At 41.4% G+C, this 72,089-nt stretch overlaps 1 protein-coding gene and 1 long non-coding RNA gene across 2 annotated transcripts; one reads left to right on the top strand and one right to left on the bottom strand.

Annotated features, from left to right (window-relative positions):
* Positions 1 to 18,154: 18,154 nt before the first annotated feature.
* On the top strand, positions 18,155 to 24,883 carry LOC125720536 (uncharacterized). The gene is made up of 3 exons (XM_048996063.1): positions 18,155 to 18,735; positions 21,558 to 21,698; positions 23,165 to 24,883. Exons 1-3 carry the CDS (start codon positions 18,660 to 18,662, stop codon positions 23,338 to 23,340), a joined length of 393 nt encoding a protein of 130 aa, XP_048852020.1. The 5' UTR covers positions 18,155 to 18,659; the 3' UTR covers positions 23,341 to 24,883.
* Positions 24,884 to 34,810: 9,927 nt separating this feature from the next.
* On the bottom strand, positions 34,811 to 48,285 carry LOC125722353 (uncharacterized). The gene is made up of 3 exons (XR_007386319.1): positions 48,127 to 48,285; positions 47,835 to 47,944; positions 34,811 to 36,813 (listed from the first exon to the last, which is right to left on the bottom strand). It is a non-coding gene; the product is annotated as an uncharacterized LOC125722353 (long non-coding RNA).
* Positions 48,286 to 72,089: the final 23,804 nt, after the last annotated feature.

Here is a 72,089-nt window from a genome sequence, read left to right as displayed (position 1 = left end):
AATGGAATCAAAAGAAAATGAGAAGGTATCACATATCACATTTTAATCGTTCTTACAATGAAGGTCAGTAATTGGTGAGAACCTCAGGCTGGAGGAATAGACATATGAGCCCAAGTGGCCAAGTATTACTACTGATTATTATTATTACTGACAAGAGGAAAATATAATATAATATAATATGATACATAATATAAGCTCATGCAGCACAGAAAAAAAATCCCCTTTGGCATGAATTAGAACTCATTTCTGGAATTTTCTAAGTGTCTAAGAAAATTATTAGAAAAAAAATAGCTTTACCCTTCTGAGACATTTTCGTCTACACATATCATCCTCAACTGTTCATATTTTTTGTCTCTGGAAGACTTACTGCCATGAATGTGGTGTGATGTAATACTGTAACCCAATGACCCCCCCCCCCCCCCACCCCATTTTTTTTTTTTAAATAAATAAAACTTGTCATAGGGGAACCCCAAATCGCTGGCACCACCTAAGGGTCCAAACGCATAATAAACCTGTATGTATACAGTATGTAAGATTTTTAAACAGGTCATCTGTACAAATGCCATGTTTATTACAAATATGGGTGGGGGGTTGGGTCAGTGTTTTGGCAGTTGCGAGGCAACCTTGGCAAAAACAAATGAATGAGAGCAAATTAAAATAAAGAATACTTCTGTTAAATTCAAAGGTGAGCAGAGAATGAATGGAAACATCATTTGGTGTTCCGACATTACAAAAAACTCTTTAGTATGAGATGACCGAGGCTTGTTGAACAGAGGAAATTATGCTGTAGAAGCCTCTTTGTCCTTTCTGAAGAGAGTATTCCACAAAGCAGGATTTTTTCATTAGTCAGATAAGCCAAAAGTAAGCATTGTCTAATAGCAATGTCACTTATCTCTACCCGTATTGGATAGTTTTCACATAATGCTTAAGTTATCCAGCTAACTGGGAAAGTCTGCTTTGTGGAATATCCCTATAGAGTCATAAACGCTCATTGTCCTATCCCAGGATACAGAGCCTCATTGGTTAAGCCTAAATATCCTTTCTGAGGTCTACTATATGCCTCAGATCACATGGTGGAAACATTCATTGTGTGAAATGTGGAAATGTGACTCATGTCCTCCCTCCATCATTCTTACTTTATTCAGTTCATCAGATTTCCATATTAAACTGGAAAAAAAACCAAAGTTGCGGACAGGGATAGGAAATCATATCACGGGGTGTTTGATCACCACTTTCTTTTGTCAAGCTACATTTCGTTATGTTCTTGGACTCGTTTTGGTATTTTTCGTCACAAGAAAAATAAACTGGAGAATACAATATAAATACAGTGGTACCTCAGTACTTGAACTCATTAGAACTCAAATTTCTTAAAAGTCGAACCAACCAGTCTGAAAAAAATGACCTAGAACTTGATCCGAATCTCAGAAGTCGAACCGTGAACACCGAGATAACTTGTACGTGTGGGGAAATGAGTCACGTGGCACGTCTCTCAGCGGAAACAAAGGGTAACGCTTCAGTCTCAGACTCGCATTCGCTGCGATAGCGTCGTTTGTTGGTGATAGTGCTTTTTTATTGAAATATCAGGTAATACACTGTACTTTATATCATTTTGGTAGCCATTGCTCACCAAAAAGTTACGCAATAGTTGTACAAATGTTACAACCTAAAAGTTTGTGATTTACAAAGAAATTAATGAATACAGAGTAATAATAAAAACGAACAATGGACCACATGGCACAGTCTAGTGTCTGGGTTTATGAAAAAGGTGTCATTGCTTCTTTTGTAACTTTACACATTTTTTGGATACATTTTTTTTCTTACTTTACAAATTACTCTTTTTATAAATGTGCTTAGATGTGTCTAGTATATGCTATCCTGTTCATTTTGTGTTTAAATGCTAAAAAAAAACATATTTAGGTGTAATTTTTTGGGCCCGGGAACTAATTAATTGGTTTTCTGTTATTTCTTATGGGGAAAATTCGATCAGAGGTCGAACTTTTTAGGATTCGACCCCGAGTTCTGAACAGATTAAGTTCGAGTTCTGAGGTACCACTGTATATACATTTACAAATTCAGACATGAAAATGTATTCAGCAAACTTTGCACTGTTCATATTCATCCTACATTCATTTTACCCGCCATTTGGATTAATTTGCTTTGATTATTGGTATCAGGGGAAACAAAGATGAAGATTTTTGTGATCTCACTGAAAAAAGTCTTATTGCAGAAGTTTCCTTCATGCTGCTACTGTGTCGTTTTCACAGTGACGCCGCTTGAAGGACGATCTGCAGACCTTTATTTGATTGAAACTGTAGGCACTCTGCGGTTTCAAAGGGTGCAGACACTACACACAGCTGAGTCAACACCAGGCTGTTGTCCTTAAGGTCAATGTATAAATCTCAAGGTTTCTGCTACCATCTTGTGTACATATATTTTTTCATAAAAGATTAACTTCAAAAATGCCCTAAACTTCAATGACTATCTGCAATATATTCAGATCATGTCCACTTCAGAAAATATCTGAATTCCCGTTACTTCCATATATCAGGCATGCATGCTAAGCAATGTACCTATGACTCTGTGCTAAATTATATGTAAAAAAAAACACAGGCTGTGTGAATCTCTGTTCCTCTGTTCTAAAACTATACTGTATGTATAGTATTTGATATTATTAGATATTTGAAAAATCTGTCATGTTGGAGAATCACTGCTTTGTTGGTTTTATTATCTAATAGATTTAGTAAAATACAGAAAATTTACAGATGTACTGTGTAGGTTTGGCATTAGTATTAGATGTAAGGTTATAGTAAAGATTTGGCATTTCGCTTTTATTAGGGTTATGGTTAGCATCAGGGTTAGGGTTAGGATTAGGGTTAGGATTAGGGTTAGGATTAGGGTTAGGATTAGGGTTAGGGCATGTTTTACACTTAGTGTTCACATTATGGTCTGAGTTATGATAGGGGATAGGATTAGGGTTAGGATTAGGGTTAGGGTTAGGGTTAGGGCATGTTTTACACTTAGTAGGCTTGTGAACGAATTAATCGAATTTCAGTGCTTTCTTATGGGAAAAATTGTCTTGGTTTGCGACCATTTTCCAGGAACGGATTGTGTTTGTGAACTGCAAGCACCACTGTATTGCTAGGGCTGGTAACATTCTGTGTTGGTATGAGAGGTAGGAGTAGGTTTAGGGTTAGGCTTAGAGTTAGTACTAGGGTTAAGGTTCCGGCTGACAAAAGTAATGACAAAAGGGGCAGAGTTAAGGTTTTGGTTGGCATTAGGGTTAGGGCTAGGGTTAGCATCCCATTTAGAATATATGGAAGAGCTAGGGTTAGGGTTATGTTTGGAATTAGGTTTAGAGATAGCATTGAATCTAGGGTTAGGGTTATGTTTGGAATTAGGTTTAGAGATAGCATTGAATCTAGGGTTAGGCCCATCATTAGGATTAGACTTCTATTCATCATATGCGGTAGAGCTAGACTTAGGGTCTTGTTTAGCATACAATTTAGAATACATGGTTAGGATTAGGCTAAAGCTTTAGGTTTGGGTTAGCATTTGAGAAATTACTAGAAACTAGGGCATGTTTAGGGTGAGGTTTGCGGTTAGGGTTACCTTGAACACCGGTATATCTGCTGGGGATCAGCTTCTCTGGGGATTGAGGGCAGAAGACTAAGCTTGTACAGTTTGCCATGGGCTTTTCAAAATTCCTTATGAACTCAGCCATGTGGGTTAAAGAGAACATATTCTTGTGAAGATCATAGCATGCATTTCTCCATGAGCATTCAACAGATATAAAGCCAGTGGGTATTGTAAATGTGGTCACACACACTTAGTTGCTCCTTGGTTCACTGCTAGCAAAAGCATCCCGGAGATAATAACTGCAAACTGAGGTCTAACGCAGCGGAAAACAAGAAACCAATGTGTTTATGTGGTTGGCAAGAAATTAGCGCTTATGTTTGAAAAAACTGAACGAAATACAATTTCACAATATGCATCTAAATTTCATGTAGTGAGAGAAAGCTTGGCTGTAATTACACACATCTTCTGTTTGCCTCTCTAGCAGCATAAACTGAATAATTACCATTTTGGTTCAAGTTTGTTTATAAACTATAAAGACATTTCTATGAAACTGGGTTGAGAAGTTAGCTGCTTGGAACATTCTTCTGTTTTTTTGTTGATTTAGTTTAGTGTTTCTGAGGCATCACCTTGCATCATCATGGCATGTTTCATCAGCACGATGAACAACACTCTTTCGAACTTTCAAGGGACCACATTGCTCTGTCAATAATGGAACAAGGGGCATTTAACATAATATTTCAATTTAACATGTCCATAGTTTATTTTTATACAAATCCAGTTTCATCCACTCATTTTAAAAACATCTTTTCTTTGCTGTGGTCATGGGGGGGGGCAGGGGGGGAGCTTGTCACTGGCAGCACGGACTACAAGGATGGGGCACACCCTGGGGAGGATGCCAGTCCATCACAGGGCGTAGGGATGGGGCACACCCTGGGGAGGATGCCAGTCCATCACAGGGTGTAGGGATGGGGTACACCCTGGGGAGGATGCCAGTCCATCACAGGGCGTAGGGATGGGGTACACCCTGGGGAGGATGCCAGTCCATCACAGGGCGTAGGGATGGGGCACACCCTGGGGAGGATGCCAGTCCATCACAGGGCGTAGGGATGGGGCACACCCTGGGGAGGATGCCAGTCCATCACAGGGCGTAGGGATGGGGTACACCCTGGGCAGGATGCCAGTCCATCACAGGGCGTAGGGATGGGGTACACCCTGGGGAGGATGCCAGTCCATCACAGGGCGTAGGGATGGGGCACACCCTGGGGAGGATGCCAGTCCATCACAGGGCGTAGGGATGGGGTACACCCTGGGGAGGATGCCAGTCCATCACAGGGCGTAGGGATGGGGTACACCCTGGGCAGGATGCCAGTCCATCACAGGGCGTAGGGATGGGGTACACCCTGGGGAGGATGCCAGTCCATCACAGGGCGTAGGGATGGGGCACACCCTGGGGAGGATGCCAGTCCATCACAGGGCGTAGGGATGGGGTACACCCTGGGGAGGATGCCAGTCCATCACAGGGCGTAGGGATGGGGTACACCTTGGGGAGGATGCCAGTCCATCACAGGGCGTAGGGATGGGGTACATCCTGGGGAGGATGCCAGTCCATCACAGGGCGTAGGGATGGGGTACACCCTGGGGAGGATGCCAGTCCATCACAGGGCGTAGGGATGGGGTACACCCTGGGGAGGATGCCAGTCCATCACAGGGCGTAGGGATGGGGTACACCCTGGGGAGGATGCCAGTCCATCACAGGGCGTAGGGATGGGGTACACCCTGGGCAGGATGCCAGTCCATCACAGGGCGTAGGGATGGGGTACACCCTGGGGAGGATGCCAGTCCATCACAGGGCGTAGGGATGGGGTACACCCTGGGGAGGATGCCAGTCCATCACAGGGTGTAGGGATGGGGTACACCCTGGGCAGGATGCCAGTCCATCACAGGGCGTAGGGATGGGGTACACCCTGGGGAGGATGCCAGTCCATCACAGGGCGTAGGGATGGGGCACACCCTGGGCAGGATGCCAGTCCATCACAGGGCGTAGGGATGGGGTACATCCTGGGGAGGATGCCAGTCCATCACAGGGTGTAGGGATGGGGTACACCCTGGGCAGGATGCCAGTCCATCACAGGGCGTAGGGATGGGGTACACCCTGGGCAGGATGCCAGTCCATCACAGCGTACATACATACTTGCACACACTATGGGAAATTTGATATGCCGGATAGTTTAACTGCATGTCTCTGGGCTGCAGAAGGAATCCAGAGGACTCAATATTGTACATGTATACAGTATAACCAAAAAAGATATTTGTGTTTTTGATGTTAATATTTGCTAACTTACTAAAATATTACTAAAATATTACATCATGTATTACTAAAATTGCTAAAATACAATACCAATCAATGTAAGCTGCACTCACAAACCCAGAAACACTAACTAACAATCTTACACCTCAATTAAAATGTCTGCTAATTTGCGAGGGCTGGGGTATGAAACAATGTTGGTTCAAAAGGGGGCAAAGTTTTTGTTTCTCAATACGGGACAATCCTGCATTATATAGCATCAAACAAACAAACAAATAAATAAGAGCTGTGGTCAATTCAAGGTGAATATAAACAAAGCTAAGGTGTTTATAGACAGACAGATACAGTAAATTAACATTCATGCCTGCTGGTAATATTTGAACTGTATTACATTTGGAAAGTGTTCAGAAATCATGGGTTTCATCATTCCCACTCATTGAAATGAAGATGCGCTCTTTGGAGCATTCTGAATAGTAAGACGTTTTTCGTTCAGGCATTTTGAATGAGAGCATCCACTGAAAATAGCATCATCTGGGCGTTGGGTGTAAGTAGCAAAACATTTTTTATTGTGAGTCGAGGCACGTGGTACTGCAGGATAATGCTTGCATATTTTGCACTAAAATCTCAAGTGGTGGCCCTTGACTTACGATGGGGTTAAGTTCTGAAGAATCCATTGTAAGTGGAATGTCTAATATGAATAGGATATAACAAAAAAATAAGTACTGTCACTGAAGAAGTAGGCATAAATATATTATTACTGTAACAAACTAAATACGAATAACTGAAAAGTAAATAAATGAATACAGTTAAATGAAAACATAAAAAAAAAAACTGTGCGATAAGTCGTTAGATATTTTATGTTATGTTTATGCTAGTGATCGCTACAGAGACTGGAAGTGTGACTGTACGGATGCTGCCGTCACCCAGCATCAGGAGAAATCCCACTGTTAGGCTGGGAACAGATCAAAATTCAAATTTGACTGCTGAATGTGCAGGGTTATATATCACCATAAAACCAAACTATCGTAAGTTGAGCAATTGTAAAGCAAGGAGCATGTTTAGTGTGTTTCACCAAGCTGATTGTTTAAAGGTCAGCTCTGAATGGCATAACTCCCGGTGGCCGGTCCGGGCCCAGCCTGAATAGTACTGTATATCTGTGGCTCATTGCAAATCCAGTAATAAAAGTCCAGCTATATGATCTGAGTAATATAAGTGGGCAAGGGTGACATTCACAGCCACAATAACGCAGCAACAGAAACAGGAAGACAGGGAATATTTTAGGAGATGGAAGAAAAACAAATGTTTAGTGTTGCATGTGTAGCTTCAATCTTGCCTGCAATACATGCCTGATGATCACAATCAGACCTTCTACCTCGTGTTCCATGCTGAGCGTGAATAATCTAAAATCACACTGTGTTATGCATATACTTCACTATGTCCAAACGAAACAGTTATCAGAAAGTAATGCTTAAACATAGTGGCAGTTAAATTGTGGGATCAATATACATGCTGAGATAATAACATGGTATTGGGTATGTTTCTTAACACATGAAAATGAGTCTGGGTAGTACAGCAAGCCAAAACAAAAAGTATTGGGCATTTTTTTGTGATTAACGAAGAAGAGAGGCGTGAATAATGACATGGTCCCAGATGTAGCTGAGATCTTGAATCTATTAGGCGTGTTTCTGGGAAGCCTGTTCTTCTTCAAAAGTAATTTTCTTTATTGATCTTTGGTTTATTGCATGTGTGTGTGATAGATAGTTGATTGGATCTAATCTGGAACTACATTTTCCATAAAGAGAACATTTAACGTTTTTTTTAATTTTTATTCGTGGCTCTTAATAATCCTACATCCACTATAATGTTGACTGATAATATACACATTTAGATTTATGAAATCGGCAAATGGGTTAAGTTTTACCAAATAAAACATTGTTGGAGAAGACTGCTGAAAACCTTTGGAGGGATTTTCACAAAGACAGGAACGGAAATTCAATGGAAAAACTAAATTTGCCAATACAAGAAAAACAGAAAGAAAATTCCAGCACTGACTCTAAAGCAGCAGTGGGAATGATTTCAAAACATGAAAACATTTCAGCCATGGAAGAATGAGGGGAGAACAATGTTTTTCGTCAAATTCACATTTTTCTTTAAGTCCTGCGGCCATAAAATTACTTTGTCATGTCTGTGTGAGCTGAGTGAGAACATGGAAAATGATAATATAAGGGCCGCGCAGTCCCACCCTACTGCCAGACAGATCTGTCACTGTCCATCCTTCAGGAGGGAACTTAGCAAGGCATTTCACAGTTTCCCTTTGGTTCATTTGCGATTATTTTGGCAGAGGGGCACTGAAAAGGGCTCAAGCTGGCAACGAACATAATATCGATGACATCTGGTATCCAGCATCTCTGAATCTGAATGTTACTCATAATTACCAATCATCCTCTTTCTGTTCCTCTAAAAATCATTAGAATCTACTATTGTTAATGAACTCTCCCATTGGGTTTCAAAGCTGATCGATTCACTGTTTCTATCATCTAAAATCACAGTGAATCAAACTTCTAACACTTTACCTAACATTGAAATATTTTATCCAAAACGAAAAAGGTACTTTTCTATCTTTTCAGTGACATCCATTCATAGTCACATGGTGCAGTCACGTGACACAATAATTTCTTTAATATTCATTATTGAACCCTTATGAGTCATATGATTAGATGCAAGATTTCTGTTTTAGTCAAAAATTTCCTAAAAAGTGAGCTATGATAACTTTAAATTCTCTTTCATAATAATGAGTTCCACAATGAGATAAGTTACAAATATGTAAGTGTAGATAAGTAATACGTGTACAATGCTAGGCGACACAATAGATGATCATTTTGTATTGGCTGTTGTGACAGTGGGAGAATGAACAAGGTCAATATTGAAAGTTTCTGTCAGTAAAATAATGAAAAAGACTTCAGGTTTTACCTTGCGTGCGAACTTGGACCATGCAATAGCTGTTCTTTATGAAAATGACACATTTTAGTGGAAAGGAGAACCACAGATGAGCTGAGAGAAAGTTAATTCTTATTATATGTGACTTCCTTTTCTGGTCTGCTTGGAATAATTAAATCCAACTAATCTTAACTTTGCCTTAGTCAGATGTACGAAATGTACGCAAGGCATGACGAGATATCAGTGTCCATGAGGCCATGACAGAGTGACTTCACATGAGTCAGTGAGCTGACCAAGATGGCCGCCATCCTTCAGGGGACCTGCCATTGTAGTCATTAGAAAAATGGACCCAAGAGAACATATAGTGTGAACAAGAGCAGCGGAATGGAGTACAGCACTCAGAGAGAGGATACATTTACAGATAGTGGCACTTAGAGGAGAAGTAGGATTGGAAAGGGTGAAAAACTAGGAAGAAATGGAATAAATAAAGAAGGTGAAAGCGGATAAGTAGCAGTTAGTTCCCTTTAATCCGTGCTTATTCGGCTGTCTTGCCGGCTCATTCTTTCCCACTGACATCATGCAGGCTGTTTCAAATCTGCAGTGACCAGTTAACCCTCTGAGGCTTTGAAATGCAGTTGTGTTCCCAAAGTGAAATCAGATGGTCTTTTTCATTCCATTTTATTCTTACATACTGTTTGCCCTCCAGATGTTCAATTTATTTTTTATTTTTTTTTGCAGTCAGCAGGATTTTTTTTCCTGTGGCAAAAAGCAACTCTGATACAGGGCATGGCAGTGCGACTCTCTCTGCGAGCCAGTAGATTACAGCAGGAGAGTCAGACAGTCTGACTGCGTGTAAAGTCGCCCCTCTTCAGCCACACGTGATCGGGGCTGCAGATCTTACGGAAACAGCTCTCTTGCTGAGGGATGGATGAATATTTATTCAAAAACAAATGTCCTTGCTGACAGCTAAGTTAGCTAAGTAGTGATCATTGCATAAACAGTTAATTTCTTGCATTTGTACTGAATATGAAATTATTGTACAAAATTTGTCTTATCCAAATCCTGACCAGCAAAATGGTTAGAAGATTTATTGATGAGTAATGAACATTTATTAAACAAAATTATAAGTAATTACTACATTATATTTTTAAGCATATATTACTGATTTTATTAATTCATATTAAATAATTAAAATGTTCCTTTTACAGGAACTTTTCCATAATATTTGAGGTAAAGAATAATATTACTACACCATAACCACGATAAAATGCTACTTCTTACTGACTGGTAGTTCATCTGGCCTGAATGAACTGTTGTTTTCTTTTTCTCTCTTTCTTACATTCCAAAGTTTTACCGGATAACATGGGTTTTTAGCCTAGTGGAATATGATACAATGGAATATTCATTGACAAGTAGCAACTAACCAAAGGTTAAAATAGAAAATAATAATAGTGTGACATTATTTGTTTTCCTGTTCTTTGATACACATAATACCCAGAGTATAACATAGCGTACTATGAGGTCATTTGATCCACAAGATCCTCATTGTCTGATGTCTTGACATTTAACAAATGTGAGGAGATACATTTGGAATTAAATTACCTACAACTATGTATTTTACGCAGTGAAAGTAAGCCCTGTAATGAGCAGGAGGCTAGCCAATGAGGATGCTGATGATAGACCACCTGTCATCAATTCTGTTAATGAGGCCACTGTGTTCTCCTACGTAAACACTGTAGATCTTTCATACAGTCACATGCGCAGCAGTGCGGGGGGGGGGGGGGGGGGGGGGTCTCCAAATGGATAATGTGTATGATGAAACGCCAATGTCCTCCTGTGGCTGCATGGGGAGTTGCACAAAATATTTCTGAGCAGCAACGACTGATCTGAAGAAAAATCCAAAGACACATCTGTGATTTTGTAGTTCTCTTTGGAATTATTTCTAAATAAAAATATGGTCTGTCAGCAGAGATTCAGCTACAGCTGTTTTAGTCAGGAACAACACCCACCGTTCCATTAAGGACAGAACATATATCAATCCTAACATTATATAATGGCATAATATGATAATAATATTTGGCCAATTGATATGATGCCCTGTTATTTCCTCTCTTATTGCACAATATGCTACTCAGGTGATACAAATATTCAAGAAATTGTACCTTAAATGCATCATTTATGCTTGCATTTCAACAAAAACAATTCAGAAAAACTCTTTGCCAAAAGTACAGGCATCAGTGCTCTTAATTCCGGTTACTTTATGACATATGGAATGCAGGCGACCTTGCGGAAAAGCGTGGCTTCAGTGCTGTAGGGATTTCTTTAAATCTCTTAATCCTCTTACATACGCCTTCTACATTTTAGTATGTGCTTTCACACTTAGAATGCATTTTCATGATCTATACTGATCATTTGTTATTTTGCACGAATGCTTTCGTGAGTTTAGATGAGCCTGTACACATTTTTACGTACCAGTCGGCATCAGTGAATCCCTTTTGCGTTAACCTGTGTTGTCGTGGTTTCTAAGGTAAAAATTAATGGACAGACAAAAAGAATGAACATTATGTTGCATTCCGTACCTTTTGGATGCTGCGTAGTAAAACTCCATCCTTGTTGTGTTTGCATTTTAAATGGTAGCTGAGTCAGCAACACTTAAAAGAAAATAATGTATAGTTACTAATACTTGTTATACCAATAACAGTAAAATTATAATGTCGTAAAATTATCAAATAACATTGACAAATGACTTTGAGGGTCTGTTGTGCTACTGTAATGCTTTTGAGCTACCATTCTCATTTAAAGGTTCCAGTTACCGGTACGAAGGCACAATGGACGTCACACATCCAGGGGCTCAAATTTGACGATCTAACACGAAGTGTAAAGCTCAGACCACAGTCACCATTTATGGGCATGTCCAAATGCTATTTTGACGAAAATGTGCGCTGGCATGAAAATGACCAATGCGTTGGTACGAAACTAAGCAAAACTGCTTTGCGACGCGTTTTGCACCGGTGGAAAATCAAGACCCAAGACTGAAAGCTTGTATCCCTGTGTGTTGAGACTCCATGATCTCCCCTTGTTTCTCTTTGTTTACTCTGGGAAGTCCGGTCTCCTCCCACAAACCAAGGACATCTGGCTAGGACAACTCTGTACTAGGTATTTAGTTCACCATAGTATTAATTTCTTAAAGGCAGCCCAAAGAAGAGGAACATTCTTTTTTCATTACTCTCAGTTTTGCCGCAAGCTGTCATGAATGCATTGATTTAAATCTGTATCAAAGATCCCATAAAGTACAACTGTAAAAAATTGCTGAATTTCGTCGTGACCACTAGTAACTGCTTCATTCGGACTGAAGTAAATCTCTTGTGATGTAAAATGTTTCTTTTTTCTGTGTGAGCTGGTTGTACAGGTAGTTCCAGCTGGCCCTTCTGCAGATCTCCTAGCAGTGGGTAGTGTTTCAGTGGCTGATTTTTATGAGTAGCCTCTCCATGGTAAAAAGTCTGGCTCATGGTGTGAGGAATGACATCACCATGGCGTTAGTAGGATTAATGTCCGGTAATTTTGGCTGTCAGTTGCTGTTTATGGACGGTGTTTGATCACCGGTATTTTGTGCTGTCAGAAATCCCCTGAGGGCTTCCCTCTTACCAGAATACTAGGCTTTCTTCATTGCCTGCTGATTCCTTGGTCATTTGAAGCAGTGTTTCCAAACCCAGTCCTCAGGGGCCTACAGACGGTCCACATTTTTGCTCTTTCCCATTTCCCTGCCAGACTGCCCACATTTTTGTTCCCTCCCAAAGAAACTAAGCAAAAAACATGAATTGCCTGTTAGTCCCCAAGGACTAAATGTGGAAACATTACTCCATGTAAAATTAAGTCATAATATGAAAAAAATGAATTATGCAAAGTAGAGATTAATTCCTGGAAGCATAGTGATATATGCAATTGAACTGACAGAAGTAAAATCCATACTACAAATAGAGGAAGGCATGATTTTTTTACATTTGTGATTCACAGCCAATGAGGTTCATGCCTTGTCTCCATCACTACTGCATAGCAGTGTGGCTTTAAGGGTCTCATGGGGACCAGAGGATTGGCTGTTATCCAAGAAACTCTTCATCATAGGTATAGATTGGGTGGCATGGCGGCTCAGTGGGTATCATTTCAGTCCTCACACCTCCATGGTTGGGGATTTTAAACCAACTTCTGCTTTGTGTTTATGGAGTTTGCATGCTTCTTCCGGGGATTCCACCTTCTCCCGTAGTTCAAAGTTTTCTGGTTATGTTCCTTGGCTTCTGTAAATTACTCATAGTCTGTGTCCTATGCTGTCTGGGATGGGCTCCAGGCCACCATAACCAAGATAAGTGACTAAAAGATGGATGGATGGATGATCGAGCTTTTTGACCACATTTAAGACATTGCTATCAGCAACTCTAAACCCCTGATCACTATGTGTGCCACCAGCAGAGATCAGTCTGCATTCTCCAGTTATTTATGAAAGCTAGTGTCCAATCTGAATGATGATCAAATGAAGAAAGATTACGTGCTCCACTCTGAGCTAAATTTTGCTGTGACTTTTTCCAACACAGGGAAATCCCTTTTCCTAAAATACCAGCTTATCTTCTCAGACTCCAGCTGGTCCAAATGAGCTGCCACTTCAGTGCCCAAGCCAATGACTTCAAGCAATCTTTATGCTTTAAGGAACCAGGAGAAGATGCAGTGCAGCCACATTTCTGCGTTCCATCTAATTCTGCCATTTAGTTTGCACTGTGCTAACGCAACAATTCAACTGTAATATCAGGGATATTTATTTATCACCTGCATGAAAATTAGTTACTACTTAGAGTAGAAAGTTCCTGTTGATAAGACTAGTTTTTGCCCCTGTGGGGTGTAACTCCTAATTATCCACAATGATTAGGATATTGGGTGCAAATTGAGGGGGTGCCAAAACAGAGAAGAGATAATGAAGGAAATAATTCTAAGGCATTTCTCCATTTCCCTCAGTATTATGGTACAGGTTTGCCAATGGGCAGCTTCATAAATTCACTTTACTTTTTCATTATGGAACTTTAAATGGTCACCTTTTTATTTGGTGGTCTTTAAAAACATTTTACTCTAGAAGTTTCAGCTGAAACTTACCTTGTGCTAAAATCAAAGTTTTACAGTCACCCTGCAAAGCGTGTAAAATATATGAACACTTGAATATGTATTTAGGGAGTTTTTTTTTTTCTTTGGAAAAACCCGGAAGCAAGCCAATAAACTTAACCACAACCTGAAGTAACCATCATTCCTTAGTTCGACAAATTGTCAGTTATGAATCATAAACGTCTGTGATTTACAGTAGACGTTGCTGTAAGCTAAGTACGTTGTTTTCAGTTGTGAGGTACTTTTCAGCTGTCAGGATAGAAGTAGCATTCACATTCTCAGTAGAGTAGACACACTGCGATACCAAGTAGAGGTCAGCTTTCTGTTCATTTTGGCCAGAATCAGACTCAGAGGTCATTTTCACATTTAATGCTCTGCACTCTGAAATACCTGGCATCATAGTAACTGGCAAATAATCTGGCATCATAAGAATTTATCATTTACTAGGACACAAGGTCCCTCTGTGTTGTGGGAGGCTGTCACTTCTCATAAGGACTGCAATCTTACTGCTCTTCCTCCAAAGTCCAGTGGTTAATATTTCATTATTTATCACCATGTAAGGCATCTAAACATTGATTCATTCACCATTTCAGCAAAATTGCTCCATTGTAAGTATAACAAAAGTGGAATGGAGGATAACAGGGTCTTAAATGGGTTATTTGCTATATTGTAGTGCCAGCAGGGGTCAGCATATCCCAGCATGCTCGTGGGCAATTGTAAACAGCCCCTGTCTGTGTCTTGTAAATGGCCCTTGTTAGATTGTTGCCATTTATGGTTGTAGTTCCCTGTTGTGGTGTGTATGTTGCCCGTCTTATGTGAACCCTGTCTGGTCCTCACATGTCCGTAGCTTTGTATACGTCTCACTGTGTGAATCTTGCAGTTTGACATCTGACCTCCATGTGTTTCACTATTACGTTCAGTTTGGTGCTCTTTGGGTGCCTGCTACACTCCTGTTCAGGACTATAATAAAGAGTGTGTTCTGTCCCAGCAAGAAAATCTCCTTGTTTCTCGCTTGGCCTCGCATTGCTTCTGTCGTATAAAGTATTTGGCGTTTGGCATCTGGTGTTTTGATTGGGAAATGCTTGAAGTACATAGGAGATAAGCATTGGTACTGAGGGATAAGCACTTCTTGCGCAGCTATATTGTAATTAATAATATTACAGAGCTATCCTAAGATAAAATACTCAAAGTAAACTTGATTTCAGTCTCCTGTATTATAATAAATGAATACTACACTTTCAGCATTTTCGAGTTTGTCATTGTTTGTGGAAATACTCAAGATGACCACGAGGGGGCAACAGAAGCAACACGCTGAATCCTCCAATGGATTAACAACCCATCTAGAACATTCAAACTAATCAGGAGTGATCACAATTTCATTGGCCTCACCTGTGCCTGGTTATGTTTCCTACATGACCCTTTGTTTTTATTCGGTGCTTCTGCTTTGATGGATGTTAGTAGGTTTTTGGCAAATTTTTGGGCTGCTGTTTGATAGGGTTCGGTCTCAGTTTTCACATCTCATGGTGTATTTTGTTTCACACTTTATTCTACAAAGTCTCAGGTAGCATTTGACATCCTGTAGCATGTATTTGTCTTTTGGCTGCCTTTGCGTCTTTGACCATCTGCTAGCTTGTGGCAGATCTCTGGGTTTAACATGAGAAATTTAATGCCCTATATATTCAGTTACTATAATATTATAATAGTATGGCTTGTATTTATGAGGAGAACACTGAGCAATGCTGTATTTTAAAGAATTTTTAAATTTGAAAGATGTTAATGTGGAAATGCACTTGGTTTTTCATGCACTTGGGCGTTCATACAGACGCCAAGGTCCATTGAGCTGTGATATTAACAAAGTCTTACGGCTATGCACTCCAGAGGACGCTGCTCTGAGGCCCCCGCCTGGCATGATACAGCCAGCATGATTCTGTGACCTGTCTCCGCTGAGGACAGATGGTGAGTGGTCCCCAAGAATCACCCCAGGCTTCTCTGATCAACTGCAGCGATGCATGAAGAATGCAGCACCTGGTCGTCCCATATCTGCTCGTCCCCGATGCCACCGCTGAGCAGGAGGGACCAAGGAACGCAGAGCATAGCCCCGCAGCTATCCTATCTCCCCTTCTTCATGGACCAAATATAGAACGGTGCCATGAAGCCACACTCTGTTAATACTGCCTTTGTCCTGGGAACAATATACATAGCACATTATTTCACATATATTTTGTTCAGGCTTACATACATAGGGATTGATTACATTTTTTTCACTTGATAAAGACATTTATTTACCTGGGATGTTTGAATTCATAGGGATTTTTTATGATGGTGTTCATGCTTGCATTTAAAGGAAGACCGACAGTGTCATGGCCACAAAAATTATTTAAAGGAACAGAACTTAAGTGTGAAACATTGCAGACTGGTGATGGTGAATGGAGGCACACTAAGCTTCATACATGCACAATGGCAAGTCTGCTGCCTGTCAGAGGTTACCATCCGACAGGCTGTTTTCTGGGTACCCATTGCTGGTTCTGGCTCAGGTAACAAAAAGAGCAGGTATAACCTAAGATGAGATTCTGGCAGGGTCAGCTGAGCATAAAACCAGAGAGGTTAAACCGGGGGATACTTCGCAACGCAACCCTTTAACCAATCCAAACCAACCAACTACTAAGACTGAATAGATGAACATGACCAAACCCAAGGCTGACCATGTTAACACTGAGCGAGCATAAATGGGTTAATAGGTGGTTGAATGGAAGCAACTGGAAGTGGGTGTAACGATGGAGGATGACCATGTCTGCAGAAGTGACTCGTATAACCAAAAATATAGACCAGATGTGACAAGTCGCCCTCTTGTGGGGGAAGGTTCAAAATCCTTCAGAACGTTCCACTATAAGAGACAATTTCTCCATCAGAGTGCTCCATTATGAATCCCTCTAACACGGCCAGAATTAAGACAATAATTATGCAACATGATTGAGCAACATGCATCTGGCTCCATGCTTGAACACGATCTCACTCTTGAGGGTCCTCAATCAATCTATTTATTCCTTGCACAGTGAATGAATTTATGGTATAGTGACTTGGCTGCTTATTCAAGTACATTACTGATAGTTAGGTTACACTTCAGGCAGTGTTTCATTCATTATATTCTCAACACATAGTGGGCGATCTTCCCCATCCTTCTCGGGGGATGGGATCAGTAGCTGCGCAAGTCTGATGCCTCCAAGCAGGATTAACAATACGTGCCTGTGTGGTCCTGAGTTTTGGGGGGCAGGATTCTACCCACCCTTCACTGACGTATCATGCACATTTCACAATGCTGGTCCTCATATCTCTCTCTCATTCACTGTCGGTCCCCTCAAGGTGAAAAAGGAACGTCAGGCTTTTCACACTGTCACCGTGTAAAATATAGATAAGGCAGAAGATGATTTTAGCACAAAAACACACATGCTTTTATCTTCTTTCCACCCAATGTAAAAGGTTTTCATCTTCTGGGTTGCTCTTGACAGTATTTAAAACATATATTTCCACAGAAACAAAGCAAGATGAGATTGAATCATTGATCAAACCTGTCATAAGGGGATATTTCAATTCGGTGTAAAAAAGAAATAAGCCTTTATAGTACACATACATGCACACTTAATATTCTGTCATTGCATCTGCCCCCAGATGCTTAGCAGGACTAGCAGCTGGAAGATGCATAACATTGTGCCTGCATAATTATTTGGGGAGAGTTTTGAGAAATATTACATTTAACAAATGTACATAGTGATTTTTATGGAGATGACCTGATTATATTCTGCCCAGAGGTGGGTCCAGTCGAATGAACGCTGAGTTGGTGACACCATGACGATTCAGGATCTTCAACAAGCCAGTGCCTTGATGGGAACAATGTCAACCCCCCTCCCACCAGCCTATTTAATTTACCTCCATATGCAGTACCATGTGCTGCCCTAAAGTGATAAGGCGAAACAGCAATTCTGAAATGAGTTACATTTCTTTGATGATATATATATATATATATAAATATGAGGCAAGTTGGCGCAGGTGTACATTTTGATACGAGTGACAAAATCCCTGGTACTGACCTACCAAGCAAGTCCATATGTCACCTTCTGTCGAGAGGGTGGTACAGCTTAACGCCGAGCCCGCCTTATCCACAGCGTTACAGATTCAAAGAAAGGATTTACGGTCAAAGCCTTGATTAGATGAAATTTCAAAAGCACTAAGGCGAGAGTGCAGCCATTAAGCAGTGCGAACCTGCCCATGGACAGGATGGAGAGAGATAATGTTGATCGCCAGGTGTGAGCAATGAAGCGGTGTGTTAGACGTATGGCTTTGAAGCGATGGATCGCCAATGAGGAAACACTTCAGTCATTGTCTCTGATTGTAAGACCGAGGTCAGAGGTACGGAGGATCGTGGGGAGAGACAGAAGTGTCTGATGGAGCGGTCTTGGTCGAGAAGCACGCGGCCACTGGGGCTATTCATCTCCGCAGCCCGTCACTCTCCTTCTCCCAGTCCCCTCCCGCCGGTCGCAGCTGCTTGAGATTCTGCTTGTGTGTGGCCGTGTGTGCGTGACGGTGTGAGCATGTGGCCCGAGAGCTAGTCGGATGCACGGGAGAGTCCCAGTCCCGTAAGGATCGAGCAGGAGCGGAGTCCGCCACGCCGACTCATCCAGCCACCACCGCCACCACTGCCTCCATGACTCCGGGCACATGGCCAACCATTGCACTCGGATTATATTACATGCTAGCATCAGCTCTCCTTGCATCCCAGGGTAAGTACTAGTCTTCATCTGTGTCTCCAGCAGTGGGTCAATCGTGGACCACAGGTGTCCAAGGAACGCACAACACATGGCGGTATGATCCAGACAGGCTTTGGCGCTGCGTATAAACATGTCAGGTGAACGTTAGGGTCTTTGGGTTAAGTTATATGATACTAAGACCGTTATGAGGTAGGGAAAGGAAAATAGGACTCAATCTGTAGTTAAGTGTGGGTGTAAAGGAGGACCAAGTGTAAGATAAAGGAAATGTGGTTCTGAGCAAACTTATTGTAATTCGTTGATCTTGATTCCTTCACCAAGGTCCTTCACCTAAAAGGAGTTTGTAGTGGAATTTGGGTAAACTTTACGTTATTGTGTATGCCTTTGCAGGACAATTTAATATTTTATATTTTATATTTTAATATTTTACATTTATTTTAACATAAATCTGTTAGAACCTCTACAAATACCTCAAGTGAGATAAAATAATATGCACTCACATTTGCACATATTCTAAAATTACATTTTTATTTATTGTTTTTCATTGCTCATTTTTTTAATGACGAATATGAGACATATTTCCATTTGAGAGACTAACCGATGTTAGCATAAATAAATAATAATGAAAATAAATGAAAGAAAAAGGACAATGGTTAAATTCAGGATTTTTCTTCACAATTGGATTTTGCTGCCTGATGTAATGGAAATAAACGGATGGATGCTTGTTGGCAGTTATTGAGAATTCCCTGTGAGGTACGTTTAATGGTGTACTTGTCATTGGTGACCTCTATGAATCATATCCGCAGGCTTTGGAAGCTTATTCCTGACAGAATTACTCCTCTCTAATCTTACATACAATTTTAAACTTCAGCAAGAACAAAGTTTCTTATGTAAACTGTCTGATTAAGGGAACTGCAATTTGTCAATTGTCCACCATGGCCATTTTGCTTAAATATTATTAGATTTATTCATCTATATTAATGTTGATAATTATTAAGTATTCTCATAGAGCCCTGCGACCATGCAGTAGAGTGGTGGTTATAGAAAATGGGTAGATGGCTGCTGATACAAGTTACTACGGTAATGCATTTTTGCTCTTATTTTTGGTCTTGATCAGCTTGTTTTTCCTTACCGGCTGTAAAAATTGTTTCAGACATAAGTGATAAATGGCTAAATGGACTGAGGTAAATTAAAATGTCTGCAGAAAAAGACATCAGCACACCAGGCCTCGTTCACGTCCTGTGATCGCCATGGCGTTAAGCAGTCTGACAAAAACCTTTTAGCTAAAAATGGAAGAGGGAACAAATTGTTTTCCACTGCATTCATTTTATTTATCAAGGGCAAGCAAGAGTTTGTTATGTGGGCTCTGGAACATTCCCAAATTATTGGACGCAAAAACACTGATTAAGAAATATAACACAATTAAAAAGGCTAGAAAAGACCATCATTCGTTAACTAATATACTTGCTTTCTTTGTTGACAGCCTCTTATATTAATTCAACATATTTGCTAGGACTTGAAAAATCGGATTAGTTAGAAAAGGAACTTTGTGGGGCATGTTTGTATATAAAATACATATGTATAGCTGTGAATTTCCTGGAAACCTTAAACAAGTTTCTAGATACAGTAACAGAAAACTCACAGTTCAAATAAAATGCTATCCCTGTTTCCCAGTAGATATCAGAATGTATTATTTATGATGTATTATTTATGCATGTATTATGTATGAAAACATTCTTCCTGCTTCAATGATAACAGCTGGGGGGTTGACAGCCCATGCACCCGTATATTTGAGAAAATAAGTAAATACATACATAAATAAGAAGCTCTCCCCTTTTGTTTTTAGTATATGTTTCTCACAACGATTCACCTCGCTGCAATAAATCTGCAATCTGTGTGAGGAATTATATTTGTTGCAACTTTGTAAATTCTCTTGGTTGGATATAGTTAATCTCCAGCTCAGTTACATGAGACATGCCATAAATGATCTGCAGGTCTGTACAGGTCTAGATCGACGGTTGGATCAAATCAAAACACAGAGAAAATAATGTACCTGAACATCCTTCTGGTTTCAGTGTATAATCTTAACAAAAGGGATCTATATGTTATCAATACAGATGGAGAAAAGTTAATGATTATCAAGTAGCCCCTGAATCATGACCACACTGAATCCGAGAAGGACGCGAAAATCTCTAAAATCGTCACTTGTAGCATTTTTATGTAAATGGTTTTACTTGTTCAAAGAAGAAGAGCAATATTCTTACTTTATAACAAAAAAATATATTTTACTAAATATTTTGACTTATTTTCCTATCAAAGAAACATTTTTGTTCTGCTCATTTTGTCCTGTTTATGAATATACACAGCTAGACTATTATAAATTAATGGTTTATATACAGTATATGCTGAAACCGTGATCTCTATAAAAATGAATAATAAATGCATATAATCACTGGATTTAATGCATCTAAAAACATTGAATACAATGTTCAAATGATGGCTGTGATAAGAAATGCCTAGCAACCATCGTATTCGAGTCAAGTTGTATACTTGAAGTTGGAAAATTAGATGACATGCTTGTCTGGGACTTGAGGTCTCACTCATTTATTTATCTACAAGAACCTTATGTAAGGTGTATCTCTGGGGACATCAATAATCGCCAGTAATCCATAAACCAATATTATGGCTGCTTCTGGTCTAAGCATTTTTTTTTGGTTAGTATCAAATAAAATTTATGTCATCAACTGTGTACAAAGGTATCTGTTATTGGTATGATGTTCCTGTAACTCAGCTCCCATTCCAAGAGGATGCTTGAACATTTCCCTTTCGCTCTGAAGCTCAAGGATTGCAGTGCTATGGCTGCAATATCATCCAAGGCCAGAGATACGTGGATGTGGGCTGCTCCAAGCCAGAGATCATCACCTGCTCTCACGCCCACAAAGGATTTAAACACCGCTTCTGCATCAAGACAGAGAGCAGTGAGTTGTCTTCCTGCGTCTTTCATCAATGCTTCGCAAACATCATATTTATACAGAATCGTACGGAGGTGGATTGCAGGTGGCAAAGGGGTGCAGTGGTCTCTGGGACCAGGGAACCCTCTGGGTCTTGAATTGGGGATCAGGTATGCAGACTGACCAGGGCTCCATACTTGATAAAGTACTGTTCTAATTTTTTTCTGGAAGGAACTTTGTCCCCTTCTCATTCAGTGCATAAAACCATTCTTGAACTCAAGCATATGACCCGGGGAAATTCCATGGCATATTTATGTGGGAGGTACAATATGAATTAAGCATTTGCTCTGGAAATGTACATTTCTGTTAGTGGACCCAGCCAATGTTTTTGATCCCCTAAATACTCAGGATTGCATTTCTTTTGTTTCATGCAGCTTGCAATGCGGTATCAGAGATTAATCTTTACTGAGAGGCTTGCCAGCTCAATAACTCTTTAGAGTAAAGCCAATACACCATCTTCATTACACTTTCAGATTAAAAGACATATTTTAGCAATACAGTATTTATGGGATTTATTATTGTGCACTCTTGGTATGGCCAAAAGGCATGTCAAAGCAAAGAGTAAATCTACCCAAATGTGGACTTCAAAGTGTGGCAGATTTTGAGATTGATGATTGCCAGAAAGGGGTGGGTTAGATGCATGACACCAGGCTGAACCAGAAGTGAAATGTAAAATGAGGTCATGGCCTCTTTAAAATGCCATCGCAGTAACAGGGCAGAGAAACTATCAAGAGAGAGAAACCCAGCATGTAGCTGCGCATCATACTCCCTCAGCTCATCCGAGTCACACAGCTGACCCTAGTTAAGCTCCAGTTCAGTGATCAGTCCAGTGAGCGTCTGCTGGGTTTCATAAATGGCCAGCTGGTTAGTCTTCCCGTAAATTTTGTCGTGTTAATGTGATTAAACACGTGGATTCACTGTATATACAGTGAATTGACGCAGATAGCCAGGCACCCGTGACTATATAGGTATTAATCTGGTCTGCCTGACCGCTGCTGGGTAATGAAAGCATCCTTTCCCAAAACTACTCTGGAAAACAACACTCAGTTTTGATTAAAACCTCGGCCCTGGCTATTTAAAAGGGTTTGTTTGGTTGGGAGTCCTTTTGTAAAGCAGCAAATAGGGTTTTTTTCTTTTTTTAAATATATGTTCATACCTGTATGCATTTACACTTGAGCAGTGGCCAGCAGATGCCGCTTGAGTGCAAACAGGTGACTATTCTATGACAGCCCTGCCTCCCTGCTGTCATTAGCTTCTGCTAATATATGATTCCTTTGGCGTGAGGGGAAGCTGCTGCTAATCTCATGCCTGCAGCATGTTATAAGAATTTGAATACATCTGTCTCATTTAAATCACATACGTACTGAAAGATCCTTCACATTCCGCCCGGCCAGTGACGCCACCTTGCCTCTTTGCCCTCTCTGCTCTTGCAGCGGCCCTCGGCATCCTGCTCACCAGCGGTTGCGCCACCGCACAGCACTGCCACCAGAAAGAGCTGCCGGGAGTGCGCATCCATTGCTGTGACTCTGACCTGTGCAACAGCGCCCCCCGGTGGCAGATGAGCTTCTACACACTGTCCACTGTGCTGCTGCTGTGGTGGCAGGTGTGAGGACGGAGACGGGTCCCCTCGAACACCCCCACAGGGGGCTTCCTGTCTGTCCTCAGAACGTCACTGTGGGTCCAGGTGGACATGTTTGGAAGAGGAGCAGGAATATGAATTTACTGTTTGCTGGAGGCTTTTCACACAATTCAAGAATTAGCCCCAAAATACTACTGAATAAAACAGAACATCAGAGATCAAGGTTAGCTGTTTTAAAATTGCTAATGTTATTCTCCATATGAAATATGGAGCAATTCATATTTGAAGACAAACACAGACATTGTGTGAATACATTCTGGCTGGTGGAGCTGCTGATTTCAACATTCATCCTTCTGCAGTATTTACAATAATTATGTGAATGATAATATCTACAGAACAAACGTTTCTGAAAACAATGTTTCTTCATGTACATGTATGGGTGTGTTTACATAAAGGAATGAGTTTAGCTCCATTGTTTTAGTGTACAGTACCATATTAATTATCAGCTGTACTTACTAACGCTTGTTCAATATTTTATTACACTCTTGGTATGTTAATCTTGGTTGAACGCTGGCTGTTGTTCTTTTCTACCATTTAAATCGTACTAGTGTTATCAATTCAGTTTTCTAACCTATGTATAACCTATCTCACCAATCAATCAAATCAAATAATTTCTTGGCTCTAAATACAACATCAAGAACTGACAAAATTCCAGTTCAGTGACGTGACTGAGTTTCTAGTCAGAGATTATGCAGCACAGTGACGCTAAAGGTCTTTATAAAGGTACCGAATTTGGGCTTTATTAATAGATGCATTAATTTTATTCATTCACAGAGCAGTGCCAAGTAGTTTTGGGACAAAATGCCCTCTGGAAGGACAGACATCCATGTTATTTTTATTTCATAGGTTAGATAACAAAAATGTTTCTTACAAATTTAGTCGGGTATCTAAAAAACCTTAAACATTGTACCGGTCACAATAATGAAAAACAAACTCCTGCTAAATAAACAAGCTAAAAAATGTTGCGTTTTCCTTCCTTTTTCATTAATCCAGCCAGGTTCTCATTTTTGTGTTTGTATTAAACAAGGACAATGGATTAAAGATCTGTGGTTTAAGTGCAGATGCTTCCAGCTCTCTATTCTCTATGCCCCTCTCCTCAAACCTTCATTAGTGACAGACGGCATCGTTAATGGCTGCACACGTTCCATCTTTCAGCATCATAAGACACAGTTTTGTCAGTTTCCCAATATGAGTAATTTTTAAAGACAAAAATGTGCCTGTTGTCATAACAGCACAAGCACTAAAAATAAAATCTTTCCCTTTATGTCTTAAAAAGTGACATTTTAATTAGTTTATTATTTAATGGCGGCAAATGGATTTTTATTTCATTTCAAAATAATGAAGGTGATTCTGTACTACATCGGTAATATGAAAGATTATAACAAAAAAAGCTTCATTAATAATGAACCTATGTGACATATGCAGAGGATAATAACGCATAATCTAGAAACTGTTTGTTCATAAATAATAAATCTTTACATAACTACATTTTTCAGCATCAAGTTTCATTCAAATTGTATGCCAGGTAAATTACTTTGGTTCTCTGAATTACCAGTGTGGTATCATTAACTATAATACCATTTCATTTATTTAGAATATAAAGTTCTCTTCAGTGACTTATATCCGTCTAATATTCTTTGACCACAACACAACCATTGTCCCAGACTAGCTCTGCTAGTCATTAATGCAGCTGTAGATGACCAGAGGACTCACAGATCATTAACTCTGCCTTTCCTGTGATCCTGAATGCCTAATGAAGTTCATAATTAACGTTTTCATTGTTATACATTGAAATTATAGTAGCTATGAGTGTGCTAATGAATGTTAAAAAGCAGTCAGCATCACCATTAACTTAAGTGCAAGTTTCCCCAGGTATGTATATAATAATCAATTTAAAAAAAAGAAAAGAACAGGTTTTCTGCAACATAATCGTAGAGATTTATGTGCCCAACCTGAATATTTCGTGCAATAACTCGGAGGATATTGCATTCTGAGGTTATGTCATTGGGAAGTTGCTCACCGCAATAGGAAAGGATTTCAGCCAATCAGACATCTTGGCTAGAAAAATTTTGCAGAAAAAAGCCATTCAAAATGGCACAGTCGGTGTCAAAGCCACCAAACCTCCGCTTGAGGCATCTGGACAAGCACATTGAGAGTTCTACGGATGGTTATGATACCAAAAAATGGCTAGGATGATAAAAATGAATTAAATTCACTGAGAAGACCCTGTAGAATGTGAGCTGTGGTTAAGCAGAAATACCCTGTCTGACAGGTTTATGGCCTTTAGAGAGGAAAGGTTGACTGTTGAATGTTGCAAGTGGAAGCAGCTGCAGGACCAGCTATCTGGGTTCATCATTCAACACGTAGCTGCGGAGAAAAGGTCCCAAGCTTTATTCCTGGGCACGAAACAACCTTCCTGTGGTGCTTTTCTTTTTGCATTGTCATCTTTCAGGGCCCCTGTTTATTGGCTGGTCACTAAGGCTTGTAATGCCCTACAATCCACGCAGCTCTCAGCTCCTGTCAGGCTGTTTGTCATTTGGGAAATCTGGATTTCTTTTTGGTGCTGGAAACACCACTGTAACAAATATAAAACAGCCTGAATTGAGATCTCCCTTATCCACTTGAGCGATACTTACTGTACATTCAGTGCATAACATTTGTTTACACAATTTGCGAGCTCGCAACAGTTTTAAATATATAATTTGTAATATATTGTGTTACAATAAACTTTAGGGATGTGTGTGGCACTGTGGATAATGACTCTGATGCCCAGGTCTGGATGGTCTTGGGTTCAAATCCCATCCTGGCTGGGTGATGCCCCTGAACCCCAACAGCTCCCAGGACACTAACCCTGATCCAGCTCTCAGGTCCCAGCATATGTGTAAGTCACCTCGGACAAAAGCACCTGCCAAATAAATAAATGTAAATTATTTCAAGTAATATTCAGGCTGAGGTACAATCTCAAAAGGTGAGTTATTAGCTACAATACGACATTCGCGTGGGATTTAAGAGCTGTTGTTTTAACATTTTTGTAAACCTCCTTACAAGCACTGAAATCAGTTTAAGGTCAGTTAGTCATCAAAACTGATGCCAGCGCAGGTGAACCTGCAAATGAAGGGACACCCTGGGCGGTCCATTGCAGGGCACGCAAACAGACATCCACACACTATAGGCAGGTCAGGTGAACTGAGAAAGGCAATCCAGAGAACCTCAAGCCCTGAATAACAGCAACTATGCACTAATATATAAGTTGGGCCTCCGTCTCATCATCTGATGTTCCTTTGTACTGTCTACTAAATTAAATGCATATGTAGTTCCAACTCGTACCAAGAGAGGGCACCACACCCCTTTAAGTGCCCCTACTCCCATGCCCATTAGAAACAGAAGCCCGAGGAGACAGTGCCTTCAGAAACAAGGCTGAAACGTGTGACCTATTGACACAGAAAGCACCGTGGTGGGCTACCGTTCTTTATTATGCACTCGAGTGCTGTTCAGCGGGAAGTGTGTCTGGCTGAGTGAGCAGTGGAATTGTTTGGAGATAAGAAGGTCAAAGAGGCTCGCTACTGTATGTGCTATTCCTCAGGGGTAAAACACACACTGGCACACATGCTTGACTGTAAGCTTGTTCAGCTCCAATCCTAACATTTCTCAAACCCTTACATTCTCTCCCAAGTACCAGTACTATGGAAAACTTCATAACCACTTGATTTACTGCCTTCTGGAGGAAGGAAACGAGAACGGCATAAGCACGTATTGTGTTGAGATATTTTTCTGTCAATGGATAGTTTTGTTGCTTGTTCAGGCTGTCTCTAAACCGTTGCTCATAATCAGCTCTGTCATTTTCTTTCTGCTTGTGATTCCTCATCAAACAGAACATTCCCTCTGAATCTTGTACCATAATGTTGAAACAATAGCTCGATCTTCCACGCTGTTTCCCATGAGTTATAAATGCTTGAGGATTAGCCAAAAACCGAAGTTAAATACCAAAAAGTGGGGTGAGGGGGGTCTACTTTGTTCGAAGGAAGTGCTGAAAATTTCAGTGAGCTCCTCTCCCACGCAGTGAAGGAAACAGGCTGCCTCCTGTCATATCCGTTATCTGTGCTCTGTTACATGTTTCCTGCTCCCGCTGGCCCCTCCCTCCCCAACTGCCCCCCAAACACGCAAAAGGGGGGCTCACAGTGGACTTGGAAGCCATTAAAGGTGGCAGGAGGTGTGCAGCCTTGGCACGTTTAGCGCTCCTGTGAGATTTACGCCAGTGGCGAGCCGGAGAACCAGTGTGGCAGCTTAAGTTTGTGGGCTTCACCTTGAACTTCGAGAAAGGAGGTTAGATCAGCCACCCTGGAAAGGCTGGGGCAACACTATGTTGTTTTTCCGAGCAATATTAGGGGGTCTACAGCAAGGACAGCGGCCATGTGTAGTGGAGAGGGGGCGGACTGACCTGCTCATTAAGGTTTTATTTGTTTATGTGAGATGTGCGGTAGGGGAGGTCAGTGTGCAGTAGCTCACTAACAGCCCTGTTAGCTGCACAGGGATCCTGGGAGACTCAGCATAGTAGCATAAATCACATAAACATGTGAGAGGTATCAGTGGGAATGGTCATAAAAAATATGAGAGGACGTTATACTAAACTATGTATGTTTCTCTTCCCAGGAATATGAAACACTGCTAACATTATGGCAGTGATTTCAGGCCCACACTGCGCCATTACTTTAATGCACAGACTATAATTGTTTTTTCTTTTTTTTTTTTTAATTGGAAATTTTTCTCCAAGTCTGTGGCGCCGGTAACGTAACTGACAGCTTGATATTACATCAGGCTTGGTTTTGTGGGCAGAGGGATGAAATAACAAGAGGGAACAAGCGTGCAGTTCACAGGGAATGGTCCAGATGCCCCAGGAGATTCATCTCCGTTGTTGCCACTGATAGCCCAATGTGGCCCACCGGAGTGTCCAGTTTGCCCAGTGTTTTCCTCTGCGTTTAATGGAGCATGCTCCTATTACACTCACTGGGTGCATACAGTTTCCTGTTTTGCATGCATATTCTTCGGTGTAGCAGGACATATCCTAGCTGTAGCAGGACTTAACCTAACCTAACCTAGTTGGATGGATGGATGGATGGATGGATGGATGGATGGATGGATGGAACATTTTCTTTCAATATAATGTCTTTACCAATGATTTTCAGTAAGGATCACCTCAAATCTTGTTGACTATCCCTTTGCCCATCCACTTGCTATTTGACTGATCCAGTTGGCTCTATTTTAAACTGGTGTAACTGGACTCCAGTGCAAAGTCCATTTACTTGGAGGCCTTGAACACACTGCAATAGAAGACGCCTGCAGCCAAGTGAATGTGAAATCACAGAGTCCGCACTGCCAAAATGTAAGCAACGCCATAACTAACTTTAGGCAGACTGCAGATGTTCATGTGAAACCAGCAGGATTCTGTTACAAAAAGTCACTCAGTAAGCCAGCTGGATTCTCTGTCTTTAGAGATAAAGGAAATAGTCCAATTATAAACATAAGCATAAATTAAATAGTGATAAAATAATATTATAAATAGCCAAAAGCTTTAGCCAAATATTCACATTAATCATTGCCAAAGTGGAGTTAATCCTGAGATAAATAAATGAAAAAGATCCAATTAACTGTGGTGCACCACTAATTTCTACTATTGTTTCAGTCTGCTTTTAACAGCCAAATTAAAAAGCCCACAAATATATGAGATTTGTCACATCTCTAAATGAACCGTCTACTGTCATATGGTCAGCTGGCTTGGATAACTCGGGTGTTAATTGTGGTGGCAGTACTAGTAAAGTATATCTATAGCCATGCCAGTCTGTTGTCAGTTCGTTGCTCTTCATAAGGCCGTGGCAGGTCTGCCACATTGAGAGATGAGCTCGAATAGACCGTTTTTTGCAGTGCTAACATGTTTTGCTTGGCTTATTTCAAACCAAGAATGCACCCCCACTACAATCGCCTAAACAATGAAGCACTGATAAAAATCTGTTTCAAAAACATTCCAGTGCACAGAGCCAATCCCCTCAGAGCAACAACGTGATGAATGGATTGCTGACTGTTTTTATGACTCACAGAGGTTGATTCTGTCCCCCTCTCTGATGGATCTCTAAGCTGTTCATCAGGGCAATATCAAATCATGCCAAAACCGCAGCTCCATATCACAGGCCATCAAATCTACCCTGCTGCACCAAACTCCGACACCTTAGCCTGGGTACTAAATTTTTATTGATTATAATAGCAATACCATAGAGAATAGTGAACTGTTTGTTTACAGTGATGTATCAGTGATTTATTGCCAACCTGAAGCTCTTCTTTTAGACATTGTCTTACTCAATGGAATGTAGAAAATCTGCACATTAATCAATGACGGTAGCACAAGGGTTTCAAATCTCACCTACACTGTACAGTATGTGAACTTCTCATGTTCTTCCTGAGGGTTCTCCCTAGATTCTCCTGGGTTCTCCATAGCTTAAACATGTGCATTTAGGCTAATTAGCAAATATGTGCAAATCTGACCATTTTTTAAAGCCCATCTTGATTATTTCTTTGGAAGGATTACGTACCTTTATCGGACAAGCGTTTAAGGGTAAAGGTATGTCATGTGTCAGCAGCCACACCACCTGCAGTACAGACAAAGTAATCCATCTGAAACTAAGCAGTACTTGGATGGGAGACTAACTAGGAAAGCTGGGTTGCTGCTGGAAGAGGTGTTGCTGGGGTCAACAGGTTAGCCCATCCTGTGGCCTGTGTGGATCCCAATGTCCCGGTGCAGTGACGGGGACACTGTGAATAACAGGTTAGCCCATCCTGTGGCCTGTGTGGATCCCAATGCCCCAGTGCAGTGACGGGGACACTGTGAATAACAGGTTAGCCCATCCTGTGGCCTGTGTGGATCCCAATGTCCCGGTGCAGTGACGGGGACACTGAATAACAGGTTAGCCCATCCTGTGGCCTGTGTGGATCCCAATGTCCCAGTGCAGTGACAGGGACACTGTGAAAAACAGGTTAGCCCATCCTGTGGCCTGTGTGGATCCTAGTGCCCCAGTGCAGTGACAGGGACACTGTGAATAACAGGTTAGCCCATCCTGTGGCCTGTGTGGATCCCAGTGCCCCAGTGCAGTGACGGGGACACTGTGAATAACAGGTTAGCCCATCCTGTGGCCTGTGTGGATCCCAATGTCCCGGTGCAGTGACGGGGACACTGTGAATAACAGGTTAGCCCATCCTGTGGCCTGTGTGGATCCCAATGCCCCAGTGCAGTGACGGGGACACTGTGAATAACAGGTTAGCCCATCCTGTGGCCTGTGTGGATCCCAATGTCCCGGTGCAGTGACGGGGACACTGAATAACAGGTTAGCCCATCCTGTGGCCTCTGTGGATCCCAATGTCCCAGTGCAGTGACAGGGACACTGTGAAAAACAGGTTAGCCCATCCTGTGGCCTGTGTGGATCCTAGTGCCCCAGTGCAGTGACAGGGACACTGTGAATAACAGGTTAGCCCATCCTGTGGCCTGTGTGGATCCCAGTGCCCCAGTGCAGTGACGGGGACACTGTGAATAACAGGTTAGCCCATCCTGTGGCCTGTGTGGATCCCAGTGCCCCAGTGCAATGATGGGGGCAGTGGGCTGTAAAAAAGGCGCAGTCCTTTAGATGGGACGTAAAACCTCGGTCCTAGCCCTCTGAATGCATGAATAAATGTTGCATTTATATAGCGCTTTTCAAGACACCCGAAGCACTTTACAGGAGCAATGTGGAGCCCCTTCAACCAGCAGCACTGTGTAGCCCCCACCTGGATGGCGTGACGGCAGCCATTCTGCACCAGTACACTCACTACACAGTGGCTAAGCTCTGAGATCATAAAAGATCCCTGGGCATCTTTTGAAAGCGTAGGGGTGGTACCCCGATGCCCTGGCTAAAACTGCCCACTGTGGCCCTACCAGATCTGACCTCCTAATCACCCCCTATATCTAATTGGTGAATTCTCTCCTGCCCCTTTACTACCGAAGCTACTGTGTGGTGAGCTTACTGGTGCAGAATGGCTGCCGTCGCATCATTCAGGTGGGGGGGGGGGGGGGGGTACACAGTGGTGATGGTAGGAGTCCCCCACCTCCGAGTGCTTCTGTAAAGCACGTTGGGTTTCAAAAAAAGTGTAATATGGATGTAGCATTAATTCATGTGTTGCCTGGGATAGGGCCCAAGCTCACAGATAACCAGTTAAAGGAAATGGATGGATGTGATGCAGCTAAGATCACATAAAAGAAATGGTACAAAAATCTCATTATTTAGCCAATTACGTCTATGTCCAATCGCAAGCATGATCACGGTTTACACTGTCTATTTTAGTCAGTTAACACTGGTACCGTCATTATAGTAAAAACAAAAAAAATAATCTCTAAAACAAACAGGGCTGTTTGTTTGAGGGCTGCGGGTGCTGTCCACTTGATAAGATATCCCATTTTCTAACCACTTATTCAGGGCAGGGTCACGGGATGTTGCTGGCATTTGTCCCAGGAAACGCAGGGCACAAGGCAGGGGACACCCTGGATGGAATGCCAGTTAATTGGAGCAGAGTACATTTAATTTCATGGGCAAACACACAGAAACACTACGGGCAATTTAGAGATGCCAATTCACCTAACTTTATGTGTCTGGGCTGCGGGAGGAAGCCCCTGAGAGAACATGCAAACTCCACACACACACACACACACACACACACACACACACACACACACACACACACACACACACACACACACACACACACACACACACACACACACACACACGCACACACAACGCAAGAGCAGGACTCAGCCCGGCAGATAAGAGGCAACAGTACTACACACTATACAAAACCCAATATGACAGCTTACCTTTGTTTGAATCAGTGCAAAAAGAAAATATACTGAGTTTAATCTAAATTCAATCTTAAAATTTATACCCCATGTAATTATACTGCTGCTAGACATTATTGAGTAAAATCTAATCAAATTTGATGTGATTTTACTCATTAAACACAAAATCCATTTTTTTCTTTGTTTACCATGCAACGATAGCTAATTCCATGAAAGGGGATTTTCATTAGTTATTTAGAAAAGGACAATTAAAGTTGAACATAAAAAGTCTTTGTCAAACAATTCATATTACTAAACAGACAAGCGTCTAAGCAGGACTACTTTTACGCAAGAAGAATCATTATGAAGCCATTGCTGCAACCTGAAACAGAGAGCTGGTGTTATTACAGCGTACAAACAGTACACACACGCAGGGTCTTGTATTCTCACCTGTCCTGTGCAGGGCTGCGGGGCTCCAGAGGGCAACCCTGGAAGCTAGAGGCGCAAGGCAGAGAATAACCCAGTATGGGGCGCCAACCCATCACAAGGCACATGCACCATTCATATAAACTCTGCATTCAGGACCACATCTGAATAAACTAGATGAAACTTGCTGCATCAGATGCTTCAATCACTGGCCATTAAGAGGAGCGAGGAATAATCACAGGTGAAACCCTCCCCCCCCCACTTCAAGCAATCTTTTCTGTGGCACAGCGGGAGACTAAACACACAGCAATGATTCTGCGAAAACGCTGCACAGTGGTACAGTGGAAAGCCATAAACACCATTAGGGTTTTGTTGGGAAGGTTAACAAACATAGTCAGCTTATTCTGGGGTAATGCGCTGGATTCTCAGAACAACCGACCATTGTTCCTAAACACGAGAAGTGCTGAATTAAACATAATAATCAGCCAGCAAGACAAAGGCAACTGGAACGATGACCAGTGACACCTCAGAAAAGGAGCACGTTTTATATGACTGGTACAGCTGGCACCACTGTGCCCACATAAACAAATAAACTCAGTGCCTAGATGGTTTGTGCAGTTGGCACCAATCATTCACTGGGGTGGCTCCTCCCTATTGAACCCTACTTTCACAGAACACGGATGCCAATGTTGTCTGGCATTTTAATTTGCCCCTGTAAAAATGCAATGCCGTAATAACATTGTTACATAATGGGAGTGTATTTTCTCCCTCTGCCTTCTCCCCCAATAAGGTACCGCTGACCAAGCTTTTAATTAGAAAACACGGACTAATTACAACATACAGCATGACCGTGAAGGGTTCCAGGAACAAGAGAGTCCATTGACGGACTGAACGGGACAGCCACACCCCCTCTGTAGTGAAAAATCACAGAGCCAATCTAGTAAAACATTTCTATACCTTTTCCTATTATCATCCTCTCATAGATCTCGCAGATCCACACACTTTTGCTTGTCCAGCCTAAAGACAGTGCTCCGTCTGGCTCAGTGTGCTCCGTCCGATGGTGAGCTTACAGAAAATTCTGCAATTGTCAAGCAATAGAAAAAGGACTTTGTTTTGGTTAGAAGCATCAGCTGATACCCATCTTATGTCTAAACATATTCTGTACTTGGTGCAGTTTCAAACGTGCATTTATAAAAGTCTATAAACGACGTGCAGAATCTTCTTCCATTAAAAAACAATTAAATGGATTAAAGTGAGGCACTTCTTTACATGCGTGTATTTATGATAGTGTCAGCTTTCAGCAGTCGATCGCACATCTGCGCTCAAGCAGCACGTCACCTGAAGCAGATGTGGCCACTGGTCATGGGTCACACACACAGTCAAACAAAAGCTGAACGAATCGAATAATAAATTGCAGGGCCCCATGCACACATGACAGCACACACAAGTCCATCAAAACAGGTAATGACTGCGCTTGTTGAAAACGTGACTTATGCAGAGCAGACAGTAATTGTTCACAGATACCATAAAGTTCTGTCGCCCATATAATTTTAATGCTTTATTTGTATTAGAGAAGTTCATAATATGCAGTATGATAGCAAGGTCGAAATATGCTGCCATTATTCTACAAAAAAAATACATTTTAACTTTCCAATACTAAACAGAGATGTTACCTTGTGGTTATTTTCATGAAATGTCGCATGTTGATATATTAAATGTATGAACTGAACTGTCTTTTTTATAATTTTTTTTTTATTATTTGATTTTTAGTTTACTCTGCAGGAATATATATACTTTTGGCCATTTTCTGTTAAATGTCTGAAGCAAATTAGAAGTAATTAAATAACAGAGTACCACTGCACATAAACATAGTAAAATGTTTTTAATTTTAGCTTTGCATTTATATATATATATATATATATATATATATATATATATATATATATATATATATATAATTATGTGTGTGTGTGTGTGTGTGTGTGTGTGTGTTTTATTTTCAGCGATTTAAAATTATATGGGTGCGTACATCAATGACGTCGTAATGTTCAAGTGAATATTAATGTCTCAAGGTGCTAGTGGGATCTTTGAGGTCTTAACTAAAATGAAGGAATAATAAAACAAACGAGATGCTTTACGTTTTTAATGGCCTTACATGTATGTACCACTCTGTTTTGTTTCACTTGGTTTGATTATATTTTGGCGCGGTTTTAGGTAAAATGAAACACATGTACAATTTATGAAAGCGGACAGGATTTGCGCTCATTAAGCAGCAGCATTCCGGAAGGCGGCTGCTCGGATCAGTAGCTCGCCAAGGCTCTTGACATTTGGGCTGCAGTCAGAGAGGTGCAGATCTGAGCAGGATGAACCCTGATCTTCCAAGAGGTAGCTCATGAACAATGCCATTGTTTCTTTTGCCTGCCCATCCCCTCTGGGGGGGGCTCCTGGTAAACAAACAGGAACCTTTTTAAAAATGCCTCTGGGTTTAACTGCTGTGCACTGTACCTGTAAATGGTGCCCACAGACATCTCATCAGGCTTCACGGCCTTGGCGTCTGTCATGGAGTCACCCTGCACTGGCGGGTTGCTGTAATAGATCAAAGCTGTCAGGTTGCAGTGTAGGCCTTTCATTTATGGGCTTTTGAGGCTCTCGACTGATATTTTCAGCCGTACGCTGTCCTGCAGCATGATTCACAAAGTACATCTCCCTCACTGTCTTTTTTGCTTAATAGCAGCAGCAGACCCAGCTGTGTACTGAAGGTCTCAGGAAGGTACAGCTATTTGGTTTGGTGCTGATCGTTCACTCGAACACTTTGTACAGACTTTCCTGAAGACTGTGAATCTCTGTAATGGCCGTTCTTATTTTACTATGACTCAGTATGTAATTAGTGCCCATTAAGACTGCTATCAATAAACCTAAGAGAGGGTGGATGAGAAAGACATAATTTGTAGATCAGCTGGAAAATATTACATTGAAGTGGAAAATGCTTAGCAACACAAATATTTCACAAACCACAATAGCAGAATGCTGCAAAGAGCAATCTATTTTCTTTTTATAACTCACTCAGATTTTATAATACGCTCAGATTGTTCGGAGGTAATGTGCGTTAATTACTGCAATGCACTGTACTGAAACAACAATTTCTGCGTGGTTAGTAATCAACTCTGAAAAAAACTCCCATTAGTTATGTAAGCTATGTTTATTAATTAAGTCATTTAGTTTAATGTCTGTCCAGCCTTTTTTTTAAAAAAAAAAATGACAAAAATATTTCTAATTAAACGCATATGCAGAGAAATATGACTGCGAAGAGGCCTACCCCCAGGGTTAAGGACGACTGACTTAAAGACAACTATACAAACAGGCTGCCATAAAGACTAGTAAATTAAAAATTCAGGTTAAATATAATGGTTCATAATAATGAATCCACGCACTACTTTGTGACATGTGAGAAAACATTGTGCGGCTTCAGCGGTTCATTGGCTCAAGGATCGGTGCAATAATGTTATTACCTTGATTATTACTCTATAGTCATTATTATTATTATGTATTATTACTGTATATCTCCAGCTTACCTACAAATTTGACTCAAAGACAGACTTAGTGAACGGATCTCATTAGTAACCTGGGGACTGCCTGTACTTAGTTAATCAGAGAAAAACTCCTAATGCAACTTGACGTGCAGTACACCAAATAAAAATGACTAACTTTAAATATTAAAGTAAAACTTCTATCCTCAATTCCAGGCCTCTGACAGGACCATGTGGGACCATCCATCGAGAATCTGCGATGGTCGATTCACCTAACGGTATCCTGGAGAGTATTCTCTACCATGAACCGTCCACCATGAAGGTCTTCACTTCCTGGTCTGTTGATGCCTCTGAGGAGAAAATGCTCTGTATGGAAACTCCCATCCGCCAAGGAACGTTTTGAAGGGGGATTCTGACACGCTCTAAGTTGTAGGCTCTTCTTTGCCTCCACAGACCTGCTCCTCTGGCCAACAAGCCTCCGCGCAGGCAGAGTACCGCCTTGGAAGCTTCCTCCATCCACTCCACAGCTGTAACCGGTTAAGCTCTCTCCTCAGTGGGTTTCTTGGCAGGACGTCGGGTCAAACAGGGGTTGGCAGCAGGCGTGGCAATGCGGAGGGTTCAAGTTTAGGCTCTCTGACCCTAGAATGGGAATGTGTGAGGTCAGGGAGAAGGCAGGGATCCATTGTTTTTAAAGATTCTGATTATTTGGTTATTTAAGCTGACCCTAGCCATGCCGGTCCTCTCGAGCACAAAAGGAGGCCTGGACACTATCAAGCCATTAACTTCATCTCCTCCAGTAATTTCTAAAAGTGCACGGCTACTGGGATAGCCTTAGCTGGTGTTACGGAGGCGTACCGAGCCAGAGCCGGCGAAGAAAGGGAAGGAAATAGTTAGCAAATCAGAAGAGATGCTGGTTTATTTTTGCCTCTGGCTGCAAAATAAATTTAGATCTGTCACAAGACCACAGGCATCAGTTCCAAGGTGCTTGGATCATTACGGCAGTGCTTAACACGTAGTTTATATACTGTAAGGATGAGTAAAGCAGGCTGTCGGGCCCTTCCTGTCTAACCAAATCCCTCCGTTATGTATTTTGTGGGTCTCATTAACCTCACGGTGAGGGCGGGTTCTTACTGAATCGCTCCGATCCACCTGTCAGTTTCAAGCCATCGGTATAAATTCAAAGACCCTTCTGACGGTGAGGTACCTACTAGGCGCCGAGTAGGAACTGCTGAATAGGTACGAGTGGACGAGCCCCTCACTTCTGCCCGGGATTGACCCCGGCACACCTTGCATTTTGTCACCGTTGTCACTTCCTACCCTGTGTCTCCCTCTCCCAGCCTGTGTATATTGACTGAGTCCATAGTTCTATTTTCTTAATGCTGCCACATTCGAAAATCATATATTTTCTCTCGCTCATTTCTTCATTTGGTCGGACGCCTACATGTGCCTCGTTTTTTTTTCCTTTTTAATAAAAGGCTCCTTTTTTCATTAATTTCTCCGTCTTCCCTGCCTCTCTCCTTATTTCCAGCAATGGAAATGTCAGGGGCGTGAACCTTGGCTCTGCGAATGACATCACGTCGTCGCCGAGACGGTCCATAACGAGCGCTGTCTCGCCGGCACGCGGCATGTTAATTAGAGTGAGTTAATCTTCTACCTCTTTCCTGTGGCTCCCACCCCGCCAGACGGTCCGTTGTCACCCACGGCGGCACCATGACGGTCCGAACCCTCGTTTAGCGGCAGCTCTGCATCCCCCTCCCCTTGTGTTGCAAGGAGGCCCGTCCTGCTTTTACACGCTAAGAAAACTGATGGGCAAACACGGTGTGCCCCCACACCCCCCCTCTCATTGATGTCACGCTAACGTGGTTTCCCTGTCTGTTCCATACAGTATGTGTAGGATGTGACTCTGACCAATAACCTCACTAAAGCCAAAAAATAAAATGATCATTTACTCCTGTCCTGTTTACTTATTCATCTTCTCAGCAGATCCCATTTTAAATTGACGTATATGTTCAATTTGAAAAGTATGGAGCGCATTGTTTAGGGGTGTGGCCTATATTTACAGTGAAACCGTTCTGGTCCAGAGCTCATCTGCTTCATCACTGCCCATCACTTATGTCACAATTCACACCCTCAAACAACATCCAGAGCGCTTCTCTCCAGCTGTCGGCCTTTAGAGTGCCCCCTCCACAATACCCCCCCGACTCCAATTAATCATCATTAACGCAGAAAAGGAAGCCCTGAGTTCACTGCAGTATGGCTGGATTTGGCGATGAATGGCGTTTTATTTTTACAGTTAAGAGAAAGATTAACGTGAAAACAGTTCCAGTTTTTATTGTTTAGTTTAGATGTTTTGCCTTTTTAATGAGCAGAAGAAAGCTGGCAGGTTGTCAAGTATAATCCAACATTTTTTCGTATTACCGGAAAATATGCTGCTTCAAAATAAATACGGATATTAACATAAATCATGAAACAGTTGCCAGGCCAGCCAATTAACAAACAGAAGAGAAAACCCAATGAAACATCGCTCCCAGCTGATAAACTCCCACTGTGGTATCATTTCTTGGTTTTGACAAATCAGATTGTCTAGATGAATTTCAGCACATGGTGTGGGGGGGGGGGGGGGGCTGTAATTGATAGTCTTTCCACAGATAGATCTGTGTGTTTATAAATCTTAAAAGCTGGGGGGGTAACACATTGGAGTAGGGGTCTCCCTCAGCATCATGGCCACTGATTAATGAGGCTTAGCACCTCCTTGCCACCCACGTTGCCTCAGCCAAGGCATTGCTCCATCCAGCTGCTACTGGCCAATTCATCCAACCATCCATTATCGGCCCCACCTTCATAAGTCTGTCATTGGACATAGCATCTATCCTCCTGTCCACGGGTTCCCGGGACAAGGGGCTCGGCTCTCTCATCGCTGAGCATCTGACAGTTTGCTTCTCACCTTCTCAGCAAGCAGAAGACCACACGTGCAGATACATTATGCTCACATGTGCCCAAGGTCCTGTGTGTTTCACATGCAGGCCCACTCAGCCAAACAGCACAACGTGCACATTTTTTGTCCATCTAAAACATGGAAGATGGTTTATTTTAGCCAAAATTTAATTTGTTGTCATTTACAGAAAGTCTATGAATACCCAAGATTGGTTTCAGCACTGGCTGCATGTGAACCATCCATCTGATGAAGATGTGAAATGAGATGGAGCTCACTGAAATTCCTTTCAGCCTGAAAGCGCAGTGTTTCTTGACAGGGAAACAAAATTCGTCCATCCCTGAGCTTGGACGATGAGCCTTTGCAGCTACTTTACAGTAAAAGCCACAAAACCTGAAAGCGTCTCACATCGACAGTGTTTCACACAGTCAGTAATGGCCTACTAGAGTAGTTTCCCAGTAAACATTCATGATGGGATCCAACCCAACACAGAAATAACATTTTAAAACGCTCCATTCATAGACTTTTTGGTAACACTTTACTTGATGGTACAAAAACCGCAGCAGTACACTGTTACTTAATGTATTAATTAACCAGAAATCTAGCAGCAGAGAAGCTACAAGGGAATTTGGATTTAAATAGCGACTGGGCTGATACCTGGCAGATGAAATTTAACATAGATAAATGTAAGGTAATCCATGCAGGGAGCAGAAATATAAAGTACAAATATTTTATGGGTTCCACTAAAATAAAGGTAGCTGATTATGAGAACGACCTTGGTGTATATGTTGATGCTTCCATGTCCCACTCTTCCCAGTGTGGGGAAGTAATAAAAAAGGCCAATAGGATGTTGGGTTATATCTCTAGGTGTGTGGAGTTTAAGTCAAGAGAGGTGATGTTATGATTATATAATTCCTTTGGTAAGACCCCACCTAGAATACTGTGTGCAGGTTTGGTCACCATACCTTAAGAAGGACATTGCTGCCTTGGAAAGGGTGCAACGTAGGGCGACAAGAGTGATTCCTGGTCTTAGAGGAATGTCTTACGAGAAGAGGTTAGCTGAGCTGAATCTGTTCAGCCTCGAACACAGGAGACTAAGGGGGGACATGATCCAGGTGTATAAGATTCTAACAGGTCTGGATGCTGTTCAGTCAAATGGCTATTTCATTATTAGTTTAAATACTAGAACTCGTAGCCATAGGTGGAAATTAGCGGGAGAAGATTTTAAACTGAGTTTGAGAAGACACTTCTTTACGTAGTGTGTAGTTAGAGTATGGAATAATCTTCATGTTCAAGTAGTGCAAGCTAAAACCCTGGGTGCCTTTAAATCAGAGCTAGATAAGATTTTAACAACTCTGAGCTATTAGTTAAGTTCTCCCCAAACGAGCTTGATGGGCCGAATGGCCTCTCGTTTGTAAATTTCTTATATTCTTATGAAGTGTTCATCATTAATCAGTCATGTATGAAAAGGTTCATGTATTCAATGTAGTTACTACATTTGTTGATGATTTGTACTTGAGTTGTAACTCAGTTATTAAGCTACTTATCCCACCTCAACTAAAGTGTTACTGACTTTCTTTTCCAAACTATTCCCAGATATCCTCCAACAAAAGTTGGAGCCTCTTCATTCAGTTTCCATCGATATTCTGTGTATTTTTTTTACTGCAGTCAGAAAATGAATCGCCCAGTTAACAGACTGACGTCTCCCAGCTGACATGTAGAGGACACAAGCATGTGTCTATACTGCACTTGCATGTGTAATAAATTCATATTTCCACTTTAGCTATATGGAGCAATACAGAGGGACAGTTTTGTTGTTTGTCGTGTACAGTGCATACGAGGTCTGTGCGGAGCTGACTTGGTCTGCAGGTTAAGAGTAAGGAGAAGGTCCATGCAGCCTGCATCTGCTCTCTCGCTCAGACTGGCACTGAGGCCTCATGCTGAGTCCACGCTTTTCCACTGACCCTCAGTGCGACGACGACCGCAGCCAAGACCAGCCAAAGAAAACAGCTCCACCCCCCCCCCCCCCCCCAGCCCACCCCCACCCCGCGCGACTCAGCTTGTGTTATATAAATAATACATTATTAAAGAGCATCATAATAAAGTCAAACCACGGGAAGCGCAGCGGGCCAGGCTGTCTGTTTTATCGGCACCGAAAATAAGCACAAGCAGAATTAACATTTGGACTGTAGAGCGGGGTGCCTTCGAATTAAATCGTGGGATCATTACAGGAGCGTTCGTTTATTATGGCGAAATGAACGTTCCACGGGCAGCTCTCGGGAACCACGATAGATCACAGCTGTTGCTTGGGAGGGCTGTTTGACTGGCGTGTTTGTAGAAGATGCACAAAGCTTTCAATAAACTGCGGTTAACCAAAGTGCCTCACCAAAGTCTGGGGGTCTGCACTGAGTTGATCTGTCCAAGAGTGCATATAAGAAGCCAGAACCAGGATCAATACAGTTCAACACTCAATCCAAATTTCAGGAGAGCAACCTATAGAATAAGGCAATTGGGAGAAAGGGGGGGGGGGGGGGGTAGGTAAAAAGCAAAAAAGGAAAGAAAAAAAGAGACAGACCTTTTGAAACTTTATAAAAGCTTTCTGTGGGGAGGGCAGCAGTGTGTGTGCAGGTGTGTGAATGTGAGTGCCTGTACTGCTCTATGCGCTGAGATAGTAATTCGGCAGGCTAACGGCGTATTGTTTTGCGGAATCGGCACACGGTGCCCCCACCCCACAGGGACCCCACTGCTGCTGTCGCTCCCTGACATCTTTTTCCAAAGCCCTCGCCTCTTTTGATCTGAGAGGAGCTGCTGCTTCACGCCAGCTGTTCGTGCTCCGCCTGAACACTCGTGTAATTACACTTGAAAATGATTAAATAAACCTCAGAAGGCCGGAAATAACAAACAAAAAGAAACTCCTCTCTGTTTTATGCAACCACTTATTAATTTATCTGGAATAAAAACTAACTGTGCCCCCAGAAGGGAGCAGAGCAGGGCAGGCATTCTCAGTAATGAAGTCGCTATGGAACCAATGGAATGTACCAGAATGTTTTTTTTTCTGAGTGGAAAATAAAATCATCATGTACCAAAACTTTAAGCTTCATAAAGAGAAACCTATTCTAGTTTGAAAACCTATGTAATTACCTTTTATAAATATATATTAGAACACCATGCTTTGTTATTAGTCTCAGAATGCACATAGCAAAAATCGGTACCTGTTAACGTTCTTTCCCATGATTTTTATAGTCTATTTGAAAAGAAAGTCATAATCTGAAAATGTTTACAGGCGATTTTAAGGGGGTTGGGCTTTATTTTTATGCATTACATAAATGTACATTATTCTAATAGTCTCCGTGGACTAAGGTTAAAACTGTACACTTACTGGCCACTTTATTAGGTACACCTGATCAACAGCTCGCTGAAGCAAGTATCTATTCAGCTAATCATATGTTATCAGCACAATGCATAAGATCATGCAAATACAGGTCTGCAGCTTCAGATAGTGTCCACATAAAACACCAGAATGAGGAAGAAAGGTGACTTAAGTGATTTTGAACATGGCGTGGGTGTTGGTGCCTGACGGACTGGTACAAGTATATCGGAAACTGTTGATCGATGGGGATTTTCAAACGCAACCATCTCCAGGGTTTACAGACAATGGGCCAGAAAAGTAAAACAATGCAGTGAGCGATGGTTCTCTGGGAGAACATGCCTCGTCGATGACAGAGGCCAGTGACGAATGACCAGACTGGTTCAGGCTGAAGAAGACAACAGTAAGTCACACAACCACCCATTACAGCCAAGCTATGCAGAAGAGCATCTCTGAATGCACAGCACATCAAAGCTCGTGTGCCAGTCCTGTCAGCTAAGAACAGGAAACTGAGGCTACAGTGGGCACAGACTCACCAAAACTGGACAATGAGAAATTGAGAAAATGTTGCCTGGTCAGATGAGTCTCCATTTCTGCCGCATCATTGAGATGGCAGGGTCAGAATTTGGTGTAAAAAACATGCATAAAAGCCTGGATCCATCCTGCCTTGTATATACAGCTAACAATTCAGGCCGGCGGTGGCGGTATAATGGTGTGCGATATTATCTTGGCACAGTTTGGGCCCCTTCATACCAACTGAGCATGGTTCAAATGCCACAGACTACTAGAGTATTGTTGCTGACCATGTCCATCCCTTTATGACCACACTGTACCCAGCTTAATAATAATGGTTGATATTTTATTTATCCTCATGGAGGAATTCTCTTTACACCTTGCCCAACTTGCTCTCTATAGGTGAGTTAAGCTGGCAGTGAAGGGCAGCCACCCTTAGGAGCACCGAGGGAGCTGGGGGTTAAGAACCTCGCTCAAGGACCTGCAGATGTACCAAGGCTGGGCTCAAACCAGGAACCTTCCAATCACACGCACAGAGGCTTTGCTCACTAAGTAACATGCTGCATCCGACAAACTAACAACCCACGTCACAAAGCTCATATCATCTCTGACTTGTTTCTTGAACATGACAATGACTTCACTGTACTCAAATGGCCTCCACAGTCACCAGATCTATGGCCTATGGGATGTGGTGAGTCAGGAGATTTGCATCATAAAGGTGCAGCTGACAAATATGCAGCAACTGCAAGATCCTACCATGTGAACATGGACCAAAGTCTCTGAGAAATGATTGAAGTATCATGTTGAATCTACCCAAAAAAGAAATATCTCAGTTCTGAAGGCAAAAGGGTGTCCAACCTGGTATTAGCAAGGTTTACATAATAAAGTGGCTAGTGAGTGCATGAATATAGATGAAAAATGTTTATAAGTTTCTATTACCAGATTTTTTTAAAGAAAAACAATTTCAAAATGCTTTTCCAATCCTTTAATGATATAAATTATTGATACTTAAACATATTCACTGTGGAGCCTGAAAATAATATTTGAAACACATGGCAGAGTTTGAAGGGGTAGCATGAATATTTCAAGGGTATTCTGACAGAACTTAAATGTCTGGAAATTCACTGAGGCAATACAGTTTGTGAATTGACAACAACGCCCAATTTTAACTGTTTATGTGTTATGCACATACAATTTCAGGCTGGTGCAATGTTACAGTTAAATTACAAAAATGTTTAAAAATGTATTTCTATATTTAGAAATGTATAAATTTATATCTATTGTAATAAACACCTTTTAATCTAATGTTTAAATAATTAGATACCTTTTACACTTTCATGATACATTATTTAGCTCAAACTCAAACATCGCGATGCTGTCACGCCAATTATTTATGAACATGAAGATTTATGAACATTCCCAGATAATCTAGTCGTCTAGCAGAAACCTAATGATAATGCAAGACGCTCAGGCGGTTAGGATGACTATTACTTTGGTTTATAACAGCACTTACAACATCAGCGGTATGCTGTCTTCCCGCAAGAGCAGGACATCTCAGCTTGATGAAATGGTCTCCTTCAGGGGCAGCTCCACAGAGCATAACATTGCCTTTTATGTGCTCTTAGGCCATATTTACAGAAGATGTTACACTTTATAACATGTTCCCACTTCAAAGGTAACAAATCTTTAGCTATTTAATGTATGATATAATAGATTATTTAAAAAAGCAAGACCCTTGGGATACGCGCAGGAAAATAACGAATCACGTTTGATCGTTTGGAAGAAGGAAAAATGATATTGAAGGTTTTATACAGATCCTAGTTTAAACTGTGTAATTGTATACTATGAGAAGGAGTAACTAGTTTTTAAATTTTAATTAAAAAGGGGGAAAAGTACTGATTCACTGAGAATAAATGGACGTGCACTTGTCAAATCTTCCATAAAGGTATGTGGGCAAGAGGGACAATGTTAGATCAGACACTTAAGCAAGTGTCTTCATGTTCAGGTTACAGCCATGGGTGGTGGAGCAGGTGTGGCTTGATAAGCAGGGGCTGTTTTGGCAACCTTCTCACCTCCACTTGAAGTAAAATGTGTTCTGCTTGGGCTTGTCCTTGGTCCTACTTCAGCCCAAAAGCTGAGATCGATATTCGCAATGATTGAGAGTATAAGAGGATCCCACTCCACGCCCACCTGAAAAAGATGTTCTGTACAATGTAATTTCCAGGCCTGCGTGGTTCCAGAACAGTCCATCCTGTTCTCATCGCCAGCTGGCTTATCTGGTCTTTAGACACTGCCACAGATCCTCCTGAATCACTTCAGAGATGGCCGGGAGGCATTTTGGGGAAGCAGGTAACCAGTGAGGGATTAAGCGATTTGGATGGCAATCCACCACATTAAAAAATGCCGCTGGACGCAGACGTTCTGTATCTACCATTCGATGAGGATGAGACACGGCGGATAAAATATAAACATCTGCTTTAATGCCCTCCTTACTGACTGACGAATTATGTCCGCTGACAATGAGGAAAGTTAGAAATTCCTAGATCACCAGCGGGCAGAAAGCCAGACAAACGACACTTAGGCCAACAGAAGGTCCAGGAGAACGGGCAGTAGGCGATCGTCAACTCCTGTAGTATGGAGGCCCATAACTTCATATGCAAAATGGCTCCCTATTCCAGAACAAGGTGGTGCAAGAAGGGCAGACATCTGCAGTTTCCTCATTGTATAAAAATATGCACCCTCACTGTGTTGTCAAGTCCCCTTGAATACAAAACAAAACAACCAAACAATCAAGCTAAATATCCTGCCCCCTGCTGTTATCAGGGGCAACATTCCAGAAGTACTGGACTCACGGGGTTGCCAACTCTCACATATCTGGGGTGACACTCCTGCTCTTACTTTTTCTACACAATGTTTCATAAAGATACAGTGAAGTCAATACCCAGGAAACTGGACAGAGACACAAGCCAATAAAACACTGTTAAAAAAATCATCCACTGTGCCACTGTTTATTCCTACTCGGGAATCTCAGTTACCCTTTTGTAGGGGGAATAAAAGCCAAAGGCTTTCCTTAACTCATTCTCCCATGTCTAACACACACCAGTAGCTCAGACCCACGAAGTGAGAAAAGAGAGACCAAAAGGTTTTTGTAGTCTAGTAATAAACTTGTCTGGCTTAAAAGAATAAACATTACACAGGACTGGTTAACCAACACAACTGATTATGGGAACAATATGCCTACACAGTAAATGAAAGTCATCGCCAGCTGAATCAGCTGCAACGCTAAAGTTACTACCGCGAAGTGTGCGCGCTTAAAAGAGAGATGGGGTAGAGAAAGGTGAGGAGGGAAGGAGCTGCTAAAGGTCAGCCCGACTTCCAAGGCACTTTGCGGGCGAGAAGCGACACAGGTGTCTGCAATCAGTGCTCAAATTGCCCCCTTCTTTACAATCAAGGCGGCCCGCAGCAAAGACATTCAGGCATACGGAAAGCAGCGGGAAAGCGAGGCACTGAGGCAGCAGGGTGCTTTTTTAAGTAACAATTTTAATCGCAAATAGTTGGGATTAAAGGCTATTTCATCGAGATTATAGAAAAGTCGTAGCGTGAAAGCTGCAGTGCGATATATCTTAACGTTCCCGAGTGGAAGGTTTTAAAGCGTCTCTGTATTCCTGTGTTGAATCCGAGTCTGCACCCCATTTAAATGAACGAGAGAAACACGAATTAAACACAAGAAAAGCAACATATTGTCTTAGTGACGGACAGTTTTAAGATTAACTTGGTTAAGGTATAGTATCTAAACAAAATGTATAATCACTGGCGGAAGAATGTAGTTTGTTTCCAGCTTTAAAACGTGAAAATAATGCAATTGTGTAGTAACAATGGTATAAACTGGCTAATGTACAGTGAATTAACTTTATCTCAATTAATCACACACCTTGGTGATTAATCACATGTAGTCATGTTGCAATACCATAAGAAATTAGTCTATATATTCATTATAGAGATTAAATTCTCTATGTTCAAATAAGCAATTACGATCAAAGACATTATACCTCTTTATGACTTGAAGCTTAATGCTGATGTGTTAATGCAGGGCTCTCCAACTCCGGCCCTGGAGAGCTATTGTCCAGTAGGTTTTCTACCCTACCTGGCTTCTGATGAGCCACACCTGTTCTTAGGTAAATATCAGGAACAAGTGTGGGTCATCAGAAGCTGGGTATGATAGAAAACCTGCTGGATAGTAGCTCTCCAGGACCGGAGTTGGAGACACCTGTGTTAATGCGTCAACTTTAACATTCTAGTTTCTTGGATTTATTCGTAAAGTCCTATATCTTAAATTGGATATGTTGTTGGAAAGATGCTTCAGTTAATTTTCATTAAAAACGCCTGTCATTATGTGTATGATTATTATTATTATTCGTAGTTATACTTTTATGTGTTAATTCCACTTATTGTATTATTATATTACATAATGAACCATATTTCTTGCATAATCGCAGTGAAGGGGGACCACTCCCTGATATGTAATATACAAATCATAACCCTATCGTGGACACATAAGTGGTTTCTGGGGATGTAGGACTATATATAAACAGACACACACTATCCCGTAATTACTGTTTTGTATCCGACTTTGCAATGTGCGCGTCGCATCCCCCCAGTCCCTTTCCACTCACACGAATTGACAGCACATGTCCTCCCCCTCCAGAGGAAGCGTTCTGTCAGATTAACATGACTGCAGATCGGAGCAGCATGGAGACAAGCCGGAGAGGTGACTTTACATCACCGGAGCCGCGCCTATAGCTATTCGCCGGTCCACGCTAATCGCCGTGGCAATTCAGCCAAACTTACTTTCCGAGAACTGAACTGCTGCTGACACCCTGAGCGTTTCACCACCTGCCTCACCTGCCCGTGTCACAAACCGGCAGCCAGCCAGCCATCTGGAGGGAGCCTTTCATTCCCTGCCAGAGAAACAAAGTGCACAAAAATCATGGCGACATCTTTATTTCATTAATGTGACAGCGCAAACACAAATTACTCCTGTGCTTATAATGGGGGCCCCTTTGGAGAGGAAGCCAGCGGGAACAGTGCAGAGAGAGTGGGGGGGGGGGGGGGGGCAGTTAGCTCGGGCTGCTCCGCTTACCTCGCAGCACTGGTGCACGGTGAAATTTCACGCGCGTCTTCTCACTTTCAAGCCCTGAGCCGTATCACTTTCTCCGTTTGATTTCCTCGCACGTACACGGGGTTTAAAGCTGTTTGGAGACAGGCTCATCCTGCTGCCTTTTTTCTTCTTATTCTGAGTCAAACTGACTTTGTGTGTGTGTGTGTGTGTGTGTGTGTGTGTGTGTGTGTGTGTGTGTGAGAGAGAGAGAGAGAGTGTGTTTGTGTTTCGGTTTACTACGAGAAATGTAAAAGTTACAAACCTTGAAACAACAATTATTCCACATATAAAACTGTTTTCTTTGTGTAGCAAATGGATGGTTTTGATGTTAAGAGCTGTGGAAATGGAAACAGCGTGCATTTCGGCGGCACACCATTACGCACAGGCAGATGCTTCCTGCACTCATTAGACTAGTTGGCCGGATCCTCTAATCAGAGAGAAAGTAAATTATTCAGTTTTGTAGAGCAGCCGAGCAGGCATTTCTCGATTTATTTAAGTCTGAAGCTAGCTGTGAGAATGATTTCCAGCCTGTTTAATATACGGGGAAATCTAGTACCTTCTAATGCCCTGTGTGCACTGTTTCCATCATTTGATAAACGATACATTCTTGTCTGTCTTGACCATCTCATTCTGAGAAATCTACCTTTTCTGTACCCAAATAATGTGCTTCATGATGCTGTCTCTCGGCTAATTTGCAAAACACAATATAGCCCTTTGTTTGTTTGAATGTGGCATCAATAATGAATGGAATTAATTAGGCATGGTATATTGAAACAATTGAGCTGTAACTTCATCTGCCTGCTTCTCTGTTTAACTTTGAACTTTTTAAAGCAATGTATAGTTTAATGGAAACAGATACTGGTATAGTAAAGTAATGAAAATGAACTGTATTTGTAAAAAGCACGCCAGCGATTTCCTGTTATGGTGTGAGCCTGTGTTCAGTTGCTTCGTTCAAGACTCATGATTTGTTTTGTCCAGATTGTTCCTACAGCTGTTGTTTGTCCCTTTGCCATGATACATTAAACAGGCTTCAAAGAGCGAATTCGTTTCAACTCGGTTTGTTTTCATACAGTATCCTTTCCAGCATAGTTGGCCTGAAGCATTTAATGAAGATTTAAGAAGGGCCACATTATTACGGTTAATGTTAAACCATAGTAAACATCACAGTGGAAAAGGCAGAAGACAAGAGAAGGCAGGAAACAAAAGAACCTCCCCCTAAAGGGGAGAGAAAACCAGTGGGGGTCCAAAGTTAACTTGCGGCCCTGGGCCTGCTGGCATTATTGCTGAAGAAAATCTAATTCAGAAGCAAGGGGTGAGTTTATTGGGGTGGGGGCAAATGTGGCAGATCAGACTCTAAGGAATAGCCCTCAAAGTGCAACCTCATTGACGCTGTTTGATTACACGTACGTATATGAAAACGGCATTCCTGTTTTTCAGCATCATTTGGGGTTCTGATGGCTTAATCGCGCTGTGTAATGAGACTGCTGCAGTCCTTCTTTCAGACGGGTCAGGAATGACATAATTAGTGGAGTAGCTGAGCTCACGGACACTGTCAATAACAAGGGGGTAACTGCTGTTCTGCCCATTAATTTGAATTCCTTTAGAAGATGATTGCGTTCAACCAATATCTAAAACTTACAAGCTGTTTCAGATGATAATAGCTTCCAGGAAGATAGACTAAATACACGGCCAACACCTAGCCTTTACTCCTTATCTTTTTTCATTTGACTGACAACAGCACCATATCGAAAGACATATTACTGACACCCTGGATGTGGCAGGGAGACAATTCTTGGAAAAGAAGCGTAATGAAGGAGAGAACAGCATGAAACGTGCACCTGAGATGCTGTGATACACACTGACTCGATTGCCATGAAACAGCACAAGAGAATCAGGCTATTTTTGCTCCATGTGAAATATAAAGGTATATACTGTTAGTGAGGAGGGTAGGTTTGCTCGGGCTGGCCTTTCTGGTATGTCTATGCCTATATGCCAGAGTAGTTTCCTTCACAAACCCTAACTGTGAGTACTCATTCTGAAACACAAATGCAATCTTAAACACTCATTTTATTTATAGCTGTCCTTTCTCCATAGCTACTTACCCATGGCGTGGTCGCAGGGACAACCTTGGGCAGGATGGCAGCCAATCGTGGGGCAAATGTAAATGCTTAATTTAACACTTAGGGCACTTTGAAAACACCAGTGCACCTAATGTATGTGTAAGGAATGTGGGGGAACCGGAGAAAACCCACACAAACATGCTAAAATGCTAACAGGGCCGAGGTGTGTGCATGCATGTGTGTGTGTCTGAGTGTCTGTGTCTGTATGTGTTTGTCTGTTTGTGGGACCACAGTCTTTCCCATCATGCCTCACTGCAATACAAAGAAAGTATGAAAAAAATCACCATCTAGTTTGTATGCAGGAAACGTCAAACGTTTTAGGCTAGCAGAATGCGTATATATGATGCTCCGAAGATTTCTGGGTAAACCCTCCTATGGGATTTATGGGTAACCATCCTGCAGTTAACATACTGGTTGTCAGACTTACTGGCATCAACCTAGAAAACTACAGAGCAAACTTTAAATCATTTCTGTCTGGCCAAATGTGTTTCCCAGAGGAGCACAAGATCACACAGACCTTTAAAGCAGACAATAATAACATGCTAGGTGCTCACGTCTGCAAATCGCACGGCACATCTCATTCCATCCATCAAGATTGCATCACTACTACTGCGCAGGACCATAAGGGAACCGGATGGAGGTAATGGTGTCCAATGGTTACCATTCACACTGAGATTGTCATTATGTTATTAATGCTTAAATAGCCAACACTAAATTTAAAAGTTCTATGATGTCAGCAAGCCCACATGCCAGCAAGAGCATTACCAAGAAATGGTAATAGCCAGACCTTTCCTCTAAAATGAAAGTTTTGAGTACTAGGGGAGGGGGTTGCAGGCTGGAAGGACATAACCAGCATAAGGGGAAGAATCCTGATTCTTTTCAAAGTTCTGATCAACTGCTGGTAAAAACTATGTTTATCATTATACTATGATAATGTCAGACATTTACTTAAAACCTCTATATTTACATAGGACTCTTACTGCTGTTATATGTGTGTGTGTTTGTGTGTGTGTGTGTGTGTGTGTGTGTGTGTATATATATATATATATAAATATACATATATATTTGATTGATTTGCAAAATTTTATTTTAAGTAAAACAGGATAAAAATACCCATCCATCTGTCAAGCCTCTAACTACTTATCCTGGTCATGGTCATGGTGGGGGGTGGGGTGGGGTGGGGTGGGGGGGCTGGAGCCTATCCCAGGAGTCATAGAACACAAAGCTGGGAGACACCCTGTATGGGATGCCAGTCCATCATCACAGGATAAACACACACACACACAGTCATTCTCATGAGATACTTAGAGACCAGATAAATACTTTTTTTTTTAATTCGACTGCCTTAGTTTAACAACAATACATTTTGATTAACAATATTTTTTAGTCTTTATGCAGTTTATACAGTATATAAATTTTTATTTATAAGGGGGGGAAACTCATCTGTGCATGGGTGCTGAGGTCCTTGTGTAATACCGCTGCATACCTCCTTCCTCTTTCAGAGGACTGTGGAATGTCTGCATGTGGAGGACAGCTCAGAAAATCAAAGGTCCATGCAGCAAACCTACCATCCAATCCTGGCCGAAGATCACGGGCTGCACAGAGACACCAGTGCTGTTGCAGTGGCCATTCTGCACTCAAAAAAATATCCATTTCTCTAACTTTTCCTGTTGTGGTGAAATATGGCTCTGGAGACGTACAGATTTGCATGATTCACTTCACTCACGAAGACAAAGTGAAAGATGTATGCGACAGAAGGACTTCACTTTATTATGAACGCTCAAAATCCTGTTTCCTGTTTTCCATGCTACCCAGAATAAAACATCAGAAAGCAGTCTGGGAACCAGTCCTGCTTGTCTGCGCAGATCACCACCGCAAGCCAACTGAGTTAATATCATCAATTATTAATTAGAATATTATGCACCCCACTTGTGCTGGGAATTAAAAACTCTTTTCCACATTTATTATAATTTGCTGAACTGCTCTTTTCTCCACTTGTGTACTCCCCCTCCGCTCTGTTGGAGGCCGAAATGCCGAAAATTGAGATGTTTGCCGATGCCTGCTGAAGCAGCCAAGCCTAATCAGTCATACTATTATTCCAATGATACTCTGCTGGAGTTTCGGTAATTGGTGTCATGCATTGAGCAACATCAACGTTGTGCTATAAATACATTATAAGGCTTAAAATCGGTGTATATTAATATCACTCACATATTCATGACTAATTATTTTTATTCCATCTGAGCATCACAGAAGGTCCCTTATGTCAATGTGATGATGTATTGGCATTTACACTTTATGATTTTTTTGGAGAAGTAAAAGAAAACAGGAAGTTAGACTTACTTTCCGACTGAATGAGTTGTTGTTATATATAGTCTGATGGTTGCCTTGTTTGAAAGCGTAATCTTTATATTTTTAACTAAACTGCCAGGTCACAGCTGTCTCCCCACATAAAACTTTGACTTGGAAGTTACAACACTTATGTTCCTTTAAATAGCTCTTTCATATTTGAATGATGAGCGTCAAGTGACATTTTCCCTCTGCCACTTCATTTTTACATCAAACACTTAAAATTGCTGTAATGACCACATACTGTGTCGTGTGGTCACTGTTAACTGTGTATTAAAGAAGAAAAGATATTTTAAATAGCAAAAAGATTAAGTGGTATAGAATCTGGATGGATGGATGGATAGATGGATGGTTGGATTGATTTATATGAAATAACTCTGAAAGTAACTTGTAAGCTTGAAAGAACATATTTAATAGATATTCTGCTTTGATTTAGTAAGTATATATACTTCAGAATGATTACACACAGTTCTGGGTACATGTAATAATACATTCCCCACAATGTATTACAATCTTAAATTATATAAACTTTGTGCTCTGAATTCTGTTCCATCTTATTGCAGATTCAGATCGTGGTGAATTACAGAAACCCTGTGTTGATCTGTCATTGTTCAAGTTTCTATTCATGTTCTATAAAGTAAGAGAGTAACCAACATCTTTTGTTTCCTCCCAAAAGGCCATGTTTTAAATGTTGAAATCAAATGGAATACATTAAAATTCTACTTGAACCATTCGTGAACTTAGTGAGGTAAGAGCGTGATGTTGGAAGACGTGAGAGCGCGGAGGAATGCTATTGTCCTTGGACTTGCCACATGCCCAGACACTTTCACAGTGGCCTTGGGGGCTTTCACTATTATTTTCTGCTCTAAGAAAGGCAGGATTTCCTAATTCAGAGAATAGGGAGTTCTTAACAGATTTATGGACGACAGGGGACAGTCTTGTCATTTTGAAAGCGGGGGTCATTGAAAAGTGTGGCGCGATGCTGGAGATGTTATGAAAAAGGCACATTAACAGTGTCTGAAGCAATAGGGGCAGACCTATTGCTGGTAAATTAAGTGCACCTACTCCAGCCACCCCCCCCCCAAACTTTACTTTGTAAATCCAACGCTTGCAGCATTGCTGTCTGTGTCCAAAATATACGGGTTTTAAGTCCCTCATGTGACAGTTTGACTGCCCAGTTCAAGCATCATCACCAATATTTGCAATACAAATGTCCCAGGATAGATTCAGCTTAGAGAAATTCTCCCAAAATCGTATGCTACTAATTATATACACATGTATATGTACAATAGCCAAAGATACCGAATCCAACATGTAAGGTTAGCATGAAAAGCTTTGTGTTCATACAAACCAATGTTTCCCTCTTATCTCTCCTTTGAAATCACCAGTCGTCTGTGTGCAGCTCTCAGTGTCTCAGTGATTTTCTTTGCTGATGTGTGGGATATCCTAGGGTGTCATGAAAGCACATCTTACTCAAAGTGCGAGTGAAGAGACGTATCTTCTGGTTTGCTCTGCTGCTGTTTTAACGAAAGCCACAGCCATAGAAGTGCAATTTCTTTGCAGGTATTTTCCAAAACAAAAATTTCAAAATGGGATGGTCCTGTTATTATGCACCTTTTTCCTAAATTGATTTTTTTAGTCGTTTTACTTAAACTTGTCTTAAAACAGTGGTAAACATATTGTGAGCTTTTGCATGTCCACAAAGGCTTTGGTTAGGTTTTGTTTGGCTGGGTTTTTTATGTTTGGGAAATGTAGTACCTCAGTATTTTGGTTTTATTTGGATGGTTCTGTGTTTGATCTACTGTATGTGTATAGAATTACCATGCATAGCGTGGTTTGCTGTAAATAGGATGAAATGTTCTTTTTTCAGCTAAGAACACACTGATCTACCGTTTTCCTTGGGGCTGGCTGAGTTTAAAGCTTAAGGCTACAGTTTGAAACATCAAAAAAAGAAAACAAGGAGAAAAAAAGTTTTGAATTGTTCTATCAATAAAGGCCAGACAGAGTTTAGCAATGGGGGGTCTGACTCCTCTGGGACACATGTATGTGTTTGCTAAGCGGGAGTCTGGAGTATTGATTTTGCAAGAAGTTGGGTCTTGGACAGCGATCCTCTGCTTTCACAACTCATGAGTGGCTCCACGTGCACAATGGGCCCCTAAAGACACACACATGCCTACCTACATGCCCCCCCAGCATGGTGCCTCGTGTTCTGTACCACACCGAATCAGCATTCTGTGTTGTGCTGTAGGGCAAGTATCACTCTCTGTGCTGGAGCAACAGACCCCCCCTTCTGCTTCTTCACAGAGCTTCTGCTTCTTGTCCTACCCAGAGTTAACGCTTCTGCTCCAGCAATGAGCTTCTGCTTCTGCTCCAGCACTAAGCTTCTGCTTCTGCTCCAGCACTGAGCTACTGCTACTGCCCCTGCACAGAGCTTCTGCTCCAACACTGAGCTTCTGCTTCTGCTCCAACACTGAGCTTCTGCTTCTGCTCCAGCACTGAGCTTCTGCTCCAGCACTGAGCTTCTGCTTCTGCTCCAACACTGAGCTTCTGCTTCTGCTCCAACACTGAGCTTCTGCTCCAGCACTGAGCTTCTGCTTCTGCTCCAGCACAGAGCTTCTGCTTCTGCTCCAATACTGAGGTTCTGCTCCTGCACTGAGCTTCTGCTCCAGGACTGAGCATCTGCTTCTGCTCCAACACTGAGCTTCTGCTCCAGCACTGAGTTTCTGCTTCTGCTCCAACACTGAGCTTCTGCTCCAGCACTGAGGTTCTGCTCCAGCACTAAGTTTCTGCTTCTGCTCCAACACTGAGCTTCTGCTCCAGCACTGAGGTTCTGCTCCAGCATTGAGCTTCTGCTTCTGCTCCAGCACTGAGCTTCTGCTTCTGCTCCTGCACAGAATCAGGGTTTGTGAAGCTTAGCATAACCACCGCAAATGTAAAACCAAATCCAAGACTTCCTTTGAGCTCATGTTGAACTATATTCGTACATTGTGCATGCAAGCTAAGATGAGTGCTGTGACAGATTTTGGGCCCCCAACCCAGACCAATCTAGTTATGTTCCAAATTTTTTTATTGCCCTGTCACTCAGAGGCCCTTGCAATCGTTTAAATCCACTCCACGCCCTTTATGGCCCACCTGCTAGCTAAATACAGCTGTTTTAAATCATTAGGGTGCTTGTCCATGCAAAGTCAGCTGTCCTTCCATACCTACTGAACTCTAATAATTAAACTGTAATAAAGAAAATAATGCAACTGTAATAATGCATGATCCATGTTCTCTTCTGAAGTATATAGCTGATTTTGAGCTTGGTTTCTTTCTGCCTTTTCTCACACAGCTGGTCTTAGGCTAAGATCACAATTCTAAAATGAGTTCTTCATTCCAAGTGTTATATTTTTTTCTTCATCGCGTTTTATTTTTTGCTTTTCATTTAGCTGTTTTTTTTTCTGCATGGAACATTGCAGAGAAGAAGTGTTCCATCTCTGTGAGCTATAGGAGGCTACGTAATTAAAGAAGTTTGTAAGACAAAATTCCATGTGGGAAAGACATTTCGATCTTTATTCTCTCAGCACACTTCTGCTGGTTTCCGGCATGCAACACTCTGCTATTGATTTTCTAAGTTCACAACACTAACGAGGTTTGACAGCCCACTCTCCACGGCTCGCTAAACAAGAGGTGAATCAGCCTTCCATCCGATATGTTGGCAAGGGCTATGCCAAGTAGATGATGTGCTGTGCGTGACAGATTTAATGCATCTACATAACATGGACCATGAGTCTCAAGACAAATAAAGCTCCCTCTGTCTGTGGTTCATCAGATTTATATACACACTACACACAGATACTGTTCATTTTTAGTATATAATGAGAAACAATATATTTAATCATATCAGCAGACATTGAAAGGTATAAAGGAAATTCCCTTCCTAGGATCAAAACCTAAATTTCAGGCCATCACACCGAAACACTCCTATTACTTGGGACAGGATTATTAACGCAATATATTGGTGAAGGTGAAATATGTCTTTATTATATTATATATTTAAAAAGAAAATACATATTTTCCTCAGAAATATGTGGTTATGGTCAAGGGCAGCTCCGACGCTAATTCTGATTTTAAAGGTATTCTGCTGACGTTCTTCAAAGTTCACCCTGAGAAGCTGTCTCACCTGAAGCAGCTCATTTTCCGAACTTAAAAGCCCTTACCGCTCTAAAAAGGGCCTTGAGGATTTAACAGAATTATTTATCTGACAATCAAATGAAAGGGGCCACGCTTTGCAGAACACCTAAGTATGACTCGCATTTGGGTTTGTGGTTTTTCTTTGTGTTTGACAGACTTTCTGTAACGTCAAGGATAACAGTCTCTTTGTGTTTCTCCAGCTAACCCTTTATGTAACTCGTGTTATTCACATTCCTGCACTGCACTTTTAAACCATACTCATGCACTAAATGTATAAAGATAAAAATTCCAAGTTAACTGATTTTTCAAGGTGTTGTGTGGTGGTTCTCTACCCCAGTGCCTCCAGTGTCCGTGTGCATGTGTGTGTGTGTGTGTGTGTGTGTGTGTGTGTGTGTGTGTGTGCATTTGTATCAAACCATCCCCAAAGTGCAGTAAAACCTGAAATCTGTGACTGCAATCAAAAAAGGAAAAATGCCAAAAGTCTTGTATTTTGCTTGGTTACTTATGGTTATGGTTAGGGCAGGGTGGGGGTTAAGGTTGTCATAGTTAGCGTTAGCATTTTTCCCATAGAAGTGAATGAGCGGGCACATAAGGATAGGTATACCCTACGTGTGTGTGTGTGTGTGTGTGTGTGCGTGTGTGTGTGTGTGTGTGTGTGTGTCTATTCAGCAGCCACCCTGTCTCGTGCCCTGTGCCTGTGATTGCAGTTTTTGGGAACTATATGACTGACTCACTGACTTTTCGAAATAACAAGTAGGTGTGATGCCAGCATGCTGTGAACCCTGGAAGATCATTGCATCTAAAGCCAGCCTCTCATCTCCATGAGCCCCGTGAAGCTCTCACCTTGTCTCATACTTACTCATCCTCTTTGCTTGAATGGACACATCTCATGCTACCAGAGCTGACCACACACCGTCTTCTTAAAATGCTTCATCTAACCACTTTTCCTTTCTTCCCCATAACAAAGATAAAATTACATTTGGATCATTTATATACAGCAATATGCATATCTGGAAGAAATTATGTTGTTTAGTAGAAATGTTTGTCTGCTGCGATTATTTACAATGAGATATTAAAGTTACAGCACACTGCAAACTGTATGAGGGCTTAAACTTAATCACCACACTACCTGCTGTCTTTACAGATAGTTTAATAAACACATAAAGACAATGGGGGCACAGATAATGTAGTATTATGCTATTGCTTATGTATTAATTAACCGCAAACTAAGTATTAGTTACATACTGACCACATGTTTGTTCGTTATTAATGAATCATAACATCTTTTATCTCAAGTAGCTACTACATTTCTTCACAATGTCGTAAGTGGCTTACTGGTAAGCATTTGTGCCCCCTCAAGAAAAGTGTCACACAAGTTGTTCATTCATTTACAGTAATTTAAGCACAAGTATGTAAAAATATATTTTAACGATTCCATTGCATCTAGCTTGCAGTATACAAAGGTCGTTCAAAGTGTAAAGCTGTTAATCCTGTATCAAAAATGCGGTTTGGCACTGTTTATTTAAATATAATTGGTAATAATGTGAAACTGTGGCATTATCATTTGTGGTGCTGATGATATGAACACCAGCGTAAAACAACAATTTCTGCCGGACACATTGGGATTTCCACAGTAGTAGAAAGTACGTGTTTCTAGCATGCTCTGTGTGAATGTGTGTGTGTGTGTGTGTGTGTGTGTGTGTGTGTATGGGGGGGGGGGGGAGGGCACGGATACTCAGGGGTTTATGTGGAGTTCACAATTATTTACAATCGTTTGTGTTTCCATTCCAGTAATTAACTCCTTTTGGCAGATATTCAACCCCAAACCAAATTCCAGTAAGTTATGTGTGTGATTCTCTACAAACATGCCCTCTCACATACATATACATACTAATACACATTCACACATATGTACACACATACATGCATATGCACATGCATACACACGTGCTTATACACACAAATATATACACACATGCTGTACTTCAGTTCATTCAGTAGCCACATTTGCTTCCTTGCCATTGTTGCTTGTTCCATCTTGCCCTGAATACTCTGCCAGTAAGGGATGCAGTGCACTGTTCGCCTGCCTGACCCCCCCCCCCCCCCCCCCCCCAGCTGTGTGGTTCTTGTGGTTGCCCCACAGAAGTTACTCCCGGATTCCTTCAGTGCTATTGTGTGAGGGTCGCTTGTATCGGCTTTCAGAACAGCCACATTACCTCAGTGTGATCTTTCACAAGGGATCCATCCTCAGCTTCATGTTTATGTATGGCTCTCTGAGAATAGCATGGCATGGTGATTAAATGGCAAGGAAAAAGCTCTGCTCCATTTGGTATACAAACATTTATATATAAATACATCATGTTTTCTTTTTCTCTTAATTTAATGATGCACCTTATTGGGAATAAAGCCACTGATAAATTACCATTTATAAAGGACCAATAATTAATAATTATTCTATAATATTGTGTAGAAACATTTCATATGTGCTGTTTATATAGGTATTCTTATGTTGTCTTCGTTGCCAAGGAGTTAGTGAGGTAACACTTTACTTGAGGGGACACAAATACCTAGTAATAACCCAGATACAGTATTTTAGGTATTGGCAACTACTTTATTTATGTTACTCAATTCCCAATTGTTAGATGCTTTACGACTGTGAATAACCAGTAGTAAAACCTTCAGCTGAAGGCAAAGCTAAAGTTCCACTAACAAAGCCATTAATTGAAATTATTAAGTAGTCTCATTCATGTAATTTTCATTGCCCATAATGGCTTTCATTGAAAACAAAGGCAGTTGTCATGTTGCAACTATGACCATTTGGCATTGGTTAGCTTCAGTCGTTCCAGAAACAGCAGCCGTGTTCCCGTCAACAGATAGTCTGGAAGCAGTCCGCAGGAGCCCAAGGCTGGTGGGGGTGGGGGGTGGGGGGGGGTAGATAGGGACGTCAAAGTTGCAGCATGCTTAGCAGCCATGGCACTGGCTAACCAGGGGTGCCTCTTGCTTGTCACATGACATCCGTAACCAGGGCCCCCGTCTCCGCAGTCCAGGGAAGGGCAGGCGTGTTACGATATGTTTACAAAAGGCAAGCATGCTCTTCACTCTTCAAGTCGTGGTGTCGGGTTTGCGGAGCTGCACAATTAATCTCAGCGTCAAAGTGAATAAACTACTCAGGTCTGTTAAAGTCTGAAAAAGCCTCAGTTCAGGTATTTGAAAAACACATGCGATACATTACATTTATTTATCTGACACTTTTGTAAAAAAAAAAAATATATATACAGCTGAGGATCAGGGAGCGCCCCTGGCGGGATTAGAGTTAAGGGCCTCGCTCAAGGGCCCAAAAATCACATCACTCTGCTGGCTACTGGATTTGAACCCATGACCTTCTCATCACAGGCACAGAGTCGTGAACCACAGAGCGACAAACAAATTAGTAATGTGACGGGTTCCCGAACAGCATCATTCACATGCCTTGTCCCTCATTTCAGTTGCTTGTTGTGGGGGGGGGGGGGGCGGGCAGGCTCCATGTGGCATTGCCAGACCAGCTACCTATAAAGCGTAAGCCTGTTTAAATGCGCCCCACCTGGTTTTGAGAGCCAGCCGTACTGCTGCAAGAGGGAGGGCTTATATACCATGATTAAAGTACACGCTCATATCGGCTTTGGGTTCTGTCTGTTTTTATCAAATCTGCCTCATATGGCCTAAAGTGGCTGCTTCCCAGACTCATCCTCTGCAGACCAGTAGTTGTGATCCTCCCTTGGATATAATGCATTATGGTGTCACCCTGCTTTATGTTGACATTAGATGTTTTCATTGGAGAATTTATCTAAGCTTTGCCTAATTATTATATATGAACGTTCAGCCAGCCAAACACAATGTTGTCTGATATTGTCCAGATTTTTGACACTGGATATTCTGTTCTCTGTAAAGTAGTGAATCCATCAGTGCCAAGTTGTCAAGGATTTATGTTTACTACAGAAGCATAGGAATTATGTGGTCTTGTTATGTTTGATTAACACTAATTGGGTTTTTGCAAGCAATTTATATATATCTCTTCAGTTTCTTTGTGAGTGCTGATATTGAGCCTGAGACTAATTTGTGAAAGTTGCAGGATCCGGGTCTGGCCTTGAATTTCAACATATCTCCCTTAAAACAAAACATGTTTAATTGCAAATTTTATGGTGGTAACTGTCAGTGGGTGGGTTGCTTTCATAAGTACTAGGTCCAGGAGTGGCTCTTATCATAAAAAATAACACAAGCACAAATAGCTCGTAATTGAGTTGTTAAGCCAGAACTGTTTAAAAAACTGCTGAAGGTGCTGATTAGAGGATAAAAACCACATCAAACCAGAGATTATTTTAATGACTGCTGCCAGAGGCTTAGCTAGAGTGGACTATACTGTAGATATCGCTGTCACCTAAGCTTGAGGCTCTGGTTAGAACGGTTAGCACTGCCTGTGTAAAGTTAGCACAATTTTCCCCATGATCCTTTGGGTGTTACAGTCTGCTGTGGGAGCGTGATGAGGATCATTATGACGATGGTGATGAGCATAATAGTAACAATAACTATTATTATTACTATTATTATTATCATCATTATTATTATTATTATTATTATTATTATTATTACTATTCTTATTATTATAACAGTAGTAGTAGTAGTAGTAGTAGTAGTAATAGTAAACTTGTCTCATGGTTACTGGTTGGATGTCTAAAGAACAAATGCACTTGGACCCTGCAGGGGACTGATCTCATTCCCCATCGCGTTTTCTGCATCACATCTTTAGCTGGGTCACATTGACTCCATCATTTAATTACCTTGAGCATTATTCAGTCCTGACCACAAGGAGAGAGTCCCACAGGAGCCAGCAAGAGCCTTTGCCAGGTGACAGCACACCAAGAGAAGCTAAAGTAGATTAATATCAACATTTCAATCGGTACGCTTTTCCAACACATCTTTCCATGTACATGGATAAGCATTCACTTAACTATTTCAAAATGTCCATAACTTATAAAGAACGAAAGGTTTCAGAATAATTTGCATGATTTTCAATAGTTACGAAGTTTGGCAGCAGATGGACCCCCATCCATATCAGACTTTAATGTTATTCTGTCTGTGTTCCCTAGGTAACACTGATTTATGTGGGAGATTAGTGGGCACTCTCCGCATCCTGTCTGCCTCGGATATCAGACATTTTGCAGTAGGCTAGTAAGTAAAACAGTAAGGTTTAGACAGGAAGACAGTCAAAGTGATCTGAAGTTTATCTGTAATCGAATCAGCATGAAACACCAGAAATACATACATACAAATTGGCTCAGATTTCATAAAGGATGTTTTATTGCTGCATTTACATTAGGGTACTCGATGTACTCTTCCAGCACCCAGTCATATAGCTTTTGGCTCCTTCATCCATTCGTGTATTTTTCTGCCACGACTGTTCCCTTATTGGTCCAGAGATGTCATGTGGGTGTTGATTGTTTTTATGTACCCGCACAGGTGGTACCATTATTTTCCTTGGTTTTCAAAATGCTAGCCCCTGTCTGTTGACAGTTTCTATGGTAACATAACACACTTGTCACTTCCAGTGAGTAGCCTGAGCAGATATTCTGTCGTTATGGCTAATTAAATATTATTGTTCTGAAAGACTAATTGTTACTAGTTTATTCTATTATTATTTTTTGCTTTTTATGTATAAGTGGGACAAACCTTTTCAAGGTGTGTGGTTATATGAAAATAATCAACAACAACTTGGCTAGTGGCCCTCCACTTCGGAACAGACCACATTGCACCAAGCTACCATTGGTCATTTTCGTGTAACTGCATGAATCCTGGTCTATCCCTTACATGTATTACTAATTTATAGTTTATAAATAGGCACATACTAGGTCTACCAAAGATCATTGCACGCATGTAGTTCAGCTATACCATGTTTGGTTTATCTATTTCACGTCGCTTCCTGCCCTCTTGTATTTTGTCAGCTTCCCTCATCATGAATTGAGCAATATATTTCAACTAACTTAGACACCATTATGTTAACAAGAAATGCGTTTTAAGATATTTTGTGGGTTTCACTGGACATTGGCACTTCAACCTCACCGTCACATAAGGAAGGCATCTTTAGCAATGCGGTCCTATCTGCAGCCAGCTGGTCCACTAAGCCTCTGATGGTGGACTTTCCGATGTCATGCCAAGCTGCCTGACAGACAGAAGTTATAACTGCCCCAAAAATAAAAAAACATGTTTACATGCTAGATTTAGTGCCAGTGCCACAGCAGGAAGGCGGCATCAGAGAGAGACTGAACAGGGCAGAGGGGCTAAAAAACACTGACGCTTGAGGTCACCGGGTATCACAGTAAACAATCTTGTTTGGGTTCAACAACTGCAACGAAAATGATAGAAATTCTCCAGCGAGTCTGGCCAACTGGAAGCGAGGTGTGACTTGGCACGTCTTCTTCATCACTTTGGTAAAACTTCTCATGCTCCGTGGTGGATGTAGACCTTGGAATCCTTTGCTTCTTTGCTGTACTCACCACATGACAACAGCAGGCCATTCTAGGTGAGATATCTAAATATAAACATGTCTCTGTAAGTTGCAACGGTAGGAATTATAAATGACGGACGTGTGGCCAGTTTTGCCATCCTGCTGTGCATGCAGCTGGGTTCCTCTACGATTGTCATTTGCTCTTTTGCCCTAAATGATCTAATGCCCTGCAGCCGGGCACCTAATGCTTCCCGAAAAAGAGCTGTAGTCAGAACAGGTCATATGACAGGGTTAATCACATGACAGGGTTAATCACAGTCAGGAGTCTGCCAAAGTATTAAATGACTCCTGTCCTCACAAAGTTAAGACCTCAAATGCGGGGGCGTTACCTCAGGCAAGAGGGTAAGACAGGCAATGTGCAGTGACTACATTCATTGACTACAAGAGATCTGAAGTGTGCATTTAAACCACAAAAGCCTGATTGACTCATATTTTATAAAAGTAAAAAAAAAAACGAAATCCTGCTGAAATGTTTTCTAGAACAAACGTATACACTTTTCAAAATAAGAATTTCTACATTAAAAATGTTCACGGAGATTAATTTATACCATAACTGAAGAAAAATTAAGGAAATTCTGTCAGATGTTAGTCGGGCATTTAATAATATGGGCAGTTTCAAAACCCCTTTTTAAATAGAGCTGAAGGGGTCAAGCATTAATTATAATATTGTGAGGAACTTCTGATTTTACCGTTATTGGTATTAGTATTAGCATATATTACTTACAGAATCTGCTTTAATAAAGTATTCATGTACTCCACCAAGTCTAGTAATATAAGCTTAATTTTATTTTTATTTTATCCCTCCATCCCCAGTGAAGAAGGCTTACTTGTCCTATATTACCTGGTTCGAGGACACCCCCCGGCAGTCCATGTTTTTACCAGGAGCTGGGAGGGAGGAAAAATACGGAATGTCTGGAAGTCCCCACGGACTGGATTGGCATAAACTGCAATGCAGAATGCCTGTTTTCCCGAGAGTGAAAAACACAGTGGTTCAGATTTTGCATAATTTTTTTGGTGAGCAATGCAAACAACTAACTTTTAACATTCTTTTATTGTTGTTCAGAGGAATTTCTTCATAAGCATTTTTTTCCCAGGTGCTTTTCCCAGGCTTTACAGCCATAATCTCTCCCCTCACAGTTCTGCACATTTCTCCTCTCTGTTTTTCATTAGTGTGATCAGAGGCCCCGGCTGTTGTTGCAGGAAGTTATTAACTGAGGAAGAGATTCCGACTCTGTGCAATGTCACTTAATTGAAGGCCCAGCCCCATCCACATTCATGGCTCCCTGAGAGAGAAGCACTTCTGTAACATGGGAAATGGGCCCCTACTACAATGTCAGAAGGGTGGGTGTCTAGTCAGCTTTGTTTTATATGTTAAGCAATAGCAACCTATGCCTGCATCCGGGGAGTTGTGGGTTTGAATCCCATGGCCAGCAGAATGACCATATGACCATTAGGCCATTGATCAACGCCCTTAACCCAACCCCTGGGATCCTGGATGTTGGCTAACGTTCGTAACTTTGGATAAGCATCTAAAAATTTTATTGTTTTAATCAAAGATCAACGTATATTTTTATTCATCCATTTCAATATGGATATATTATATTGTTTATTGGTGGCATGATTAATACCCTGCCTCTCTGTGGCCCCTACTTCATTACTTGCTGGTGGTCCTCCATCAACACTCCACTTAACACCCCCCCCCTCCAAGTCATAACACCCCCAAAAATCACATGTTTACCCCCCCCCCCCCTCCTTCAGGCTCTCTGTGACCACGATAGGAGGAAAGGAGGACATTTGAGAATAGCTATTGAGTTCGAGCCATGCTGCACTCAGGTGATGCTCCCTATGGATCTGCTTACCTGCAGCAGCTGGGAGGAGGCATTTGCATCTTTGGAAATGCAGATCTGTATTAAGCTACAGTTACCAGCGAAGTCCATCTGCTGAAAGGTTAGGAAGAGACCTTGTGGCTTTTCGGTTACACTGCAGAGGGTATAACCAGGGCCTTCTTATCAATCACAGTCCAAGGCTGATTTGTACAAACTGGCAGACCCCCTGTCTTTCATAAGCAATGTTCTCACATATTCTTAAAACTAATAAGCTCTACTTTGACCTTTCCATTAGTCTCCAACAGGAGAGGGACTACAAAGCAGCTTAGCAGAGCTCATTGTGTCATGTGACGTTCCCTGAGCATTTTGAATAAATCATTTTCTTTGTTTGTGCTGTCAAGCTAAAATTAGAGTGAAATTGTGTTTCTGTGTGGTTTTTGAGCTCTGTGAGCTCTTTCAGCTTTTCTTTTGCACTTATTATTCTAGAAAAGTCTATTGAAGACATCCATGTAAAATTTTAGATTGTGTACTACTTTCCTTGTTTTCTGAAGTGCCTTGTTTTCAGTAGACCTCAGAAAACCTTGGGAGATACTCCAGTGTACGTTTGAAGCGGGAGAGATGGTCAAACCACGGAGGTGTAATTGCAAATGTCAAAGTTAAAAAGAGCGTGAAAGTAGGTTTTTTTCGGGTCATTTCAGGGCTTTGCTTTCTTCTCCCTTCACAGCCTCGTCAAAAACCACAGCATCCAGCCTTTCAGGTTATTTATTATGTCTCATCGGAAGAATTTCGTGTCTGAAATATATAGAAGCTGTAGGGTCGATGTAAAAAGGAAAATTTATGTATACATTACATTAGCAAAATTAATTACCTACATAATATATAAAACTGAATTAGAATAATATATTCAGTTCCAGGTGGCTTTTAGTTAATTACTAATTCTGACCAGTAATATAAACCTATAACCTACTCCATTGTAATTTCATCTGCTCCAAATGGCTATGTAACTTGTAATGATTTATAAATGTTTCTTAAATATAACTGCTACCCAGTTAAACTAATTCTGTCCCTGTAAATTAACTACAGTCATTTAGGTACGTTGGAGGTAATTCAATACAAGATCTGATCGTCATTATTAATGGCCTGGTAAGTATTACAGCTACAAACCAATTGCTGTGTTGTTAAATATTGATGAAGGGCACTAGAGACATGTAAAGATGCTTATCTGGTTGCCGTGCTCTCCATTTACTTTCAGCCTTGTTTATGTGTGCACGTGCGTGTACAAGCTCATCACTCGGCATAATTTGGTCTGAGTCAGCACATTTGCCGGATAGATTATAAAGTATGTATCAGACGACATGCACGCCGCTGAAGATGTTTGTGGGTACGTGTGTCTTTGGGGGAAGGAAAGGTTTGGGAAGGGGGAAGGGTGAGTGTGAAAGTCTGGGGAAGTATCGGGGGAAATCCTCACTAGGTTCAAAAGGTAAAGAAGTCAAGAGGTGATGGCAGGGCCCCCTTCTGCGGCTGAGAAATCTGTTGACCCAGTTAAGTGGTAGTAGGAGGCCCCTGGTGTAGACGGGAGGCGGGGGGGGGACGACTTGAGAAACTACACCTCAACATGTGGTTAAACAGCAGAGATAACGCATAGAGCGCGTGCAACTCCCAGAGCTTTCTCCAAGGCTTTGTTGGGGGCAGACATCGTAACTGTGATGAGGCGCAGTGACGGTGATGAGAGTGAACACGTCATACGACACTGCATCTGGCTCATGTGACAAGCTACTGTCAGTTTGCCTGCCTGTAACATTTTAATTAGTTTATAGTTCTCTTCTTTGATTTTGTACATAAATTCTTTTGATGCCTTGATGCAATCAATTTCCCCATTTACTCCAAAGAACATTTTAGAAGGTTTGTTTTAATCCATCTTTACAAATGAGTATACATTTTAATAAACGTGTAGACCAACCCTATTTTTTAGACTACAGATATCTTCATAAATTTCACATCATGATCAAACTTTTTAAATTATGAATCATTTAAGCTTTGGGCTTGTGGAATGCCTTTGATCAATTCCTGTGTTGCTCCACAAGAACAGTAAACAAAAAATACTTTGCAAGTAATTCTCATTAATTTCTCTGCAGAGAAACTAATCTCTGCAGAGAAATTAATACGGAATATTGTAAATAAAGGGCCAGTGGATTTGACCTGAATTTTAATCTCTTGCCAGTGTGCGTTCCAGTAAGCTGAAGACGAACCTTCAAACTTCCTGCATATATGTATATAAGGCCAACTTTGCACCTATTGAAAAGTGATGGTATGTTCAGTAAAAGGAAAACAAGACTCTTTCCTTGGTCTAATTCTTTCTTTCTCATCTTTTCATTCCTCTTTATTTCTTCCCTTGTTCCCATCATTCATTTACCTCCGTTCTTCACCTCCATTCCTCCCTTGTCACTTAGTAGCAGATAGAGATCTATAAAAAAAAAAACTGCATCCCTGCAGTGTGATGATACTAACTGGCCGTGGATCACACTTCTACGCATTCTCTGATGATCTGAAGATACACGTGGGGAAATCTGTTGCTTTGTATTTGCAGGGAGGACCACGGTGACCATGAAGTTTATGGAGATTTATGGGTCTCCTCTGGCCTTACCCGTGTCCTCTGACAGGTAGCGCTGTGAGACTGGCTGCGTTCAGTCCGCGTGAGGGTTGGGGTGATAATGGTAAGGACTGCATATGAAGATGAATGGCATCGCTGAGCCCCTAAAGGCTTTGCTCACAGGCCATGCTCCTGGTAGGAGAGCAGCCACAGTGACTTTGCCTAAAATAAATAAGGGCATTTTCCCCATATTGTAATGTCTAATGGCATCCAAGGGGTCATGGTTGTGTTAGTTAAGGGTAGCTGGGTCAAAGAGCTTTTTCAGTGTAATTAATCTGTCATAGCATGATGAACTGGTATACCTAACTAATACGTCAAATCTTGCCTAACTGCAAATTGCGTCGTACTTGATAATAAAATGCTGTATAATTAGTGGTCCAGCCTACCTACATGTCATATGGCCTGCATATCAGTTTACAGGAAAAGCTCTGTGCCGTTGTTTACTGCACAATCACTGAATGACAAATAGAACAGACAGGTTCAGAAATGCCAACAAAGTCCTGATTACAGATATACAAGCGGGTCTCCCATTACTTGAGGGAGAGCTGCAAATCACAATGAAATACAGCTTTAAAATCCCATTCAACGTTTACAGTATTTTTTAAATAAAAATAATAGGGAATCTGTTCAATTAAAATAAGATTTGTATTTGTTTTTCTTTTTTCTCTCTGAAATAGATGCTTGCATAACAAAAATGAGATTGAAAAACTGCAGTGTTTCACATGTGGAAGCAATTTTTCAATTTTGCCTGTAAATAGCATTTCCTTTGTTCAGATATTCACATATTTCTTTCCATTGGTGGAATTAAATATATGCTAATTAAATTAAGATGTTATGGGGCTACAATTAATATGGTTTTATTTTTGTGTTGTCTTGTTTAACTCTTGTTGTATTGTAAAATATTTTTTAAAAAAATGGGAGAATCTGAGCAGCAAAGAGAATCAGCATTGTTCCTGTTTGACTGCGCATATGTCACCAATTTTTAAGCAGAGATTTTAGCAATGAGCTTCAGACCGTCCTCACTCCAATAAAACTCTTAATCCAGTATCCAAAAGCCATAACTTACAGATCTGTTCAGTTTGGCATCTGCTGTGTATCCACACGCAGTGGCGTACCTGGAAACTGCAGGCCTCCTAATAAAATGTCACCTTCCCCCCTGCCCCCCCACCCGAAATTTTACATGTAATTTTACGTATTCAAGTGCCCTTGTCAAGTCCTGGGCCCCCTAAATCTGTCAGGGTATCCATGTCCCTCCAGTGCATCTGTTTGCGTGTTAGGTGTTTAGTCCAAGGTTCTTTACAGAAAAAATATACTCAGAAGAATTATAAGTTCAGGGCTGAGCCAGAGGTCATGCAAAAATAGTTCATTGTGTACATTTATAAAAATGTTACTTAGTGTCTAACACAAAAGCAAATAGCTACTCTTCAATGAGACCGTCAACACATTAAATCATGCAGTGTGGTGTGATGTTTCACTAATAATAAGTGTGTACTTAATTTATAATTTTTTTGTACATTTGGTGAAGAGGGAATTTTCAGCTCAGCTTTCAAAGTTGTTTTTCATGTTGGAAAACTCCACAGAGGAATGGCCATTGCATGCTGTAAAATGGTAAATTTGAATTGCTACAAGAAAATTCAAGAAAAACAAACGTGCAAAATGCTGTTTTTCTCTCCTAAGTTTTGTGATTGAAGCTAAGTCACAGCAAGACTGTGGTGGCATATTACAGATGAGCGGGCACATAGCCATGCACTAAAATAATGGGTTTGACTCCTACCCCATCCCTCAAAATGTTTTAGCTACTGATCAGACATTTGGCCAGTTAGTAAAATCTACTGAGGGGGCCCTCCCTCTGCCCTGGTTCCCCCTGGTCCCTCCGGGCCTGTAGGTGAGAATGAAGGATGAGCAAATCCTTTGGTGGACTGTCTAACCCAGTCTCCAGCCCCTGCTGCTACAATCAGCAGGGTGATTCTGGTCCCTGCCTTTACATAGGAATCCAAATTCTCATTGTCAATTTTCTAACCATGATTCTCCTATATTGGTAAAATTATTAGCAAAATAATATCTTTTGCATAAATTTCAGACTTTAGTCAATAGAGAGTCCCATTAGAAGTCTGATTCACGTTATATGTTGATGAGGGACACTGGTGTACTGTAAAATGTATGAAACAACATTGCAAACTGGCCAGTGATAAGTGGTGAGAGACTCCTTACATTCCTCACACATCTCTCTGATGTCATTAGACAGCCAGTGAGTGCCTGAGTCTTCAGGACCAGATCGTCCACCTTCACAAGCATATGAGACATGTAGACTAATGTATTTTCCCATCTTTTTCTTGCCTCTGGAACTGGGGCATCTTGTCCTTGACATCGACTTGCCCAAGAAGTACAGAATTTGGGGAGAGAAAGACTCATTGTTAGAGGAGCAGCGAGAGGAGTTATTATGGTGAGTGAATGAGGCTGAGGGCACCAGTCAAATAGCCCATTGATTGTGCCACCGTCCAGAGCAGTCAGGCAGAATTGGCATTGATGCAATCTGACAGCCTGTTTTGGACAACTCGACATAGAAGAAGAATGCTGCTCCATAACAAACACAAAGTTCAGCATTGAAGTAGACCGTCATCATCAGAACAGTCGTGCATTTAAAGGCATGTGTGATTTTTCATGTTTTCCAGACTGACAGTGTGGGGTGACTGATCCTTATGCTCCTTTACGTAGCAAAGCTGATAGTGTGAGGTGACTGATCCTTATGCTCCTTTATGCAGTGAGACTGATAATGTGAGGTGACTGATCCTTATGCTCCTTTATGTAGTAAGGATAATAGTGCAGGGTGATTGATCCTTATGCTCCTTTATGCAGAAAGCCTGATAATGTGAGGTGACTGATCCTTATGCTCCTTTATGTATTAAGGCTGATAGTGAGAAGTGGCTGATCCTTATGCTCCTTTATGTAATAAGGCTGATAATGCAGGGTGACTGATCCATTTGCTCCTTTATGTAGTAAGGCTGATAGTGAGAAGTGGCTGATCCTTATGCTCCTTCATGTAATAAGGCAGATAGTGCAGGGTGACTGATCCTTATGCTCCTTTATGTAGTAAGGCTGATAGTGAGAAGTGGCTAATCCTTATGCTCCTTTATGTAATAAGGCTGATAGAGCAGGGTGACTGATCCGTATGCTTCTTTATGGAGTAAGGCTGATAGTGAGAAGTGGCTGATCCTTATGCTCCTTTATGTAATAAGGCTGATAGTGCAGGGTGACTGATCCTTATGCTCCTTTATGTAGTAAGGCTGATAGTGAGAAGTGGTTAATCCTTATGCTCCTTTATGTAATAAGGCTGATAGCATAGGGTGACTGATCCTTATGCTCCTTTATGTAGTAAGGCTGATAGTGAGAAGTGGCTGATCCTTATGCTCCTTTATGTAATAAGGCTGATAGCGCAGGGTGACTGATCCTTATGCTCCTTTATGTAATAAGGCTGATAGTGAGAAGTGGCTGATCCTTATGCTCCTTTATGTAATAAGGCTGATAGCGCAGGGTGACTGATCCTTATGCTCCTTTATGTAATAAGGCTGATAGTGAGAAGTGGCTGATCCTTATGCTCCTTTATGATAGTGAGAAGTGGCTGATCCTTATGCTTCTTTATGTAATAAAGCTGATAGTGCAGGGTGACTGAGTCATATGCTTCTTTATGTAATAAGGCTGATAGCGCAGGGTGACTGATCCGTATGCTTCTTTATGGAGTAAGGCTAATAGTGAGAAGTGGCTGATCCTTATGCTCCTTTATGTAGTAAGGTTGATAGTGAGAAGTGGCTGATCCTTATGCTCCTTTATGTAATAAGGCTGATAGTGCAGGGTGACTGATCCGTATGCTTCTTTATAGAGTAAGGCTGATAGTGAGAAGTGGCTGATCCTTATGCTCCTTTATGTAATAAGGCTGATAATGCAGGGTGACTGATCCGTATGCTTCTTTATGGAGTAAGGTTGATAGTGGGATTCTCCTGCAGCACAAAGTATCATGCTGGTGGGTGGATTTTGGCAGAGTCTCTTTGGGTAAAAAAAAAAAACTTATACATGATAATTCTGCAAGGGAAAGGATAATGGAAGCAAGACATCTCAAAGCCAGGAATACATCTTTTCCTAAAGCACATGAGCTGAACTCTTGGCAATATTAGAGGCTACCTCAACATAATTTTTTAACTTAAATCAAGTGTGGATTCAAGTTGAACCTCTCTGGACTGGCTAAGGTTGCCTACCTGCAAGCCAAAACTCCAAATCCTGGTAATGTTCACTCA

This window comes from Brienomyrus brachyistius, chromosome 2 (genome assembly GCF_023856365.1).
Source record: "Brienomyrus brachyistius isolate T26 chromosome 2, BBRACH_0.4, whole genome shotgun sequence".
NCBI classification, from domain to species: Eukaryota; Metazoa; Chordata; class Actinopteri; order Osteoglossiformes; family Mormyridae; genus Brienomyrus; species Brienomyrus brachyistius.
Note: the sequence above shows the minus strand (reverse complement) of the source record. Positions and strands in the feature narration are given on the sequence as shown.

Coding starts and splice junctions, on each gene's coding strand:
- LOC125720536 (XM_048996063.1), top strand. CDS start 18,660: ATGACTCCGGGCACATGGCCAACCATTGCACTCGGATTATATTACATG. Junction 18,736..21,557: donor AGCTCTCCTTGCATCCCAGG/GTAAGTACTAGT, acceptor TTCGCTCTGAAG/CTCAAGGATTGCAGTGCTAT. Junction 21,699..23,164: donor CTGCATCAAGACAGAGAGCA/GTGAGTTGTCTT, acceptor CTGCTCTTGCAG/CGGCCCTCGGCATCCTGCTC.